Here is a 72089-nt window from a genome sequence, read left to right as displayed (position 1 = left end):
TTGATGATGAGGCGTCACCTGAAGGTGGGAAATGCAGTACATATCACTCTCACGACCCCTGTCATTCAGTCGCACATCGTTATCTGACCCGGTCTACTGAACTTCGTCTTCCATTAAGTGTAATGTGAGAACAGCGATCATTCTTCGCTGCAGAGATGGAGGCGTTATAATCTGTTTTTCTTAACAAACTGAGAAGTTGCTTTGCAGACGATAGCATTTTACACACAGTCTGCACCTTAATGTCTGTCATTATAATACTATACATATGAGGTCCATGGTGTTGTGGAAAAACATCATAAGTAATCACAACAGAACTGTCAACGTCAGTCGTCTGGTTCGTTACCAGAAAAAAAGTCGCGACTACATCACCAGAAAGGGCGTGTTGCCTGCTAACTTGCTAATGCTGGCTAACTGGTTAGCTGACGTTATAGGCTGCTCGGGGTTTGAATAGAGTAGCTAGCGTTAGCATATGATCTCATCTAATAGAGATTGATAATCAATGACCTTAATGAACAACATTTTACGTAATTAAGGGTATGCGATTTGGCTAATGAATGCACCAGGCACCTCGATTTCTATTTTAGAGTTAGGACCGTACAAGGAGTCTGCGATTGAGATTCTCAAATGAGCGGAAGTTGGGCAGTGGCTGCTGAGCTAAAAATACTAGACGAGCAAAGCAAGTCAGCAACGGCCTGTTAAATATAAACTATGCAAGATACACACAGCATACAAACGAATTCGTGTCACCAGCAGGTTCCCAGTACACAACTGTTACATGTGCATTTATCTAATAGGTACAGTACCCAAATATACTGTTGTTCCTACCTTCTCCTCTTCGGATAACTGCTCCTCATGATCCGCCATCTTCCCTTCCGGCACACCAGCTCAGCTGCCGAATCTGACATCATGTATATGGGCGGAGTCCGCAATCATGTAAAGCTTGGAGTGAAAATATTAAATATCTCAATATCTCAATATCTTTAGTCTAGGCCTAGGTCACTTATACCAACAAGCATATATGCACCAATGTCACTATATTACGGAGCCCCTTAGGTGACATTGGATAAAAAATTAATCATGCGTGGCCACGAGATAATAATGCGTGGCCACAAGATAGTTAATGCATGGCCACAAGAAGGTTATTGCGTGGCCACGAAATAATAATGCGTGGCCACGAGATAATTATTGCAGTCATTTACATTTACATTCAGTCATTTAGCAGACGCTTTTCAAAGGAGAGAACTTCCAACAAAGGAGAGAACATTAATTTCCATGCAGAGACTGTTGATTGATAACATGGACAAGTTTGAATTGATTTCATTTTATTTTAATTTAAAATCACTATTATTGACATTGTAGTGGACACTATATGGCCACAATTCACCATACCGTAGTCATCTTATCTCTTTCTGTGTTTTAGGGACGCTGTCTCTTTAAGGACGCGCTGCTGGTTTGTTGTTATCATTTGCAGCGCTAAAGGCTGATTCATGCTTCCTTATGGCTGATTCATGCTTCCTTACGTAAGCGTAAGCGCAAGCGCAAGAGGCCGCACAAGCCCCTTGCGCGACCCTTGCGCGACTTCTTACGTCTTGCGTGCGTCGGCCCCTTTTTCTAGACTTGCGTCATTTTTTACGTAAGCCCTTACGCGAGCCTCGCAGCCTGCATTCTATCAACGAATGATACGACATGAGGTTACTAAAATATTCTGCATGTCTACTCAGTTTTACAGTGCTTCCCAAGTAAAGGTTTGAAAAGAACTTCAAGCTTCAGACTTTCTGTTAGGGAACCTGTTATCTATCTGCAGAGCAAATGTCAGGCTCATACAAAAACATTAACGTGAATTACTTGATGCTAATACCTAGCGCGGTGTCTATAGGATTTTCCATATACGTTAGCATTAAGCTAACGTATTTTCTACCACAGTTAAACATGCAATACTATGTGATTGTTTTTAGAAAACGAATGTTACGTGATGAGATTACTCAAATGTAGTCTGCATGTCTGCTCAGTTTAACAGTGCTACCCAAGCAAAGGTTTGAAAAGAACTTCAAGCTTCAGACTTTCTGTTAGGGAAACAGCTTTCTATCTGCCAGGCAAATGGCAGGCTCATGACAACACGCGCAACCTTTGGGAGCATGAACTGCACCGAGTAAATTTTGCGCAACCGTTAACCCCCAACGCTGTAGCATGCAGCCGCCTTTACGTAAGCGTAAGCGCAAGCGCAAGAGGCCGCGCAAGCCCCTTGCGCGACCCTTGCGCGACTTCTTACGTCTTGCGTGCGTCGGCCCCTTTTTCTAGACTTGCGTCATTTTTTACGTAAGCCCTTACGCGAGCCTCGCAGCCTGCATTCTATCAACGAATGATACGAGATGAGGTTACTAAAATATTCTGCATGTCTACTCAGTTTTACAGTGCTTCCCAAGTAAAGGTTTGAAAAGAACTTCAAGCTTCAGACTTTCTGTTAGGGAACCTGTTATCTATCTGCAGAGCAAATGTCAGGCTCATACAAAAACATTAACGTGAATTACTTGATGCTAATACCTAGCGCGGTGTTATGGATAGGATTTTCCATATACGTTAGCATTAAGCTAACGTATTTTCTACCACAGTTAAACATGCAATACTATGTGATTGTTTTTAGAAAACGAATGTTACGTGATGAGATTACTCAAATGTAGTATGCATGTCTGCTCAGTTTAACAGTGCTACCCAAGCAAAGGTTTGAAAAGAACTTCAAGCTTCAGACTTTCTGTTAGGGAAACAGCTTTGTATCTGCCAGGCAAATGGCAGGCTCATGACAACACGCGCAACCTTTGGGAGCATGAACTGCACCGAGTAAATTTTGCGCAACCGTTAATCCCCAACGCTGTAGCATGCAGCCGCCTTAAAGGCTGATTCATGCTTCTTTACGTAAGCGTAAGCGCAAGCGCAAGAGGCCGCGCAAGCCCCTTGCGCGACCCTTGCGCGACTTCTTACGTCTTGCGTGCGTCGGCCCCTTTTTCTAGACTTGCGTCATTTTTTACGTAAGCCCTTACGCGAGCCTCGCAGCCTGCATTCTATCAACGAATGATACGAGATGAGGTTACTAAAATATTCTGCATGTCTACTCAGTTTTACAGTGCTTCCCAAGTAAAGGTTTGAAAAGAACTTCAAGCTTCAGACTTTCTGTTAGGGAACCTGTTATCTATCTGCAGAGCAAATGTCAGGCTCATACAAAAACATTAACGTGAATTACTTGATGCTAATACCTAGCGCGGTGTCTATAGGATTTTCCATATACGTAAAGGCTGATTCATGCTTCCTTACGTAAGCGTAAGCGCAAGCGCAAGAGGCCGCGCAAGCCCCTTGCGTGACCCTTGCGCGACTTCTTACGTCTTGCGTGCGTCGGCCCCTTTTTCTAGACTTGCGTCATTTTTTACGTAAGCCCTTACGCGAGCCTCGCAGCCTGCATTCTATCAACGAATGATACGAGATGAGGTTACTAAAATATTCTGCATGTCTACTCAGTTTTACAGTGCTTCCCAAGTAAAGGTTTGAAAATAACTTCAAGCTTCAGACTTTCTGTTAGGGAACCTGTTATCTATCTGCAGAGCAAATGTCAGGCTCATACAAAAACATTAACGTGAATTACTTGATGCTAATACCTAGCGCGGTGTCTATAGGATTTGCCATATACGTTAGCATTAAGCTAACGTATTTTCTACCACAGTAAAACATGCAATACTATGTGATTGTTTTTAGAAAACGAATGTTACGAGATGAGATTACTCAAATGTAGTCTGCATGTCTGCTCAGTTTAACAGTGCTACCCAAGCAAAGGTTTGAAAAGAACTTCAAGCTTCAGACTTTCTGTTAGGGAAACAGTCTATCTGCCAGGCAAATGGCAGGCTCATGACAACACGCGCAACCTTTGGGAGCATGAACTGCACCGAGTAAATTTTGCGCAACCGTTAACCCCCAACGCTGTAGCATGCAGCCGCCTTAAAGGCTGATTCATGCTTCCTTACGTAAGCGTAAGCGCAAGCGCAAGAGGCCGCGCAAGCCCCTTGCGTGACCCTTGCGCGACTTCTTACGTCTTGCGTGTGTCGCCCCCTTTTTCTAGACTTGCGTCATTTTTTACGTAAGCCCTTACGCGAGCCTCGCAGCCTGCATTCTATCAACGAATGATACGAGATGAGGTTACTAAAATATTCTGCATGTCTACTCAGTTTTACAGTGCTTCCCAAGTAAAGGTTTGAAAATAACTTCAAGCTTCAGACTTTCTGTTAGGGAACCTGTTATCTATCTGCAGAGCAAATGTCAGGCTCATACAAAAACATTAACGTGAATTACTTGATGCTAATACCTAGCGCGGTGTCTATAGGATTTGCCATATACGTTAGCATTAAGCTAACGTATTTTCTACCACAGTAAAACATGCAATACTATGTGATTGTTTTTAGAAAACGAATGTTACGAGATGAGATTACTCAAATGTAGTCTGCATGTCTGCTCAGTTTAACAGTGCTACCCAAGCAAAGGTTTGAAAAGAACTTCAAGCTTCAGACTTTCTGTTAGGGAAACAGTCTATCTGCCAGGCAAATGGCAGGCTCATGACAACACGCGCAACCTTTGGGAGCATGAACTGCACCGAGTAAATTTTGCGCAACCGTTAACCCCCAACGCTGTAGCATGCAGCCGCCTTAAAGGCTGATTCATGCTTCCTTACGTAAGCGTAAGCGCAAGCGCAAGAGGCCGCGCAAGCCCCTTGCGTGACCCTTGCGCGACTTCTTACGTCTTGCGTGCGTCGGCCCCTTTTTCTAGACTTGCGTCATTTTTTACGTAAGCCCTTACGCGAGCCTCGCAGCCTGCATTCTATCAACGAATGATACGAGATGAGGTTACTAAAATATTCTGCATGTCTACTCAGTTTTACAGTGCTTCCCAAGTAAAGGTTTGAAAATAACTTCAAGCTTCAGACTTTCTGTTAGGGAACCTGTTATCTATCTGCAGAGCAAATGTCAGGCTCATACAAAAACATTAACGTGAATTACTTGATGCTAATACCTAGCGCGGTGTCTATAGGATTTGCCATATACGTTAGCATTAAGCTAACGTATTTTCTACCACAGTAAAACATGCAATACTATGTGATTGTTTTTAGAAAACGAATGTTACGAGATGAGATTACTCAAATGTAGTCTGCATGTCTGCTCAGTTTAACAGTGCTACCCAAGCAAAGGTTTGAAAAGAACTTCAAGCTTCAGACTTTCTGTTAGGGAAACAGTCTATCTGCCAGGCAAATGGCAGGCTCATGACAACACGCGCAACCTTTGGGAGCATGAACTGCACCGAGTAAATTTTGCGCAACCGTTAACCCCCAACGCTGTAGCATGCAGCCGCCTTAAAGGCTGATTCATGCTTCCTTACGTAAGCGTAAGCGCAAGCGCAAGAGGCCGCGCAAGCCCCTTGCGTGACCCTTGCGCGACTTCTTACGTCTTGCGTGCGTCGGCCCCTTTTTCTAGACTTGCGTCATTTTTTACGTAAGCCCTTACGCGAGCCTCGCAGCCTGCATTCTATCAACGAATGATACGAGATGAGGTTACTAAAATATTCTGCATGTCTACTCAGTTTTACAGTGCTTCCCAAGTAAAGGTTTGAAAATAACTTCAAGCTTCAGACTTTCTGTTAGGGAACCTGTTATCTATCTGCAGAGCAAATGTCAGGCTCATACAAAAACATTAACGTGAATTACTTGATGCTAATACCTAGCGCGGTGTCTATAGGATTTGCCATATACGTTAGCATTAAGCTAACGTATTTTCTACCACAGTAAAACATGCAATACTATGTGATTGTTTTTAGAAAACGAATGTTACGAGATGAGATTACTCAAATGTAGTCTGCATGTCTGCTCAGTTTAACAGTGCTACCCAAGCAAAGGTTTGAAAAGAACTTCAAGCTTCAGACTTTCTGTTAGGGAAACAGTCTATCTGCCAGGCAAATGGCAGGCTCATGACAACACGCGCAACCTTTGGGAGCATGAACTGCACCGAGTAAATTTTGCGCAACCGTTAACCCCCAACGCTGTAGCATGCAGCCGCCTTAAAGGCTGATTCATGCTTCCTTACGTAAGCGTAAGCGCAAGCGCAAGAGGCCGCGCAAGCCCCTTGCGTGACCCTTGCGCGACTTCTTACGTCTTGCGTGCGTCGGCCCCTTTTTCTAGACTTGCGTCATTTTTTACGTAAGCCCTTACGCGAGCCTCGCAGCCTGCATTCTATCAACGAATGATACGAGATGAGGTTACTAAAATATTCTGCATGTCTACTCAGTTTTACAGTGCTTCCCAAGTAAAGGTTTGAAAATAACTTCAAGCTTCAGACTTTCTGTTAGGGAACCTGTTATCTATCTGCAGAGCAAATGTCAGGCTCATACAAAAACATTAACGTGAATTACTTGATGCTAATACCTAGCGCGGTGTCTATAGGATTTGCCATATACGTTAGCATTAAGCTAACGTATTTTCTACCACAGTAAAACATGCAATACTATGTGATTGTTTTTAGAAAACGAATGTTACGAGATGAGATTACTCAAATGTAGTCTGCATGTCTGCTCAGTTTAACAGTGCTACCCAAGCAAAGGTTTGAAAAGAACTTCAAGCTTCAGACTTTCTGTTAGGGAAACAGTCTATCTGCCAGGCAAATGGCAGGCTCATGACAACACGCGCAACCTTTGGGAGCATGAACTGCACCGAGTAAATTTTGCGCAACCGTTAACCCCCAACGCTGTAGCATGCAGCCGCCTTAAAGGCTGATTCATGCTTCCTTACGTAAGCGTAAGCGCAAGCGCAAGAGGCCGCGCAAGCCCCTTGCGTGACCCTTGCGCGACTTCTTACGTCTTGCGTGCGTCGGCCCCTTTTTCTAGACTTGCGTCATTTTTTACGTAAGCCCTTACGCGAGCCTCGCAGCCTGCATTCTATCAACGAATGATACGAGATGAGGTTACTAAAATATTCTGCATGTCTACTCAGTTTTACAGTGCTTCCCAAGTAAAGGTTTGAAAATAACTTCAAGCTTCAGACTTTCTGTTAGGGAACCTGTTATCTATCTGCAGAGCAAATGTCAGGCTCATACAAAAACATTAACGTGAATTACTTGATGCTAATACCTAGCGCGGTGTCTATAGGATTTGCCATATACGTTAGCATTAAGCTAACGTATTTTCTACCACAGTAAAACATGCAATACTATGTGATTGTTTTTAGAAAACGAATGTTACGAGATGAGATTACTCAAATGTAGTCTGCATGTCTGCTCAGTTTAACAGTGCTACCCAAGCAAAGGTTTGAAAAGAACTTCAAGCTTCAGACTTTCTGTTAGGGAAACAGTCTATCTGCCAGGCAAATGGCAGGCTCATGACAACACGCGCAACCTTTGGGAGCATGAACTGCACCGAGTAAATTTTGCGCAACCGTTAACCCCCAACGCTGTAGCATGCAGCCGCCTTTAGCATTAAGCTAACGTATTTTCTACCACAGTAAAGGCTGATTCATGCTTCCTTACGTAAGCGTAAGCGCAAGCGCAAGAGGCCGCGCAAGCCCCTTGCGCGACCCTTGCGCGACTTCTTACGTCTTGCGTGCGTCGGCCCCTTTTTCTAGACTTGCGTCATTTTTTACGTAAGCCCTTACGCGAGCCTCGCAGCCTGCATTCTATCAACGAATGATACGAGATGAGGTTACTAAAATATTCTGCATGTCTACTCAGTTTTACAGTGCTTCCCAAGTAAAGGTTTGAAAATAACTTCAAGCTTCAGACTTTCTGTTAGGGAACCTGTTATCTATCTGCAGAGCAAATGTCAGGCTCATACAAAAACATTAACGTGAATTACTTGATGCTAATACCTAGCGCGGTGTCTATAGGATTTTCCATATACGTTAGCATTAAGCTAACGTATTTTCTACCACAGTAAAACATGCAATACTATGTGATTGTTTTTAGAAAACGAATGTTACGAGATGAGATTACTCAAATGTAGTCTGCATGTCTGCTCAGTTTAACAGTGCTACCCAAGCAAAGGTTTGAAAAGAACTTCAAGCTTCAGACTTTCTGTTAGGGAAACCGCTTTCTATCTGCCAGGCAAATGGCAGGCTCATGACAACACGCGCAACCTTTGGGAGCATGAACTGCACCGAGTAAATTTTGCGCAACCGTTAACCCCCAACGCTGTAGCATGCAGCCGCTTTAAAGGCTGATTCATGCTTCTTTACGTAAGCGTAAGCGCAAGCGCAAGAGGCCGCGCAAGCCCCTTGCGCGACCCTTGCGCGACTTCTTACGTCTTGCGTGCGTCGGCCCCTTTTTCTAGACTTGCGTCATTTTTTACGTAAGCCCTTACGCGAGCCTCGCAGCCTGCATTCTATCAACGAATGATACGAGATGAGGTTACTAAAATATTCTGCATGTCTACTCAGTTTTACAGTGCTTCCCAAGTAAAGGTTTGAAAAGAACTTCAAGCTTCAGACTTTCTGTTAGGGAACCTGTTATCTATCTGCAGAGCAAATGTCAGGCTCATACAAAAACATTAACGTGAATTACTTGATGCTAATACCTAGCGCGGTGTCTATAGGATTTTCCATATACGTTAGCATTAAGCTAAAGTAAAACATGACAACTCGCGCAACCTTTGGAAGCATGAACTGCACTGAGTCAATTTTGCGCAACAATTAACCCCCAAGGCTGAAGCAAGCAGCCGCCTTAAAACATGACAACTCGCGCAACCTTTGGAAGCATGAACTGCACTGAGTCAATTTTGCGCAACAAAGCGTTGGGGGTTAACGGTTGCGCAAAATTTACTCGGTGCAGTTCATGCTCCCAAAGGTTGCGCGAGTTGTCATGAGCCTGCCATTTGCTTGGCAGATAGAAAGCTGTTTCCCTAACAGAAAGTCTGAAGCTTGAAGTTCTTTTCAAACCTTTGCTTGGGTAGCACTGTTAAACTGAGCAGACATGCAGACTACATTTTAGTAATCTCATCACGTAACATTCGTTTTCTAAAAACAATCACATAGTATTGCATGTTTTACTGTGGTAGAAAATCCTATAGAGACCGCGCTAGGTATTAGCATCAATTAATTCACGTTAATGTTTTTGTATGAGCCTGACATTTGCTCTGCAGATAGATAACAGGTTCCCTAACAGAAAGTCTGAAGCTTGAAGTTCTTTTCAAACATTTACTTGGGAAGCACTGTAAAACTGAGTAGACATGCAGAATATTTTAGTAACCTCTTCTCGTAACATTCGTTGATAGAATGCAGGCTGCGAGGCTCGCGTAAGACCTTACGTAAAAAATTACGCAAGTCTAGAAAAAGGGGCCGACGCACGCAAGACGAAAAACGGTCTTGGCGCATTTTGTTTTGCTTGTTTTTGTTTTTTAAATAACGTGCCATTCACGACCCGGAAGCAGGTTGCAAAGAGATTCCATGTGACGCAATATTCGCACCGACTACTCCTACTTGAGCTTGATTAGTCTGGGGGTGACTCCCTCAGTGGCGCAGTCTCGCAATTCCATATCAAAGTGGTAATTATACCGTAATTAATATCTAAAGTCCACAATACTACAAAGGTATTCTGCCTTGTGATCTCACCCCAGGCTCTAAAAAAAGAACCTGTTTATTAGTAGGGATACATAGCCTATCCGTATTGTTTGCTTAGTGGAAGCCCAGTTTATAAACTCCTCAAAAAAAGTTCCGAAACATTTCTTCAGTCGATTATCCCTCCCCTTTAATAATACAAATTGGTATTGTATATCGTTGGAAAGCCTGATTAGTCACCTTTACAACTAGGTACAACTTGTAAGGATCGTGCATTCGTGGAATGAGCAACACAGCTAACCGTGTGGGTAGCGGCCCACATTTTTTTGCCGAAATCCCCTTCAATATTCTTCTGTTGGTATTCACTTGTTTTGAGTTGCTTGGTGGATTGGATGATTCTCCCACAGTATTCAGGAAAAAACAACACATATTGACCATTTTTACACTTTATTCATTTTACACTGTCAGAGATCTCAGTAGCATGTGGAAAATCCATACGCAGCCAAAACAGCTTGGCACCTCCTGTGGGATGGCATCCCATTCCTGAACCAGAATTTGTAGCAAGTCAGCCAACATGGTTGCGTTGGTCACTCTGGCACGTACAGAATGCCCAAACTCATCCCACAAGTATTCAATTGGGTTGAGGTCTGGACTCACGGCAGGCCTTTCCATCCTCTCCACTCCTAAGTTCTGGAGGTACTCTGTGATGATCCTGCCTCTGTGGTGTTGTCATCCTGGAGGATGGAGTTAGGTCCCAGTTTCTGGAGGTATGGGGTCGCCATTGGCTCCAGAATCTCATTCCGATATCTCACTAAATTCCAACAAAAGAATATTGCAGGGGATTTTGGCAAACATTTTTGGGCTGCTACCCACACGGTTAGCTGTGTTGCTCATTCCACGAATGCACGATCCACATGCTACTGAGGTCCCTGACAGTGTAAAATGAATAAAGTGTAAAAATGGTCAATATGTCTTGTTTTTTCCTTAATACTGTGGGAGAATCATTAAATCCACCAAGCAACTCAAAACAAGAGTGAATACCAACAGAAGAATATTGCAGGGGGTTTTGGCACATTATTTTGGGCCGCTACCCACACGTTTAGCTGTGCTGCTCATTCCACGAATGCACGGTCCTTACAAGTTGTACCTCATTGTAAAGGTGACTAACCAGGCTTTCCAACGATATACAATACAATACCAATTGGTATTATTAAAGGGGAGGGATAATCGACTGAATAAATGTTTCCGAACTTTTTTTTAGGAGTTTATGTGAAAACCCACCAGTGTAGATGTGGTCTGGAGGTATGGTGGCCTGCTACGATTGTGCCTGTGTCCTGACAGCTTCTCCTGCATGTAAAGGGTTAGGTAGAATTCCCTGCCATGGTCAACCCTGACTTGATCCCACATTCCATTGTTTGCCACGGCAGATCTGGATGTAAACAGCAAACACATGGAAGGTTAATAGGCTATACAATGTGGGCGTATGCTAGGCCTAATACCCTGTGTGGGTGTGTGTGTTCAGATGGTCTTACTTGTAAACTTCCTCGTAACAAGGTTGTTTTTGATTGGCATGCTGCAGTGAGCGACAACTTTACTGCTGAAGCCATCCACGGCCAGAACGTGCGTCACGCCAAACATAACCAACTTTTCGTTCTGGTCCATATGCAATTTATGGCCCATGTATGCGGCGTGGTATGGGACTGGATTTATATTTCGAGCACCCTACAAAAATATAAACTTTTGTCAACATGCAAGCTTACAAACATTAATACTAAAACGGGTGACAACCCCATCTGATCAGGCCTAATTGGCCTACCTGTTGCCGTAATTCATGGTACGGCCGGTGAGCTTCCCTCAACACATTTCCGACTCGACACTCAGCTGCACGCACTCCCTGTGTAGCCAGGTACCCGGTCATAAATTTACGACCATACGATGGAGCTAAGGTCCGGTATGCGATCAGGTACAATTCGCCTGGGCGAGAGTCGCCATTTCGCTTCACGCGAATCAGGCTCAATTCGAGTGGGCGAGAGTCGCCACTTTGTGAATGAAGCGCGCTTCACTTAGGACGCGATCTATAGAGACGACAACTCATTCAAAAACAAATAGCTACACGTAACCTATAAACGTTGTTGAGACTATTATTAAAGATCTTACTCATTCTCGTGGTCAGTAACAACAACAATAACAAAACAGAGACAAATAGCCACACGGTCAAGCAATGTAATTTATTACGTTCTACGAATCCAACTGATACAAACATGTAGCATACTGTTCGGGTAATAATTTACAGCAACTCTTGACTTCTATTGAAAGAGATTTAGAAATCTTCAAAACCTGGAGTGATGTTAATAGAATGTCACTCAATAGAAAAAAAAACTAATTCATGGTCTTTGGAAATCGAAAAGAAATAGGTAAGGACATTAAATTAAAAATAAGTGATGCTGAACGAGTGACCGAGATAACATTTCTAGGAGTGGTCATTGACCATAAATTAACATGGAAACCACATGTTTATTATATCAAAGGAAAGATCTCTAAGACGATAGCAATTTTGTACAAATCAAGAAGCATGTTAAACTATAAGGCCTTACATATTAATTACTGTTCACTTATACTTCCCTACATATCATATTGTGTGGAAGTCTGGGGATTGACATATAAAACAACTGTCAATGAAATAATTATTTTACAAAAACGAGCCATAAGGATAATAAATAAGGTTGATTATTATGCACACACTAACCCATTGTTGATGAAATCATTTGTTATGAAATGAAATGATCTGGTATATTATAAAATAATGCAAATAATGTATCGAGCTAAATCAAACCAACTCCCAGTCAGCATACAAAGGTTTTTCTAATTTCAAGAGACAAAATATAATCTCAGAGATATCTGTAAATTTACTGTACCAAATGCCAAAAAAGAAATGAAAAGGAGATAACATAACATAACATAATCTTAAGAAAGTGTAAGAATTTTTTTGTTTTCAAAGGGATGGTAGCTAAAGCCATTTTTGAGGGCTACAAGTGTCCATAATAGGATTTTGTGCTGTTTATTTGGGATCTTGCTTCATTGCTCTTCTTGTGACTAACTTTTTGGACGCAATTCTTTTGTTTGTTTTTTTATTTCCATTACATGTATTACTTGTAAAAAAAAAAAATGCACATGTTGATGAGTAGCTTAAATTGGTCAAACAGGACAGGCTTAAATACAAGCATTATGCTTCAGCTTGTGCCTTTTCAGTCACTTTGAATGTATTATTATTTGTGTTGAACTTGTTTGTTGTTACTGTGTGTGACTAAATAAAAACATATATCAATATATCAATATCAACTTACATTACCACTGCACACTCACAACCTTACAGATAATGTATTGTACTAGCATTTTTATTCAGTATGATATGACAGCGCAAGATATATGGGGTATGAGCAGTAGTAACATTGTCAGCAATAGTTGGTCATTAGTGCAGCAGATATGATACAGGTGAAGGTAGCAATAGAAGTTATGAATGAGCTAAGAGACATGATAAGATATAAGTACAATGAATATGAGGTAAGAGTCATGATATGATATGAGTACAATGCAACGGAATCTAACCAGAAGAACCATAGCAGAAGAGTGCAGAGTATTCTGCATATGTATAGTGGTAATATAAAAATAAATAGATGGGATATATACAGTATGATATGACAGAACAAGATATATGGGGAATGAGCAGTAGTAACATTGGCAGCAATAGTTGGTCATTAGTGCAGCAGATATGATACAGGTGAAGGTAGCAATAGAAGTTATGAATGAGGTAAGAGACATGATAAGATATAAGTACAATGAATATGAGGTAAGAGTCATGATATGATATAAGTACAATGCAACAGAATCTAACCAGAAGAACCATAGCAGAAGAGTGCAGAGTATGCATAGTGGTAATATAAAAATAAATAGATGGGATATATACAGTATGATATGACAGAACAAGATATATGGGGTATGAGCAGTAGTAACATTGGAAGCAATAGTTGGTCATTAGTGCAGCAGATATGATACAGGTGAAGGTAGCAATAGAAGTTATGAATGAGCTAAGAGACATGATAAGATATAAGTACAATGAATATGAGGTAAGAGTCATGATATGATATAAGTACAATGAATATGAGGTAAGAGATATGACATAATTACAATGAATAGGGACAACAATTTTAAATAAGTAGATATAGATATGAATACACTATAAAATGTTAAGTGGCTGAACAAAAAAAATACCAATTCAACACCCACAAGTTTTAGTTTACACAGCACCAGGTTAGAACCATCAAGGCGGCTCCTGGCCTTTTGTCTAGGTTGATGGGTCCGTGTATCATCCGATCATTCAAGTATTCCATTCAATCTGGCAAACGGAAAACGAAATAATGACTCAATGTTTTGTTTTCCCGTTTTTCAGTATGACCAAATAAATGGGAATTGGTGTTTGTTTTCCTTTTTTTTAACACAAAACAGAACAAATAATAAAGAGGGAAACCAAAACGAAATAATGCCTGATATTTATGATTATTGTTTTTTTGTTTCCCCACACCCCCATGATCCTATGCGAAAGTTACCAGTGTTCGTCTAGGGAAGGCCTGTTGTTATAATGCAGAGCTGCCAAGCGCCACGCTTTGAGTGTGACAGTCACGCAATTTGACCCATTCTCACACCACACGCCACACTTGACATTTCTTACGCTTATTTACCCATTCAATGGTCTATATTTTTATTTTCATGTTAATAAACTTTGGTCCTCGTGGCTTCGAGTAACTCTGATTGACTGACCGAGATAACCAATCTGGCAGTCCTTTGTGCCCAAATCCAACCAACCACGGAAGGCACCACGCAATATAAACCAATCAGAAGCAACGCAAGGCGGGTCTTGACACAGGTGTGCAAACTTGTCACCTTTCGGCGAAATTCGTAGTTTTTAAGCCAAAATAGGTTACAATAACGGTGGATAGTACGGTGCCTATTTCTCGGTTCCTTTGGGAAAATCTTACCGTGAAAACGCCGAAAAATGTACATAAAAGACACGGCCGTCAGCGGAGTTTAGTTGGTAGCCTACTTTACAGATGCAGTATCTTAAATAACCATTAAATTGGCAGCTTGCACATTGATGACAGCACCCTGAGCGGTTTCTAACTTTCCCCATTATAGTTTTAGGAGTTAAATCGCAGAGACTATAACGTCAGCTAGATCACTAGCTATCATTTAGACAAATTGAACTCTTCTATTTAGCAACCAGACGTTTGCCTACCCTATGTGCTTTTTCACTGCGGTGTAGAACCTATTTAGTCTTGCTGATCTGTCATAAAACCGCAGTGAAAAAGCACATAGGGTAGGCAAACGTAACCTCGGCCTCACTGAAGGGGGCGTGTGAGAGCCTGGAAAGTGGACTTCCAATCCATTGAAGTGATAAATACATAATGGGCGACCAATGCCCGAGCTAAAATGATTGCATCAAAAGACGGGGCAGATGATAACTCGATCAACTACTCACATTCAAGGTCAAATTGCTTCGAAAATGTTTGGAAGCTGTATTTTTTTTATGTCAATTTAAAAACACACAAGCCCTCTTTTTATTGGTGAGCTGATTTTGAGAAATTAAACTTAAATTGCAGCTTAAGTTGTGTTTTCTGGTTGCTAAATAGAAGAGTTAAATTTGCATTAAATGATAGCTAGTGATCTAGCTGATGTTATAGTCTCTGCGATTTAACTCATAAAACTATAATGGGAAAAGTTAAAAACGACGAATTTCGCCGAAAGGTGACAAGTTTGCACCCCTGTGTCAAGACCCGCCTTACGTTGCTTCTGATTGGTTTATATTGCGTGGTGCCTTCCGTGGTTGGTTAGATTTGGGCACAAAGGACTGCCGGATTGGTTATCTCGGTCAGTCAATCAGAGTTACTCGAAGCCACGAGGACCAAAGTTTATTATCATGGAAATAAAATATAGACTATTGAATGGGTAAATGACATGAGAAATGTCAAGTGTAGCGTGTGGTGTGAGAATGGGTCAAATTGCGTGACTGTCACACTCAAAGCGTGACGCTTGGCAGCTTTGCATTATAACAACAGGCCTTCCCTAGACGAACACTGGTAACTTTCGCATAGGATCATGGGGGTGTGGGGAAACAGAAAAACAATAATCATAAATTACAGGCATTATTTCGTTTTGGTTTCCCTCTTTATTATTTGTTCTGTTTTGTGTTGAAAAAAAGGAAAACAAACACCAATTCCCATTTATTTGGTCATACAGAAAAACGAGAAAACAAAACATTGAGTCGTTATTTCGTTTTCCGTTTGCCAGATTGAATGGAATACTTGAATGATCGGATGATACACGGACCGAATACCCATGTTATTTTGGAAAATGCCTCTAACAAGGGAGTGTGGTCTATGGTCATCTCCACTGATAAACTTTTTTTTGTCTCATCATTTCACTGTTGCTTGATTGAAATCTATTGCCCTTGGAATTTTGATTAAACCTTTTTATGGGACTAAACTGGATAGTGAACAGCGCTGAATCATTTTTCCGCTATTATTACTGTATTCATTTTATTTAAAAGCATGCCTTCAGTTCAGAATGAGTAGTTTAGAAAAACAACTCAACTATTCACATCAAGCCAGTCAACAAATGTCATTGTTCTATGTACAGTAAAGTCAAACATTATACCATATTAATGTTTTATTAATTAATAATAATTGGAAATAAAGAAAATTAAGTCAAATGAAATTACGAAAAATGAAATAACAGAAATAAACAATATTGATGTCTCCTTTGAAAACATTCCTTCCTTTCTGAAGTTGAGCCTTGGTCTTTCTGAATCTCCACTGAAATTTGAAAAGAGCAAATTCGAGTATAAAAAATGTATATCTGAAATCTGAAAAAATCACCACTGAATAAAGACCTCTTTAGTCCTTTGTGAATACCGTGTGATAATCTTCCATATCCTTTAAATTCTGCTCTGGTGTGTTGATCTGATCTCTGCTTTTCTGCCTCTATCTCAGGCTTCTTGTATTGCATCTTTATCCCCCCTCCAGTGCCCCGTTAATGTCTGCTTGCCTCTTTGAACCCCATGACGTGTGGTCAAGATCAGTCTGAGAAGTACTTTTCCACGGTCTACACGTTGGTGTGTCCATATCCCCCTTCCTCCCCCACTTCTCCATCTCCTGGTTGTCCTCCATCTTTCTCCTGACTCCCTTTGCACCTGCAACATTCTCAACGTCCCTTTGCTTCCTCTCAGTTGCTCCTTTCCGCTGCAACCTTTTGCCTCCCTCAACTCTTTGTCCACCTTCCTATTTTTTCCCCATGTAATTTTGCTGTATCCATCCATCCATCCATCTATCTATCTCTCCATTTTTGGACTTTCTTCCTGTCTTAGTGTCTCCCTTTGTGTTTCTTTCTCTCAGTCTGAGTACCTGAGGTTTTTATTCATCCTCTTTCGTGTGACCAAATCCTTCTGTCTCGGCTCCACCATTTCCAGTTTGCGTTCCCTCTGTTTCTCAGTCTCTTGTGTCTTTTCCACTTACTTCTTCTGGCGTTTCTCTCTGTGTTCCCGCAATCTTTCCTCAGTTGTCTTTTTCTCCTTTTCTTCAAGCCAGTCATCCAGCAATTCATCTTTCTCCATCTGTCTTGTAGCTTCTGTTTGGTCTTCCCCCCTTTGCCTCCTACTTGGGATTATTTTCTTTTTATTGTTTGTTTCTGTGCCAGTACCTCCTAGCCAGTCATCCAGTTGTCCACATCTCTCCACCTGTTTCCCTTCCATTCCTCTTTCGCTCTTGTTTTTTATTTTACCCATTCTTTCCTTCCGAATGGATAGTTGTTCATCTATAATTTGCTGTCCCTCTTGCAAACTCTCTCTCTTCTTTCTCACCACATTCTGCTTCATTTCTTTGAGCCAGTCCATTCCCTCATTTCCCAGGTCCTTTGCCTCTTTAATTCCCTGTCTATTCACCTCTGTCATGCTTTGATCTTCTGCATCTTTCTTTCTCACTGCATTTCTTCTTCTTGGGCTCAGCACTATACATTTGTTGTTTTCTGTCTGCTCTCCTTGATCGATATGTTTCCCCAGCTCTTGTCTACTCTCCTCTCTGCTTTGCTGATGTTTCCTACTTATCTCACTCCATTTGTCCTCTCTTTGGCCCATATCTCCAAGCCAGTCATCCTCCAGTTGCTCATGCTTTCGTTCAGTTGCTGTCTTTCCTTCCATTAGCTTACTTGTACTTTGATTTATTTTACCCTCAATTGTTATATTACTTCCCGAAGCCACAATTCTCTTTTCTTTTAGCTTGAATTCTCTCAACCATTCCATCCCTTGGATTGGTTTGTCCTTTGCTTCCACTGGTTTTACCACAGACTCTTCTGCTCTTTCTTTTGAGGTAATCTGCAGAAAAAGCTGTTCCTCTTGCTGAGTGATATCTTTGTCTTTCTCTTCTTTTTGTCTCATTTCTCTCAACCAGTCCATCCCTTTGATAGTTTGCTTCCTCTGCCCTGCTATTGCTGTTTTCTTTTCTTCCTCAGTTTCTTTCTCTCTTTCATCTTGTTGTTTATGCTCCAGATTATTCTGTCCATCTTGCAAATCTAGCTCTGTATCTTTTCCCTTCTCTACTTTTTGCTTAATTTCTCTCATCCATTCTTTACCTTTGTCTATCACTTTATCCAGCTCTGTTTTTCTGAGTGTCTGCAACTCACTTGTTCTTTTTTCTTCTCTCTCAATCTCTCTCTGCTTTTCCATCCTCATCAGTTCTCCCTCTTTTGCTTTTTCCTGCTCTTCTATAAGCTTCAACAACTCCTGTTCTCGTTGCTGAGCCGTCTCTCTTTCTGCCTCTAGCTTTCTCTCCAGCTCTCTTGTCCTCTCCCATTCCTTCTGACTTTTGTCCTCCAATTCCCTCCATCTTTCCTCATGTCTCTTTCGCTCCATTTCTCTCTCCATCTCAAATGTATGCTCCATTTTCTTAACCTCCTCATTCATCTGTTGCTGTCTCTCCTGTTCTCTTTGCTCATTTTCCACCCTTCGCTCTGTAATCTCTAAGTGTTCCCTCATAGTGCTCTTTCTGTCTCTCTCTCTCTGTATCTCTGATCCCATGTCTTGACATTCATCCTTCACTTCCTCCAGCTCTCTCTGAATATCCAGGTGTCTCTGTCTTTCTTTCCCCATTATTGTTTCTGTGTGTCTCAGTGCTTCCATTTGAGTTTTCTGCTGATGTTCAATCTGTCTCAACAATTCCTCCTCCCTTCTCTGAGCCATCACTTCCTCTCTCTCTATCTTACGTTCCATCTCCAGTATCTTTGCCTCCCACTCCTGTTGGCTTTTTCTTTCAAGCTCTCTTAGTATATCCTCGTTTTTCTTTTGCTCCATTTCACTTTCCTTAGCAAAGTTTTCCTCCATGTCCTTAAGCTGTTTCTCCAGCTGACGCTGCCTCTCTTCCTTGTCTGTCTCCAGTCTTCTTATTCGTCCCTCTAGTTGTTTCTCCAGTGTTCTTTGTCTTTCATACAGCTCTTCTTCCATGTCTCTCCTTCTCTGTTTCTTCCTCTCTTCCAGACTCTCCATTTTCCTGGTCCATTCTTCCTCCAGCACTCTCTCTCTATTCCTCTCTATCTCTCTCATTCTCTCCACCTCTCTCAGTTTCTCCACCTGAGCTATTGGGTATGTCTCTGCAAAGACTTCTCTATTTGCGTCCATCTTGAGGTAGCTTGCCTTGTCTCTGCTCATCTCACCGCTTTGTGGCATTGCCTGCCACCCACTTCTCTCCAAATTCCACTGAAATAGAAAATGTTTCATGAAATTTAGTATGCAGTCAAGAAAATATATAACTGACATAGTCCACTAGCCATTTTTCCATTACCATTTTGTATTGCTAATATTAAATGCTTAAACAGTATTCTTGCCTTGTCTGTCTCACTCATGAGCTCGGTCTCCTGGTCTTGCTGTTCGTCGATCTCAAACTGACCAGTTGCCTCCAGTTTTTGGAGCGTCTGCATCTCCTCAATCTCCTCCCCGGTCAGTCGCCAGGTCTGCTGACCTGCTGTCTCTGCCCACTGTTGCAGCACCCTCTTTTTCAGTGTTTGCAGCTCTTTTTCTCTCTCTTCCTCTCTTCGTCTCTTAATCTTCTGTTGCCTTGCTGCTTTTTGAAGCCTCTCCTGTTCCTTTTGTTTCTCCTCCTCCATCTTTCTCTGCTTTTCCCTTTGTCTCTCCTCTTTCTGGATCCTTCTCAGCTCCCTGCACCTCTCTTCCTCTCTCACTCTCTCCCACTCCATGTTTCTCCGTTCAGTCCCCTGTTTGATGCAGCATCCACGCAGCGCTTTCTGGAAACTGCCCCAGCAGTTTGTGGACTCCTCATCACTGTCAGATAGGTGCTGCAGGTAAATGTCCACATGGTCGGCCATCTTGAGCCTTCCTCTGTTCCGCTGGTCCCATGCAGAATCATTGCTCTCCAGGATGTTTGGTTGTTGCCACCCTCTGTTCAAAGCCTTACCCCGCTCGTTGTTCACGTTGTGGTATTGATTAATGTATGCATGTGTCGGGTCCTTTGGCCTCAAAGCATAGGAATGTGCACGGCCCGCACCTCTCTTTTTGCCTCTTTTAGAGTGACTTGGGCGCATGCTGTTAATTGTAAAACAAGTATCACAATGTTAAAATCCATCAAACAGAGATTAACATTTTAATCTCAGGTCATACAAATACAGATTTCAAAACATGTGAAGGATAGCAATATGGTTGTGTTACAGGGGCCCATACCTTGAAGTGAAGGTAGTAGTACCAATCCGTTCACTCTCAACCTCATCTAATGCGACATGTGTCAGGATTTGGTCAAAGGGTTTATCATCTGATCTTCCTATCCTCAGAGATCGAAGGAATTCTTCAGGAAGTCGGTCATGGATTCTCAGCAATGCTGACTGTATCCAATCTCTCATTTTCAGGCTCTGAGACAGCAAATGAAAATGAATTAAATATTGTTTACTTTGGGAAGGGTAAAACTCTCTCTAATGCAATGCTAACATAGATTGCTAATTGATCAATGTTGTGTTAGATTAGAATGAACTGCATGGTATTTGTATTCGAACATGATCACACATTCTGCAGATGTTACAAGCCAAGTCAACTTGAGTTTGAGTTTGAGTTTGTTTATTTGTTGAAGAGGGACAGTGTACATTAATAAACATTAAAAAGTAAATGCACCCAATTGTAGCCAAAAGGCTAGTTTCCATTGGCAGTCCCCCTGCCAGAGTGTTAATGGCTAAACAACTTAAAAATGCATTAACATATATATATATATACAGCCGCGGAAAAAATTAAGAGACCACTTCAAAATGATCAGTTTCTCTGGTTTTACTATTTATTGGTATGTGTTAAAGTAAAATATACATTTTTGTTTTATTCTGTTATAGAATAAAACTAAAATTTACATTTACATTTACATTTTCTTTGCTCTACTGCACCTGATGGAACCAATCAACTAGATTTGAACTCCTAGTTAATCAGATATGTGTTGACAACACGCAATCCATATGGTTCAGAATACTATGTGTAGGCATTTCTGTGGAAGCCTTTAATGACTAATTAATCAATAGGTTACATATGTATGTATACAAGCTTTTATAGAGCACTAAAATGTATGTACAAACAAATATGTAACACTTACCTGTAAGGAGTCAAAGCACTCCGATCAGATTAGGTTGTATATGATACTCAGTTGCAAATAAAGTGTGTTGTCCAGTCAGGCTTGACATCAAAATGAATGTTTCACTTTTATAGATTCATGTTGGGTTCTCTTTTACCATGGTAACCATTATGTGATCTCTTACTATTACGTCGTACTGTATGTGTCGCTGTCATTTGGAATCATAGCAGCCTTTTAGCGTCACCCAAATTATTATGTTCTAATGTCGCCCATAAATGTAGTCAATGGAGAGAGAGGAGTGAGGCATAAAACTTTGAAATCTTTGGTGAAATGCAGAATACTGAATTCACAACTGAATTAAAATCTGGTCTCAAATACATTGTCAAACGAAATATTACAGCCCTAATATTGGTTATTGTTGTTATAAAGCTATCAATTTAATTATCATGTGTTCGTATTTAATGTAGGCCTATCGCAGAGGCGTACCAGCAGAAATCGATATTAAACCCGATAGCAAAAGGCAAGTGGACCACTGTCAGCCCACTGGGGGCAGAGCTGGCTGTCCGCTGGCCTTTTTCTCATGGTTTTCGTGTGGTCCGCTCATGAGTCACAGACAAACAGCCTAGCCTACTGTTGTGCCACTCGCTTTCAAAACATTACATTATTAACGTATGTATACGGCTTCATTGATTTTCACCAACCCTTTACATTTCTATAGCTATTACCAGTGCGCAACATACGTCTTTAATTGAACAAGTCATTTTCACCTTGAGAACCTTCTACTAGCTTACCATGAATTTCTCCTGTTTAGCGGCTGATACTTTAAATAGACTTGGATATGGATATGATATGGTATTGACAACATTGAGTTATTTTCTTGTTATCCACGTCCAGCTACACTAAAGATGAGTGTGGTCCGAGTGAACCAGACGTGGATGTAGGTCAGCAAGCATATCAGTGGACAGATATGCTTGCTATCTAAAACGTTTATGCTATGACGCATTTTGATTTAAAATGTTGTTTTGAGGAATTGTTGGCTAGCCTACTCATTATTTGGCCCTTAGGTCATTGAGTAAATAGTCTACGTCTATATGTGTCATAAAGAGTGGACATTAGCATGTGAAAGCATTTTAATTTGCTTTATAAATTCATTACATTTCAAGAAGAAATCTTGTGTTCTGACAGGCCAAACTGGACACATTTACACTACAACCGAAGTCTTAGTTTCCTCCACGGGGTGGCAGTATTTAGTTTCCTAAAGAGCTTTCAAATAATTTATGGTAGGTGGCAGTGGCACTCATTCTTAGTGTCAGAAATATAGGTAGGGTAATGTTTTGTTTTAGATATCAAATATGGACTAAAGACAATGTTTAGAAATGTTTAAGTAGGCCTATATTAGAGAACATGTCAAAGATTCACCAACATAATTAAAGACAGACCATTTACAGTGAGAATATACCAATTCAAAGGGATGTGCTATACCTGCATAGCCTACTCCACAAAACAAACAAACAAAAACAAACAGCAGAAAAAGGACTCTCATCACAAAATTTCATTCTTCTTGGAGCTCACGTCTGGTCGAATTCTTAGTGTGAAAAAGTACAGGTTGTACACACACATTATTTGAATGTCAGGAAACCCATGTGCAACTGCCACCACCCCATAAACAGCAACCATAACAACCACAAACTTAATCATGGCACTGGCCAATCAGCTTGTGTGCAGAGGGGACTATAACATTTCAGTCTCTTAAGTGAACTCACCCTACTCAAATGAAGTGGAAACAAAAGTAATAATTATTTCGTGTGTGAGCACAAAAGGAGATGTGTCAGCTATGCATGTTGATTGTGACTGCGTGTCACAGAAATAGTTAATTTAGCTATACAAGATAACTTACAGTATGTAACAGAGTAGAGTGACCTACATGTCTCAAGTTATTTAAAGAGGCATGAGCTGGTTCTATATTTAGTGGAAGGGAAAATCTCAGTAGCTATCACATAACCATAAATGTAAAGTTTTAGAGGATAGCGTCTATGTATTAATCAGGAAATGTCGATATTGTGGACAAGTTATGATCATGCAAATGTCTAAGTGTATGGCTTAGTGCCTTAATGCCTTAGTGTAGCCTATGGTGTATGGTGCTTTCATTGTGTACGTGTAATTTCAAAGTAACCAATATGACTGCCAGATATAAACGTTGTAATGTTGTCAGTTTACTTTGATATCTCCTGACAAAATCTGTTTTCTACTTTGGGAAATACATGATAATGTATGCTATGAAGGCTTTCACTTGTCGTCAGAGCCCAGATCTAGTAGTGGGTGTGACTTGAATGGAGTTGTTACCTATCGCCTTTATATCGACACGCTATTTCTGGTAAGACTTGATGGTTTATTTTACGTATTTGGGACTTAGGTAGCTGGCGTAAAACTAGACACTAATGATATTACTGTAGATGACCTTAATCGTACGATTTCATGTTAGCATGACCGCATGCAGGTTTTTGTTGAAGTTTGAAGTTAAGTTGTAGCTTAAAAGTATACAACTAAAAGATCAGATTGGAATCATTTGTTGCTCATTATGCTTGTATGTGTGCGTCTTTGATGAAAAACAAAACACAAATATAATTGCATGGTTGGTTTAAAAATGACCATTGACAGTGAAACGTCGCAACAGGTGTGCTGTCAAATGCGCAGCATGACTGCGGTGCGGGCTCAGTGTTTGTAAGCAACCTGTATGGCGTTATTCTCACTATCCGATACGAAATGTATGTCTCCAGTTATAAATTATGCCAATATTATAACCACTTATAACAATAATAAGAATCATAAATAAGCAAATAAACATGGGTTACGCGTTCCCCTTAGATGCTGTGTTATAGGCCTATTTTCGACGTCCTTTATCACTTCCTTAGCGGTGCTCCCTTTTGAATATATCATTCTCAACTTGTATACATGACTGTTCACTTAATAACGTGATGTATGAATCCCACAGCTTTCTGCCATTGGTTCGGGCCCAGAGTGCTAGAGAGAATGTCTCTACAATGGACAGCAGTGGCTCTTTTCCTCTATGCTGAGATAGCTTTCGTTCTCATCCTCTGCCTGCCCCTCCTCTCTGCTCAGAGGTCCTGTCTGTCTTTGTTTATTCATTGTTTGTAGTCTATCATGGTGCAACATTTTCTTTACATTCATGAAATATTTGTAAAGAAATATTACAAATTGAATCTTGACAGATGGAAATATATATGTGCTACGTTTATCACCTCTTAGATGGCAAAAAATATTCAAGTGGAATATATGGAGCATGATGTCACCTTACTGGAACAAATTTTTCTTTGCCATGATATTGATCCTCATTGTTCTTTTTCTTGGTAAGTGCTCTAGCAAAATAATAATGTCTATCTTGCATACAAATACATTTACTGGTGTGTTTACGTTAATGTAATTTGCCCAGTGATATTTATCCCTTTTCTTTTTTATTTTGCTCACCTTTTCAGATGCCATGAGAGAAGTCAGGAAGTATTCAGCCGAGGAGGCCTTAAAAGATTCCCAGCTGCAGCCCAACCATTCCGACCATGTGCACATGATGCTCTTCAGGGCCCAGAGGAATCTGTACCTCTCTGGATTCTCCCTGTTTCACTGGCTGTGAGTGTCTCTGGTGCTGTTCACAGACCACTGCTTTATACATTCTGCTTCATCAACACATATGCCTCAGAAACAACAAAACGTTTGACACCAGACATTTACGGAGTAGATCAATTTGCCAGTTATTGGGCCAGCTCCAGGAAACTGTTTCCACCGCAAACTCTGATATAGTTTCCCGCTTTTTGGCGCTACCATAGCATCATGCGCCGCATCATCACCCTGATCCACCAGGTGGCTTTAGCCGAGGGCAGCGCAGCTGCGTTGCAGGCCCAGGCAGAGGGTGCCAACCTGGCCACCAAGAAATATATGGAGGAAAACCAGCAACTGAAAGAAGTAAGTCCAGCCCTGTGAAATGCTGAGTCAGTCCCATTTTCCTGTATTTAGGTGAGGGGCACATGGGTGCCTAAACACTGTGGTGATGCAGCTTCATGTGTTGCATTGTCAACTGTTGCAGCAGTGTTAGTGCACATGCTTTGTCTTGCAAGATAAAACAGTACACACTTGTGCACTTAAACTAAGTGCATGAAGACACATACCAGTTGCCCACGTGTTCATGTTCTATGTGAAGGGGCCCTTGCAACTCTAGGTGTGAAGCAAAGGATGGACATTAAGATCAAGATGTTGTCAATCATGTATCTTCCCGTACGCCTTTATACAGACCCTGCAGAAAGAGAGTACAAAGCAGACTGAAGCTCAGCTGATCAGACAGGAGGTGGAGAATGCAAGAAAAGAATTCAGAGCTGCTGATGATGGTAAGTGTTTCTCTGCATTCATCTTGAGTGACCAACTACTCACGTCACATGTGTTTGTACTGGGTTGTAGTGAATGGGGTAGGGGTGCATTACAACAATGTTGTGCCACTACAAGAATGGAAGCATGTAGAAATGAAAGTCAAATACAATGTCAGTGGACTACTGGTATCATCAGAAAAATCTGAATGATTTAAACGTTGCCTCCTCAGCATTGCGGAAGTCTCGTGTTGAAGTGGAGGCTATAAAGAAACAAGCTCAGGGACTCACCAAAGAGTATGATCGACTGCTGACGGAACATCACATGCTACAGGTGCTGTGACTTACGGAGTGGTTTAAGAGTTTAAAGTCACACACAGAGTTTAAAGTCACACACACACAGGCCAGAGGTTAACGTTATTGTTCTTCTCTTACAGAACAATCTTTACAATGGATCCGAAGGCAAAAAGGATCAGTAGGCCAGGAGCCAAGGTTAATCGCAAACTTTGGCAAGTTATTTACGTTACAACCCAATGTTCCTTTCATTGAGTCCACCATCTCCCTTCAGTAAAGAATCATTGTGATGTTTGATTCTTGATTGGCGACAGCCTCTTTTACAGAGTTCAACCATTAGCAGGTTAATTGTCAATGTGCTTCACAAAGTGAATAATGCTTTCAAATCAGAGACTGAACGGAAGGATAATTAATACAAAAATTCGATGTTGGACAAACACGAAGCCTGTTTAGGTCCACAGCAACTAATGGTCCTTTAAGGAATTTATATAGCGGAGAAAAGAACAACAAAGACAGGGGAATCTTCTTTTCAAGACTATTGTATTCAAAATGGAATTTCCACTAGGCACAATGGTGGCTCAATATACTGTAAAATGAAGTAATTGAACAATTACTCACTGTAATGGGCAACAAAAACAAAACAATGGAATTTTCATGTACACAGCGCATGAGCAACACAAAGACAACTCCTGTGGCGTTTTACAGAAGTAGGTATACATCTGAATAATACAGAATGAAAACGAGGCAAGAAAAATAGAGAAAACAAACTTAAAAATGCCCTGTAAAGCTAATATTTCTCTGTTTTGTGAATGTCACAGATGTCGTATATAGTATATACTGTATGTGTATGCTGTGGTTTTGCATATCTTGACAAGATAGTAAGGCCAAGATATTTAGTTTCTAGAAACCCTTCTTCAGCTAACAGTATTGGTGTTTATGCAGGAAAATGAATAATTCCTGAGCAGTAATATTAGCACACTTTAAAGTGTATCTCTGTCTTAATCTCGCTCTCTTTCCACCACACACACACACACACACACACACACACACACACACACACACCAATACCTCAAAGGTTGTTTTGATATATGTATGTTACAAATAGGTGGACTGATAATCCAGACTTTCCTAGTGTTTTGCTAAAGAGCTAAATGGGAACAGCCAACAGGAATCACAACATAGGCAATGCTCCGCATTTCGTCCATATGACAGAAATGTAAATAAATATAAACAGACCAAGACCCTCCCTTGCTCTCTCGGCGTAAAGCTCAGCTGACATAAGAAGTTATGAACCTCTCACGCAGCTTGTTAACATTTTGGGGCTAAACACAAGGTGCTGGCTGGATAAGAAGGTATTCACTGTAAATATTCCACCCTGTGGTTCAACCTCCACATGACACAGATTGTGTGTTTAGATTAGGGAACAGCTATGACTCATTCAGTGCACCATAACCCTTATCCTTGTGGGTGTTTAAACCCTTGCACCATATAACCCTTATCCTTGTGGGTGTTTAAACCCTGTTTAAGGCTTTGCAGGGTCACTGGAAAAGGGGTCATAAAGTACAACCTATAGAATAAGGAGATATTTAGCAGACTATTGCATGAATTGATCTTTGACAGGAAAAAAACATAGTATCTTTAGTAAGTTAAAAACTATACCCTGTACATAGTCTTCCAAATATAAAAACATCAGCATCTACATCAAACACATTTACAAAATACTCAATAAAAAAGAAAAACAAACAAATAACAATCTGATTGTTTCTAAAAAATAGGCAGAAAATCCATTGAAAAACACAGCATATACATTAAAGAGTTTCAATCATTATTTTTAAACACATCTGTTGTTACTTTACATAAATCTACATGAGTCCAGTACAAATATATAAAAATGTTGCTCTGCATGTGTGTACAGAATGGCCACTGGGTGGCTTTGTTTCATAACAAACAAACAAAAATTCAAGAGAGATTTACACAGAGGAGTGGTGATGGTGATGACCATCACAGCCGTGTCTCCCTGTTGGGGTTGCACTCCAGAGTCAGCAGGAGCTGCTCGCACTGCAGCGTGTGGTTCTCCTCTTTTCTGAGGCACTCACTCTCCGTCCCACCATTGCTCAGCGCCTGCTGCCGCTGCTCCCACTGCAGGTGCCTCCTCAGCAACACAAAGCCCAGGATGCACGGGAAAAAGGAGATGGTCCGCAAGCCCAATGTCAGGCCAAGATACACTATCCTGATGGGTCCCAAAGTAGAGGAAATAGAAGAGAGTGAGTAAGAGAGAGAGAGAGAGAGAGAGAGAGAGAGAGAGAGAGAGAGAGAGAGAGAGAGAGAGAGAGAGAGAGAGAGAGAGAGAGAGAGAGAGAGAGAGAGAGATAGAATGGAGAGCGAGAATGGAGATGGAGAGTTAGATTTCTGCCTGAGACCAAAAGCCAGTAATCATTGTTGGTTGCTTGGATGGTTCACCACAAATTTACTTGTTTTAGCAAGAACATGCAACAGAATACAGCACAGACTAGGAGAAACGAGAGGACTCCCAACTTACATTAATTACAGCAAACTATCTTCAGCCTACAACTTAACGTGGACTTTAGAAACACTGTGAAGACCACATCTATCAGGTGATAATATGTATAACTAAGTAATTACAATATTGACATGGTAGTACAAGTACAACAACATACGACATCATATTTAAAGTTATGTTATTCAAGTTATTAAGTTGTTATGACAAACTGTACATTTACTGGATATCTGTATATCCAGCCAACATATTCTAATAGACACTTACTGTAATGCTTTTAATGCTGACTTTAATGCTACTTTTGGGAAACTGATTATCCGTTGAAAAGTGAAAACATTTCGTTTTTTTAAGGGGTTATATAGGCTACGGTATCAGAACACATGAAGCGGTCTGGCCACACTGGGAGATGCATAACATAGGCCATGACTTCATATAGAATTCAAACAGATCCATGACCTCCTGCCAGGAAGACTGTTCTTTATTAATTAAAACCACAAGACCTCCATTAATATTTAACCCTAAGATTAAGATTGCATTGCACAATATTGTTGTAGTCAGTGAACAATTTCATTCAGCGATTTGTGATGTTTGCCTTGGACCGTTTGCCTGTCCCCAAGTTCATGCCCTTTGGCAAAGCGCTGTGAAAGCAAATTAGATCCACACCATCAGAGGGTCACAGTCATATTTAAAGAGTAAGTATGATGTTGTTCTTGCATATGCTTACTTATCTTGGTCATTCATATAACATGATGTGTTTTTTTTAGCCTCATAAAAAAAAAACCTTTACTGGTAGGAGAGGAATTGTGTAGATGTATAGATTTGCTGCAATTGTTCAGTTTGTTGGTTTTTTAAAGTCCTGGGGTTACCAACTAGTCCATACCGTATTGGATGTATTAGAATTAAATATACAGTTACCAATCTTTAGAAGTTAAATGCAGCACAACATGTGAGTGATTTTACTTCTTCACCATCTCTACTTTAGCATGACACTCATTTTTGAGTGGACGTGGGTTGGTAGCATTACTGGTTGGACTTGTAAGTCGAGTGACCAGCTCAGTGTAAGTGTAAGTGTAAAAGTGGTGGCAAGACATAAAAAGCCAAACTAAAGTAAAGCTTGCTTTCAACATGGGGGTCATTTCATGTCTTTTCATCACACCGTCTCAGAATTGACTGATAATTTCTTCCCTTGACAAATACACTCTGAGATGATACATCCTCAAATGTTAGCTTCCTATACTCCCAAACACTGCACGAAAAGCAAGATTATCGGGCCCGTATACGCTGTGATACAGCCGCAAATGATCACCATTCCAGGCTGATCGCGGACATTCCCCCGAAATATCCGTCTGCCGCAAACGAACGGAATTTCCCGGAAAGGAACCTGCGAGGGGAGGGGGCCCATAGACATGTATACATGTCTATGAGGGGGCCGATATGTTTAGCATTCTCACCTCCCGCTGACCGAGGTGCGAAATGCTCTTATTAGCATATTGACTGTCAGCAGTCTAGCCACACACACCCTGCTGCAGCCATTGGTTGAACACGACAAGGAATTTAATTAAAACGTCTTGTGATGAGACGGAATGAGATTCTGTCTATAGGTCAGCTTTCAACTGACAAAACTTATCCCCTCCCATTTACAGCTATTGCCCCATAAAAACGAAATTAAAATGTACACGATAATAATTTAATTAACATTCTGTCTTTAGGGTTTTGCTCCGGGGTTATCAGATTTCTTGATTCACCTTCCGTTTTCAGAGTTCTTGCGACACTTGTCTGTCTTTAGGCTTTTGATTTCGGGGATATCACGATTCTTGCTTTGCCTTTCATTTTCAGAGTTCGAGGTTTGCAATGTACTTTCGAGGCTGTTCCACTCATATTCCGCAGCTTCTTCTCTGTAATGTTCTTGAGATTCACTTCTGGCATGTAATTATACAGAGTCGGGCTTACTCTGATATTGAGATAGTCATTTCGCAACTTGGGACATGTTTGCCACTCGTAAATATCTAACCTGTGCCTTTTCAGGTAGATTTTGAAATCTTACGCAAGATCCGAACCTGCGCTCTTCAGGTTAGTGGGTACCCATTGGTGCTGTTTCTAACCGCTTAGCCACCTTTTCTGGTAAGGATCAAGCTCGTCGGTATCATTCCTTCCTCCTCTGGGGTATTTATCTTCTGTTGCTGGAGCGTGCGAAATGAGATTGTTTAGTGGACTTATGTGACGTTTTAATTATGTTCACGTAAAGGCGCCCGAGGCAACATTAGAAACATTAGACTCGAATAATAAACGTTCAATTTCTAGTCTTTTTTACACGTAGTAAGTTTCAATAACACCATACCATTACATATCGACATTCACAGTGTAGTGGTCCCTGGAGAAGTGGGTATACTCTTAATGTATTCATACAGCACAGGATAAACACCCTGTTTTGAGAAGTGGGTATACCCAATGCTGACTGAAAAATAAGTGGGTATACTCCGTATACCTGCGTAAAGACTGGACTACACCACTGGACATTCAAGGAGCATGTTATGCTAGAAATGGCTTAGCATGGATGGGATGGGGAAAGATAACACCTTTCCATCCAGACGCAAATTTAGCTAATCGGAATCTGTAAGTGGTTGTAGTTGTTTTCAATCCAGGTCAATTCAATTAACATAACAAAACCTAGGCCTGGCCAAGGGGAAGGGGTGGGGGGGCTTTCACACCAATGTGGGCTTCTACGGCAATACACAGGGTCGAAGACTGTCGTAAATCCCACATTTCATGCAGTGAAAGCTTTTCTGTTTAGAATGTAGTTATTACTCGTGAAAATCACCTTTAAAATAAAACATTTTTCAGTCACTGGAATTTTTTTCTGATCTTTGAAGCTTAGTAACTTTGTCAAAAATACGACCAGAGTTCTAAAATGTGGCATGCTGATTCCATACTTCCTGTAGATTCCAAAACTGTACCTTATTTTGGATGGAATGGTGTAATATAGTATATAGAGGCCCAAACTTGGTTACATAATGTGCACACATGTATGGACACTTATAGAATAAATAGCATCTGATGGATCGAAGCATTTATATTAATACAGTGTCTAACCTATATGATATATTACATTTTTTGTTGTATTTTTTAGTTTTTTGTTGAATGTACATTAAAAGCATTATATTCACAATTACAAGTTTGTGTACCTTCCAGAATTAATTTTGTGAGCTGCAGATTTATTGTCACAAATTGATCCGCACTGTGTATATATGTCCAAAACGCATTCGTATAAGAATCCTCAATATCTTGGGATCATCTATAAGAAGCTACGTATATCATGGGATATATCATCACATTTTCACCACAAAATAGACTATAGTGCACTGTGGCCCTGCAGTTTTCATTCATAGAACGGAGTACATAATCAGTCGCTCTTTGAACTTCTCCCATAACTTCGCCAAAAATCCCCACAAATGCAAAGTAAAAGTAGCAGTCTGAAAAGCACAAGTTGTCATTCTGCGCTCCTGCAGCAGGCAGAATGAGCCGTGTGCTGTCTGTTCGTACGTAAGCTATTTCTAGGCGCATGTTGCGATAAACAGGCGCTAACATGTTGGTTCATCTACCCCTCAGTGTGACAGATGGTTAATGTACCTGTAGGCTGTCGTGTTGTATATTCGGCACGCTCCAGGGCCGCCACACCTCTTCTGTCCCCACTTCAGGCAGGTGGTGTCAATGAATGCACCGAAATAGATGGGGGCAGGTATCCCAGCTACACAGAAGCAAAAGTGAAAAGAACCCCATTTCAAACCATTCCAGACTTAGGGGAACAGAAGTTGCCTATGGTTAGAGATGCACTCTGCTGCTGACAAGCGATGATGTATACTGTATATGCATGAGTGCATTTCCTGTATTTATTTATACATGTTTGTATGTGTTTATGTATGCGTGGAGGCGTGCAACAATGCCACGTGGACGGGCATTGTACATACCTTGGTGGTTCATTTAGCGTAGCTTTGTCAGAGGGAATTCTAAGCATGAGGTAATGATACAGAGCCCGGTGCAATGGCAGAGATTTCACGTGGCTTGAAGTGCCACCTACAGAGTGACCAGACTAGATGACAGGACTTACCCAGGGTTCGAGTGGCGAGCGTGTAGAGCCCCAATGCAAGAGACTTCAGCTGCGGCTTAATGCACCTATCAGAGCAGAGTGCAGGCAAAGAGTAATGATCATAAGCATTGCATAACCATAATGTAATGATTGCTTGGGTACAGTGCTACATGCATACTGTAGTTGCTGAAGTGCATGACCTATTTTCCTGAGATTCAGAATAAAGAGATCATAAGATTCACTTTACATCGCAAACTGTCAGAGCGGCAAACAAATGGACCTTGCTGACATATACAGTATACAGTGACTGCTACGGAATTTCCCCTGGAGGCTCACCTGATGAGCAGCATATAACCAGGGGTCCCCCCCAGGGAGATGATGAAGGAAGTGATGACAGACAGGGCCAGGAAGTAGGGGAAGATGCTGTCGCAGCTGCTCCGGTGGGGGCATTGGCCCAAAATGGCTGTCAGGTTGCCGGTCTGGGGACCTGGTTCAGCAGCGCCTATGCATTTGCAGTGTCCAAACACCTGCAGAGAGATACTGCATTATGGACCTACAAATAGGGTAGTCGACCAAAAACTCACAAAGCATGCAGGGTACTTCAATTAATACACATGCCATTCTATCCTTCTTCTGCCCCTGACTGGTACATAAGATACAATTGTGATACGAACCAAAAGACTGATACTTTTTCAATGTCAATACTTCTTGCATACTGCAAAAATGCAAATAATACAGATTAACAAGGGTAACAATCTCAAAAGCAATATCAATAATATTATCAATATCAATGGTAGGGAAACAATTTTACTTTCGGGAACAAATGTTAGTAATTAACACGTAACTAATTAGTGTTAAGACATCTTTAATAACCAACTAGGTGGTCTTAACTTAAGCTTACTGATATATAGCAAGGATCAAAATACAAGGTTCTTAGCCTATTAATATACTGTCTAAATATGGAACTTATAGTGGTAAAATATTTGTGGAATAGGTATATCTACCTGCAAACCTTACTTTACCAACAAACAAACTATACCAGCCAGTCCCCCTTATTGTCTCACAACAAAACAGAGACATCTGTCAGAGACTGATGGAGGCTTATGAATTTGGAAAAGGTTTCTGTCTTGTGGATACACAAGATGGTTACTTTGGAGGGGAGTGGTAGGGTACTTTGGACGCCTGTTGCATGTTTTTGAGAAATGTTATTTTTTTCTAAATAAAAATCTGTCTGATTATATGGATATTAATCCTCCATTTTAGAACAGGGAACTTACGAAGGATGATATACAGGGGAGGTATTACTTGAAGTGCACACATTGCTTTTGAGCAAGTTTCCACTTTAGAACAGGGGCCCTACCCAGTCACCACTAGCAGCCTGGGTGAGTACAACTACCATTACTTGGACCTGCTGTGCCATTGCAATGATAATGAAACACTGTTTCTCAGTAGGAATACCTATTTTAATTCTTATTATAGATCAATAAGCTTAGGTTGAGACCAACTAGTTGATTATTAAGGATGTACCAACAAACAATGACATATTCATTGAGAATAAATAATTGGCGAATACAGGACTAATAAATGATGCTTAATAAAGACTTTTTTGGGCACTTATACAGACACATATTCGTCACACGTAAATGGTTTAGATATGTTCCCTAAACGAATGTGTTACCGCAACTTGATAATTAGTTGCAAACCATGCGAGATATGCGTTATGGTCAGTTTTGAATGTCAGTTTTGAATCCATTAGAGAGAGGGAAAACTGACCGTTTCCTTCCCAGATCCATTGGAGGCGGTGCAGCCTCCCAGGCAGGGGCTGACGTAAGTGATGCCGTCGTCCCCACACACTGGATCCCAGTCCTTTCCGGAGCACATGCAAGCCAAGTTGCAGTTGGCGAACAAAGAACTCTCGTTGTAAGACAACATATCCTCGCTTTGTGTGGGAACAAACATTGTAAGGGAAAAACAGAATTAAATGTATACAAAAGATGTGTTATTTATAACTTTTAGGTCAAGAGTAATAATAATGTTAATAATAATTCATATTTATATAGCGCTTTTCTAACACTCAAAGACGCTTAAGTGATTTGAAAGCTGCCGTTATGCCAGAAAAAGAATTATGACATAAAGCAGAAAGATATATATTCACACACACGGAAAGGCCACAAGTCATGACCTACCCAGAGTATGACACCGTAATGCCCATCACTTTGGCATTCTCACAGCCCATGGCAAAGAAGAACAGGGAGAGGAAGTAGCCCAGCAGTGAGGTCCCGAAGGCGAACTTGGCGGCAGCCATGATGCCAAACTTGAATTTCTTCATGATCACGCCTCCCAGGAACATTCCCAGGGCCACGGCAGGGATGTTGATGATGCCTGCAGCAAACATAAACGGCCCTCATGTAATATGCTAAGAAGGGGGGACGATCGACTCCCACAAACACATGCAGAGCTTGGACGCACTGCCAACTAGTCTGCAATGGAGGGGGGGGGGGGGGGGGGGGTGATCAAAGAGGGAATTCTCCTGTTCATATCAAAGTAACATCATCCAGTCCATCCATATTTCATCTGAAGTGGTCATGTCAAGGGGATGAGGATTTCTTTTGATGGTTGAAAGGACAGAGGATCTAGAATAGACACGCCTGTGCCAAACACACACAGAGACACACAAGCACACATACGCACACGCACACACACGCACACGCACACGCACACGCACACGCACACGCACACACACCATTCTGGAAAGGGGGGCTCATGCCTTCATAAGTGCATCTGAACATCAACAGCTCATTTTAAAATACAACCTTTTATCAGGCCTGTGCCATTAATTCATCTCATTTCCCCATTCTCTTTCATGTGTCACTTTCTAATTACAGGGACTCACTTTTTTGGGTCCCCTGAAGACCCATGAAAAAAGGGGGGAAAGCAAGTTGACAAGCATTAAAACTATTTCATTTTGACAAGTTAATGGTAGAGATAGACTGATGTATCAGTTCTGTCGATATATTTCGGCCGCCATCTGCCCCCTTTGTTGATGTTAGCTGGCACATAAGCCTTTGTTGATGTTAGCTGGCTAGTTAATGTGAGCTTCATCCATATTTTTGTTACCTTAGTCAGTGCCATAATTTGTGCCATTCATACATTTTAGAGACTTTTTAGAGATGTGTTGTAAGATCTTCTCGTTGCTTGTTGATTCTCTAAGAAGGTATTCACAAACTAACTCACAAATTTGAATTCCCTCTACGTATGTATGTTTTTGCATGATAAATTAATATTGTCTAAACATCGGTTATCGGCCACCGTAAGCCATTAGATATTAATTTTAGTATCAGCCTTAAAAAACGCATATCGGTCAATCCCTAGTAAATGGACATCTCCAGGGCCAGAGAATATGGTCGAAATAGAGCGAGAGCACCTACCCATTAGGAAGTTGGCCTTGGAGGCGGACTGTCCGTAATGCTGCTCGATGTATTTGGGCTTGTACGTGACCATGCCGATGAGTGAGTTAAACTGGATGATGGCTACACAGAGATATATGCAATACAGAGGATCACCAAGCAGGCTCTTCAAGGTGGGGAGGAATTCTGAAAAAAAAAATCAAATCAAATCATTATTCTGGTGAGCATCACATCAGACACAATTACAACTCAAGAGGACTTTTCAAAGATTATGTTTCATGGTTTGTGAAAGACTGAGTGTGAGTGGGAGACAACCAGCTGCGGTACCTTTGGCCATGTCATGGAAGTTTGCCAGCTCCTCTGGCATGTACTTGTGCTTGATGGTGGGGGCATCTTTCAGGAAGCTCGCCTGCTCCAGGGGGCTCTCGTCTTCTCGCCGGTCCTCCGGGGATGGCAGAGCTCTGGGCAGGAACCAGAAGGGCACAGCGGAGGCCAGGGTGATGACCCCTGCAATCAGGTAGCCCAGCCACCAGGCGCCCACCCACCGTGCATCACTGGGTGTGATTGTGATGGTCTCTTTGAGGGGATGTTGGGAGTGTGAAGAGGGGTGGGGGGTGGACATAGTGGTAAGATTAGACCATACCCTGAAGTGAATAGGTCCTTGAGGTTTGGAGAGTGTATGCAGCATTTATGATTCTGTACAGGAGTGTGATAAACATCCTTTTGCACACATGCAAGCAAGCACAGACACTCACACATACACACACACAAATGGAGGCTTACAATGTCAACACAACAGCAGCTGACTCTATTCTTTCATGGTATTATTCAGTTATTCAGTATTATTCAGCTGGCTAGAAACAAGAGTTCTGAAAGAATATGCTCCACAGAATCAGCAACGATTCTCATGCACTGTGACTCACCCATGTCAACAAATCCGACATCCACGTATATTTTGGCACAGAGAGATCCAAGCAGGTATCCAAACACCGGACCAATGATGGCTATAGTCTGCACACAGCCTGAAATGACATCAATTTAAGCTTTGAGCCTTGGTGAAACTGCTCTCTTAAAGCTTCAAATTTCACAAATAATGTATTGAACACAGGTTGATAAAATAACGTAAGTTACGAAGGTAACTATGGATCTGTGAGACCGAGGGATGACCGTCACTGTCTAAAATGGAATGATCACCGTTGGTCTGCCTATCACCGAGACATATGTCAAAAAAGTCATGTCCATGACCTCCGGAAGCAGAACAACACGCGTTAATAAATAACAGCGAATGCTCCCGATTCAGTCTCCTACCTTGAGCGCCTCAGGCTGTTCTGAGCGACAAAGATAGTGACGGTCATCCCTCGGTCTCACAGATCCATAGTTACCTTCGTAACTTACGATCTGTTTCGACCTCACTCTGACCGTCACTACGGTCTAAAATGGGATGACACATACCAAAAGAGTCGTGAGGAACCCAGAATTAGTTAAAACCTTAGTTAAAACCTTAATTAAAACCTCGCTCGGTCACGGACATGAGGGCGGCGTCGCCGACCGGAGCCGGGCGAGTTACGTCCACCCTGTAAAATCTAGTAAAAGTGCATGGCGTAGACCATGAAGCCGCTGCACAAATATCGTCTGCTGCCACACCTCTGAGGGCAGCCCAAGACGTAGCCATACTCCTGGTAGAGTGAGCCCTTGTACCCGAAGGGACCGGTATCCCCTGAGCCCTAAAAGCATGGGATATAACCTCCACCAGCCAATGAGACAGCCTCTGTTTGGAAAGCGGCAGTCCCCGCTTTGCCGCCCCATAGCAGACAAACATTTGAGAATGCGTCCCCCTCAAAGGCTGAGTCCGTGCCAGATAAGCCCTCAAGGCCCTGACTGGGCACAAAATGAGCAGCCTATCCTGCTCTGCTTGTGAGGCAGAGGAAGGCTGGAATTGGGTCAGCACCAGAACTTGGTTGATGGACCGCTGGTTGAGAACCTTCGGCAAGAAAGCTGGATTTGGCCAAAGTGACACACCAGTGCCCCCTGCCTGCCACCTTAGACAGTCATCGCTGATGGAGAGAGCACACAACTCCCCGACTCGACTGGCCGAACAGAGAGCCAGGAGAAAAGCAGTCTTAAGGGACAAAGATCGTAGATCAGCGTCTGCAATAGGCTCATAAGGACCTTCAGTGAGCAACGTGAGAACTGTAGGCAGATCCCAGCTTGGGGCCCGCAAGGTGCGCCCTGGGCGTAACCGGCGGGCTCCCTTTAAGAACTGGCAGATCAAAGGATGCCTACCCAGGGATCTGTTGTCTGTTGTCTGGTGAAAGGCCGAAATGGCCGAAGCATAGACCTTTATTGTACTTGCTGCCTTGCCTTGATCCAAATGGGACTGCAAGAAGCGTAAAACTTGTGGCACAGGGCAAACTGCTGGCTCAAGACCCATGCCAGCACACCAGTCTGAAAAGATCCTCCATCTGAGAGCGTAGCCAGCTCTAGTAGATGGAGCCCTGGCGTTATTGAGCGTCTCTTGCACAGACTCCTCTAGCTGCTCAGAGATGGACTCTGTAGGGGCCAAACCCATAGACGCAGGGCATCTGGGTTCGGATGCCAGATCCGCCCGTCTGCTTGTGATAGCAGATCTGCTCTGCACGGTAGCTGCCAAGGCTGACCCTGCAGCAGCTGGAGAAGGCTCGAGAACCAAGGCCTCGCCGGCCACCGTGGCGCAACCAGCAGGACTGAATGTTGGCCCTCTATGATCCTCTGGAGGACATGTGCTACAAGAGGGAGTGGAGGAAAAGCGTACAACAAGCCTGTTGGCCAGTCTTGAGACAGAGCATCCAGGCCCAAACTGCCCCCCTGCCCTATGAGGGAGTACCATTCCCGGCAGTGTGATGTCTCCGCTGACGCGAAGAGATCCACCTGGGCAACACCGTACCGCATCCAGATCTGGCTGATGACGGCTGTGTTCAGTCTCCATTCTCCTGGGAGTGGCCCTGTCCTGGAGAGAATGTCGGCTGCTCTGTTCTCCACACTCGGGATGTGCACTGCCCTCAGTGAAGAGAGTCGAGGCCATGCCCATGTCAGCAACTCCTCCGCCACCTGGAGGCACCGCTGGGACCTCGTGCCACCTTGGTGAGTGATATAGTACACTGCTGTGGTGCTGTCTTTTCTCACCAGAACATGTCGGTCTTGCAGCGCCGGCAGGAACCTCCGAAGAGCGAGATAGATGGCTCTCAGCTCGAGGACGTTTATGAGGTCCATCGTCCACAGGGGCTGCCACATGCCCCTCGCCGACCGCCCTTCCCAGACAGCTCCCCAGCCTGTCAGGGATGCATCGTTCGACACAACCTGTCTCCTGTGGGGAAGGCCCCCCAATGGGACACCTTGCAGGAGGAACTCTCTGTCCCGCCAAGGACGTAGAGCCTGGATGCAGGCCCGAGACACAGGCAGCCTCACCTGCCTGTCGTCTCTGGGATGGAGACGGAAAGCGTTGAACCAGCACTGCAGGGGGAAGCGCCCTCAGCAGGCCAAGGGGAATTACTGCTGCTGCTGCAGCCAGTAAACCCAAGAGCTTCTGGACTCTGTGAGCCGTGACGCGGCTGCCTAAGCGGAAATGCCTTAGCATGCCGATCAGGCTGTCCACTCTCCGTAGAGTGAGAGACGCCGTCATGCTGACTGAGTGGAGCAGAATGCCGAGGAATTCTGCCTGTTGGCGGGGTTGCAGGTTGCTCTTTTTGTGGTTCACTGTGAAGCCCAGAGATTGAATATGTGCCAGCACTGTGTTTGTGTTGCGCATTACCTGCTCCCGAGAGGGGGCGCAAATGAGCCAGTCGTCTAGGTAGGGCAGGATCTTCAGTCCTTGAGCCTGGAGGGGGGACAGCGCGGCTGACACCACACGAGTAAAAACCCTTGGTGCCAGAGAAAGGCCGAAAGGAAGGACCTGGAACTGGAACACCCTGCCTTGGAAGGCAAAGCGCAGGAAGGGCTGGTGTTCTTGGCAGATTGGGACGTGGAAATAAGCGTCCTTCAGGTCCAGAGATGTGAACCACTCCCCCTGTTGGAGGGATCGCATCACCACTCCTGTGTGGACCATCTTGAACGGCAGCACCTTGAGGAACCGGTTCAAGGCCCTGAGGTCTAGAACAGGCCGATGGCCGCCGTCTTTTTTGGGGGCTATAAAATATTTGGAATGAAATCCAGTGCGCTGTGCGCTGGGCGGTACTTCTGAGACGGCCCCTTTCAGAAGTAGCTCCTGGACCTCCTTGCCGAGCACGGAGCTTAAAACCGGGTCTTTTACGGACGTTACCCTGACCCCTGAAAATGTAGGGGGTCGCCGTCGAAATTGTATTCGGTAGCCCCGAGCCACCGTAGCCACAACCCAAGGGTCTGGCACAATGCCCTCCCAGGAAGTTCGTGTCAACTGGGATGGACAATCGACGGGCAACCCCTGCCTCCTATGCAGGACCGCCACCGCGGCCTGCACCCCTGCCTGCGCCCCGCTGCAGTCCTCGACGACTGGAATTTGGGGGCCTTCCTCGGCGGGCCGCACGAAATCGCCAGTCCTGTGGGGCCACCGGGATGTTAGCTGCTGGGGGAGGCTGGGTGGCCTGCTGCAGCCTATACCTGGTCATAGGCGGCCGGCCGGTAGTTGGACCAGGCCTACGGCACACACGCTGGACAGCTTCCCTCGATGCTGCCGCGCGCTCAGCACGCTCAAGCACCTCTTGGGATCCTGGGTGGAAGACATGCCCTGGTGTCAGGGGGAGGCTGCGCAGCTCCTGCTTCATGGCTTCCGGCAGGGAGGTTTGTGCCAGCCAAACCTGTCTGCGGCACTGTACCGCAGAGGCCATAGCGTCACCCACGTCACGCGTCAGCTGTGAGTGTGACAAAAGTGCTGCGTCCACTAGGGCCCTGGCGTCCTGATCGTCGGGGCTCAGTGTCTTCCGCAGAGCTGCCAGGGTGATGGCCAATGCATTACCCATACGAGCCGCTCGTGCTGATGCATTAAAAGCGCGCGTGGCCAGGCGGTCAGTCTTCGCGCACTCCTTCCGAGGGCACCGCGGATTGGGGGATACGCAGGAGAGGCCCAGGGACGTCCATGCAGCAACCCATGGCTCCACTGGCGGCATGTCCCCCAGCCCTGTCTCAACTGGTAACGCGGCAGCCCACATTAAATTGGGGGCGTTGAGCCGACTTACCCCATGATTACCTCAGTGTTGTAGCGTACTCGTCCGACACAGGTATACCAGGTGGTGGGTCAGGGCGGGAAACGCCCTCCCAAACACCTCCAACAGGAGCTGGGGTAGGTGTGGGCACCTGAAGGCCCAGGACCTTGGCCGCACTCAGCACCCGTTGCAACAAGGAGCCAACCGGGGCCTCCCCCGTCTCTGTGGAGTATTCAGCTGGCTCTGCAGATCCGGAATGCAGATCTCCCCCGAGGCTGCCCCGATCTGTGGTGTCGTCCACTGCCGTGTGGGGGGCGTAGAGGGACAATACATCTACATCGCCCTGTTCCTCCTCCTCACTATAGCTCTCAGGCCTGGATGAGAGGGGACCTTCCTGGCCAGGGGGCATGGAGGCAGATGGTGGAGCTTGGCCTTCCAGCCTGTCCATCCTCCGTAACAGAGCCTAGAGAGCCGAGAGGATCTGGTGCGACTCCGTGCTACCGCTTTCCGCCACCGTAGCTGAGGCAGGGCGTTTAGTAGGCCTGGGTGCCTCATCCTGAGCAGGCCCGTGGGGGGAGTCCCGCTGCCGGTCATGCGACCGCTTGTGCGTGCGCTTACGCCCATGCCTGCTTGAGAGGGACGGCTGGTCAGGGGATTACCGCCTCCCTCTCCTGCCCACCTGGTTGGCCCGGCGCTGTCGCTCCTCCCTGGAGAGGTCGCAGGCTGCCGTGCAGGGGTTGTCGACGTCCTCCAGCACGTGCCCATCTCTGGAACTCATGGAGGCCCTGCAGATCCTGCAGTAGTGAGAAGCCATCCGAAGCTGATGTCCAGCGTCGTCCTCCAGCAATCTACCCAAGTGTTATGGTGGCCCGCACTAGCGCACGAATACGCTTAGCAGGCGCACACTAACCCCACCAGCTGCAAACAGGGGTATAGGGTATGCCACAGGACCACAGTGGTGGCCCACACCAGCGCACAAATGCGCTTAGTAGGCGCACACTAGCCCCACCAGCTGCAAACAGGAGTATAGGGCGTGGCAGATAAGGCTATTGCAGAGGAGGCTCCTAATAAAAACACAGGAACACACAGCACAGTAAAATTATGGCCTGCACCAGTGCACGAATGCAGCTAGCAGGCGCACACTAGCCCCACCTGCTGAGAACAGGGGTGTAGGGCGTGGCAGAGGGACACTGCGGAGGCCTGCACAAGCGCTAAGCACCTAGCAGGCTGACCCAGTGAACAAGCAGAAGGCACAGCACAGTACACAGTGCACAATCACCAAACCAGCTGTAACAGGGGTACAGGTTATGCCACAGGAATACAACAGTGTCCTGCACAGTGCGTGGACGCACCTAGCAGGCACACACACAGTCCAAACAAAATAATAAACTACCTTCCGTGCAATGTCGGCCAAACAGCCACAAAATCACGACAAGAGAAGCGCTAGGCAGTCTGAGCAGTGTCAGACAGGCTACAAGATTTCCGGCTGCCCACAGCAGTAAAAACACCGAACACAAGTATTACGGCGGCCCACACCAGTGTGTGAACGCACCTTGTAGGCTCGCACAAAGCCCACGGCTGCGAACAGCGGTATAGGCACAATGTAAACAAACTCAAAATAACCCGGAAATCTAGCGCATGTAATTCAACAAAAAGGTTTACCTGAAAAAACGAGCTGAGCACAGCTCAAACACACAAAACCACATCAATTCTCAGGGGCACAAGGCACCTGTACCCTTAGGTAGCGAATTTTAGAAAATGGCATGTAATATCAGGACTTACCCGAGATATGTAGTCTCCTAGGTATATACTCACGTCTCGTATGAGGCGATCAAGGTGAGAGACTGAACCGGGAGCATTCGCTGTTATTTATTAACGCGTGTTGTTCTGCTTCCGGAGGTCATGGACATGACTTTTTTGACATATGTCTCGGTGATAGGCAGACCAACGGTGATCATTCCATTTTAGACCGTAGTGACGGTCAGAGTGAGGTCGAAACAGATCTAGAAAATCAATACAGAACAATAAGCAGAAAGAACACAAAAGCAGTGGTGTATGTCCCCATTGTACCTATATAGAGAGCTGCATTATCAGCATGGGCATAATCATCGATGTAGGAGATGCCCAATGGCTGCACGGGTGTCTCCCCGATGCCCCGCAGCACATTTCCCAGGAGGACGTAAACCCACATGGAGAGGCTGGACTCTCTCTCACAGCCTGAAGGTGGTCGAGGGAGAGACAACATACCAGTAGCATCATTAACATTGGTTTCTGAAATAGCATTGCTTAGGATCGTTGCTCCCTCAGGAAATCAGCAAAACATCAACCCATGGCTAATGCTGTTGAATTACTGCAGTATCTGCAATTCAGTTTAGATTTTTTTTTTTTGACCGAGATGTAAATGCTGAGTTTCAAAGTAATATTTATAAGAATGTGAAGATTCTTCTTTTGTTGCATCACACTGTTTTGAGTAAAGAACAGAACACCGAAGGAGAAAAAGAGGAACGCATAAGGAACACAGTAAAGGGCAGTCTCATCATAAGGAACACAGTAAAGGGCAGTCTCATCATAAGGAACACAGTACAGGGCAGTCTCATCATAAGGAACACAGTAAAGGGCAGTCTCATCATAAGGAACACAGTACAGGGCAGTCTCATCATAAGGAACACAGTACAGGGCAGTCTCATCATAAGGAACACAGTAAAGGGCAGTCTCATCATAAGGAACACAGTAAAGGGCAGTCTCATCATAAGGAAAAAGTGTTTTTCTCTTACCAACAGATGGCAATACGGAGGGGCTGCTGCCTGTATGAAGGGGCTCAGGTGTGCTTGATGGACAGTAACTGGATGTGTTCATGGCTGGTCTTACAGACGTCTCAAACTGGTAGCTATGTACAAAAACACATGTATTACTATTGTACATATGGTACAGATTCGGCCCCTTTGAGGCCTTAAAAACACAAGAGAACAAATAATAAATGAGGGTTTAAATGCATGACCTCTGCTTAGTATGAATTCGAGAGGCATCCATTTGGGATCGTTTGGTCTCTTGATCCAACACAAATAGACCCTTATATACTGTATATATAAAGACCCTTGAGGCCAAATCATGGATTAGCAGGACTATGGTCAGTGGTTGTACAGATATGGGTCCACCAGTTTTAAACTAAACACTTAAATGGTGTTTTCATGCATGTTCTGTGGTTTACTGTGACTAGAGATCAGCATTGTCAGATAAATGGTTTGAAATGAAATACACTCATAAATATACACTTTTAGAAAGACTATGAAAACACTGTGTTCACTTTTTGGAATAATTATTATGGAATATATACATCATGAGAACAGAGCAAAGATGAGGATAAGCATATCAAGATTTTATTCCTGTGTTTTGAGCCCAGTGGAGAGACTGCTAATTTTATAATGTGACATTATAACCAGTCTTACCGGCCAATGATGAAATGAGGCATAGCAATTAGGAATGTCCCTAGTGACATCAGGATACAGCCAGTCGAGATGATCTTTGGGCGGTGAAGCTTGGCCCCAAAGTAACTCACAAAGGCGATCACTAGCAAATTACCTGGTAAAGACATAATATAAATATTAATTTATGTATTTTTAAAATCCAGATGTTTCACGTTCACTGTTAAATTAGACTTTGAACAGGTTTTCCTGTCTATAACTAAAATTAAAGAGTGAGAAGGTGCTTACCTGCTGAATACTAAAACAGCGTTGAGTGTAACCACTGTGCATACGTAGAGAGCCATTTATCATTATTCTGTGCTATTGAGTGTGAAAATCCATGAAATGTATTGAGATCTGGGAGAATGTCACGTACATGACACATGAGAAACATTGAAAAAGAATCGGACGGATTGAATGTGGGTCTTGACAGGTATGATACTTAGGCCGAATCTCGATTATTCTCCTTGCCCCTTTTGCTTAGTCTTGTCTTAGTCTTAACCCTAGCACTTGCAAGTGTAAGGGCCAAGGGCTGAGATCTTTCCCCTATGAAATGAGACGCCACCCGGTTTCGGGTAAGTCATGCGTGACTGTATGAGCTATGAAACTAGCGATTTAAAAAAAGTCTAATGAAGAACATGGTTGCAAATATATATGTATACAACTGTGTAGAGCACGAAACAAGACTGTCGTCATTTTTAAATTAATTATAAGCCAAAAATACTTACATGTAGTGTATGTAGCATGATAGCTGGCAAGCTACCATATAAGCCAATGGAGTGGTGGTATACGCGCTAATTTGTATCCTAAAACTACCGTTTGAAAGCTTCAGTTAAGACCGACAATACTATGCATCGTTCGAGTAGCACATTTCAGATCAAACCGAGTCATTATAAACATATAAAAAGTTGTGTAGATAGCTTTATTCATGTAAAATATTCCTCGCTTCAAGCAGCCATGTTTTTTTGAAAATTCCCGAGCTGGTTTCGCGGTGTGCTCTGGGATAGCCCTTGGAGGAGTAAGGTAGCTCTCCGATCATCTCAAAAACGAGGGCCATACAGCCCTTAAACTTACCCCTTAATCTTGATCAAGTTGGGTATTGAGACACCACTAGCTCTCACATGAACGCGCAATTTCAAGGGTAAGGGGTAAGATAAGGGGTAAGGGGAAGTATTGAGATTGGGCCTTACTCTAACTGATTAAGTATCCCCCCCCCCCATTTCAACCGATTTCCATCTTTGTAAGTTAAGGCAGCTTCAATTCCCTGGGACATGTAATTCTTTTGATTAAAGTGCTTTAGTGACATTCGTTGCCTAAATCCTCGTTTAAGAAAATGAGTCATGAATGCCCAGGCCAGCCCAATCATTCCCTCCGATATGTGCAAAGAAATGCCCCAGGAAGTTGTGTGTCTGTCCTCTGAACTTGTCGGTAAAGCCACCAACCCATCGAATAGCTTCTGCCCATATTAACGGTTGCAAAGACCAGCCACAAATGCTTACAACACATCACTATCCTAATCCCAGCCTTTGGAATACTCTGCCAGAATACCTAAGAATGGCTGAAACGGTTGAAACATTTAAATATACACTTAAGACATACCTCTTTGATCTGGCTTATCACTCACTGTAAAAAGGTATCAATTTAACATTTTTGAAACATTTTTTTATTTACTCATCCGTGTCTCTTTACAAGTGTTTGTAACCCCCAGCCCAAGCAGCTGTCTCTTAGTATGATGATAACCGTGCTGTGTAGTCCTTTACGGTGTCAGTGCTGTTAGTACATAATTTGCTGTTGATTTTCTCTGGCAAAATCTGTGTCTCTTTAAAAGTGTTTTGTAACCTGTAAAATGTATTTAAACAAAACTGGGTTATAGACAGCGTATTCTGTACCGTGGCCAGGAGTCGACTCAATCACCCATGTGCCAGCTCGTTGTGGAAAAAAAAAAAGGTGTGCTGAGAGCTTCTTTTTGGTGTGGTTTGGGCTGATTGACTCGTTGCTTCCTGTACAGCATACGGCCCGTGTTGTGACTGTCACATATACAGTGGTGGCCAAAATTATTTGAACACCTGACAGATCCCAGAATATTGACTTTTTTTTGTCTCCAAAACATGATTTTATTGCATAATGTAAATGAAACATGCAGATGGTTGTTCTGAGCACAACAAGTGTCAGATAAAGTGAGTCCTGCTGTTTTAATCCACTTTTAACTTTAATATTTGATATGTCCACATTTTGCAGCAATTACAGCAGAACATCTCTCTGGCATAGAGTCAATATATTTCTTGAGAACTTCAACACTAATGTTATCCCATGCCTTCTGCAACTCAAGCCAAAGGCTTTCCTTTAAATGTACAATAGATCTGTCCAGTTTATTTTCCATCTCGCCCCAAATGTGCTTGATGGGGCTGAGGTCCAGACTTTGAGAGGGCTGGTCCATCATTTTCAATGTTCCAGAAGATTCCTTCTGTCACAGGTCATACTCATACCTCTCGGAAAATAAATCCCGGCCCATTAACACGTCTCCCAGAAGGTACTCCATGCCTCACCAGAATGTTATGGTATACTTTCTTATCCATGATGCCATCAATTTCGCCAAAGTCACCTGTTCCTAAGGATTAATTCGCACCCCACACCATAATACTACCTCTTCCTTGTCTAACTGTTGGCAAGAGACACTCAATCTCTCCCCCTCACTTTGTCGAACATACACTCTTCGCTTGTTGCCAAGTTATTCAAACCTGGACTCAACAGTCAACAACACTTTATACCAATCTTTCTTTGTCCATTTCTTGTGTTCTTTTGCAAATTCTTTCAGTATTGTTTCTGTGCTGCTATTCGGCCAAAAAGTCCTTTTTCTCACAGCTTCCGACGCACAGTTCTTGAGGACACTATTGAACCATAAGTTATTGTGGTGTTGATCTCGTCACACAGTTCTCATGAAGTCTTTCTTCGGTCCTTAAGACTGAGAATTCTGAGATGCTTCACTTGTCTGTCTGAAAGTTTTTTTTTCAGCCTCTCCCCTTTCGGTTCTGGTGGCAAGGCGGTCTAAAGTGTACTTTACAGTGCTTGGACTGCATGTCAAGTCCTTGGCTATGCGGCGGTAACTACAGCCAGCGTCAAAAAGGGCCTTTATTCAAACCCAATGCTCACTCATAAGCTCATTCTTCACCTTAGCCATGTTCAAAGAGCAACATTTGCTTCAAGACTGCTTCTAGAGGCTTTGACTCTATACCAATTGGTGGTGTGGTCTCAGTGACAAAACCCTGATGTTACCAATCACTAAATGCGGAAGATAGGCCTTGTACATTCAAAAGAATCACTGAGCTGTCTCCTTAGACTCTTGAATCACCATCAATTTAATCATGATCACACCTGACAATGATTACACAAGTCATTTGGCTTCTTCTGTGAAGGAACATGATTGTGTGACATTGACAGTGAAATAGGCCTAGCTTGTTTTTGTACGGAAATTAACCTTAATCTACTTATGATGGCTCTATTCTATGGTTTATAGATCATAATGATGACTTTGTAGGTATTTCACAAGTTTTAAGGGTATTTTAATGGCCAATTCAACAAAAACAACTGAAACCTCTTAAATATGCCTAGTGTTCTAATCATTTTGGCCACCACTGTACATTATTGCCACCACTGAAATGTTTCTCTGTCCCTAAATCCCACCACACTGGTATCAAGTGTGGTGCCCTGGTATCATGTAAAATGTAGCTATTTAACATTTATGTAACGTTTACTTATTTCCTATCTGTGTCTTATAAACCCCCCTCCCTAGCCTGACGATGTCATACTCATAATACTAGTCAGAATATGAGTCTGAGACCGGACAATTGGGCTGTGATTATGGGGCGTGTTTCAACGAACCAGGAAAGAAAATTCCTCTTCGCTGAATTGGATACCTAGAACCAATCAGCGCAACGTTGTATTACCATCTGACAGATTAAACTTTTACCTGCTCCCGTAGGAAGGACGGCAAAAACATATTTTCAATCGACAAATGCCTTGATCGCGTTTCTCTGTTCCTCTTTCAAAATGAATGCGCTGTCAATATCTGCTGAGATATGCCTGCTCACGTTACTTAATTAGCACTCAAGGCTAGAAGCTACCATTAGTTTCGATGATTTTTTTGGCCAACGCGTTAGCATAACCGATCAATAATGGTCTAGAGTGCTTTAGTTAGGACCTAAAATCCTCGGCAACACTCGTTTTGCGTATACACAACTAACCGAGTCAATGTAGACATAAAAAAGTCGTGTAGATAGCTTAAATCATATAAAATATGTCCCACTAAGCTCCCGAGACGGCGCCATCTTTGTTCGATGTATATTCCGGTATCTTCTATCTATATCTGTCCATCAACGTATAAAGCCCGCCCTTACAATTTGATTGGTTTAGATTGCGTTTCAACCTTTTTGAAACGTTAAATCTCTCCCAACTAACTCGATTCCAGACTGAATCTCCCAGACCAAAAATTTTGTGGGCGGAGTTCAAGCTGGTATCCAGGCTACCCCCTCCCCCCTTTTTCTTTCCTTTTTACTGTGAGGCGCATTGTGTTACCTTCGTGTATGAAATGCGCCGTACAAATAAAGGTTAATTTGATTTGATTTGATTAATATCAGCTACGAACAAAAATGTTTTTCGTTTTTTATATTATATAACAACAGCCCACAACAACAAACCTCCAGCCAGGGGGTGTGCAGTGTGTGTGAACCCAGTGACTGTCTGTGGTAACCTTACACTGAGCTGCAGGGGAGGTTTGGATCATTCTAGAACGATGACGAAAGAGTGAACTTTGTAACCAAACCCCTTGGTACATCCCTGTCCCTCTTTAGGTATGGTAACAGTTTCATTGACAGAGATGATTTTCCTTTAGCAACCCTCGGTCTATCACTACGGTGCATGCAAGGGAATTGCCACAGAAAGGCACACTTACCTATTTCAAAGCTGCCATCAATGATGCCGATTAAATAACTGGGGATGTCAAATCTTCTTTCCAGCTGAGTAATTGTGCTCTTCATGTAGCTTCCGGATAACGCCTTTGCAAAGTAGGCGAAGGACAAAGCCGCAAGGAATATCTGTGAAAACCAAGAAGAGTTGCTGTCAAATCACATTCTTGGCTCAAAGAACATGACCGATGTGTACACAAAAATATTAAAACATGTGTGTTCACTCCTGGTGTGGAATGTTGTTAGCGCAAATAACTCTCCGAGTGTGGTGACAGTCACTGATCACACACACAAAGAAATAAAAAAACGGGTAGAAACAGAGGAAATGTTGATGATGTAGTCTTGTAGTATGGAGAAGTGCAAAATCATACTAGCATCACTAGAGATAGAGAGCAATACCTGAACAATAATAGAAAGAAAGAAAGAAAGAAAGGAAGAAAGAAATGGATGTATGAATAGAAAAATAAAGGTAAAATAAGTGAGCCACAGTGGCATTGGGGAGCTCTCCTCTCCTCTCCTCTCCTCTCCTCTCCCCTCCCCTCCCCTCTGCTCTGCTCTGCTCCCCTCTCTTCTCCTGGCGCTCACAGAGAGGTGATAAGGGGCCTGACAATCCGTTGCTGCTGACACATCCCTGGTGCAAATGGCCAATGACTTAGGCCTGGTAATTGAGAACAGGTGAGTGCTCACATGGTGGCGGTGTCACGAAAATAACCCATGCAAGGACGCGGCATCAGCAGCCTCCGACTAGCTCAAAGGAGAGGGATAGGAGAGGGGGGTGGGGGTGAGAGAGAGATAGAGAGAAGGGGAAGAGAGAGGGTGGGGGTGAGGGTGAGAGAGAGAGATAGAGAAAAGGGGAAGAGAGAGGGAGTGTGTATGATAGAGAGGTGAAAAATAGGTAGAAACAGAGGAAATGTAGATGATGTAATCTTGTAGTACGGAGAAGTGCAAAATCACACTATCATCACTACAGATAGAGAGCAACAATGGAAGAAAGAAAGAAAGAAAGAAAGAAAGAAAGAAAGAAAGAAAGAAAGAAAGAAAGAAAGAAAGAAAGAAAGAAAGAAAGAAAGAAAGAAAGAAAGAAAGAAAGAAAGAAAGAAAGAAAGAAAGAAAAAGAAATTAATCGAAAAATGAAGGTAAAAGAAATGAGCCACAGTGGCATTGGGAGAGCGCTCCCCTATATGCCCAGTGATGTGGCCACCCAGCTCTCTCGCCTGTCCTGTCCTGTCCTGTCCTCTCCTCTTCTCTCGCCTCGCCTCGCGTCGCCTCTCCTCCACTCTCCCATCCTTGCATCGCCTCGCCTCTCCTCTCCTCTCCTCTCCTCTCCTGGCGCTCACATAGAGGTGATTAGGGGCCTGACACATCCCTGCTGCAAATGGCCAATGACTTATGCCTGGTGAGCGTTTGCTTGTGTCTATGGTGGCGTTGTCTGAGGGGGCACAAAAATAACTCTCGCAAGGAGGCGGGCATAGCTGTCAGCAGCCTCCGACTAGCACACAGGAGAGGGATAGGAGAGGGGGGTGAGAGAGAGACAGAGAGATAGAGAGAGAGAGAGAGAGAGAGAGAGAGAGAGAGAGAAAGAGAGGGATGAAGAAAAGGGGAAGAGAAGGGAGTGTGTATGATAGAGGCACAAAGGCATGCTATGGAGCTTAGTGGTGCTATATTTAATTGGGTTTATGAAAAAAGCAGACACGTCAAAAGGAAACCATTCCATTTTGTTCAGTGGATGTTTTTCCTGCACACCTTCATGCCACGTCACCTGTGCAGCTGCACCACCTCACTATCCAGTAGTCATGAGTATTAAAGCTGCACCACCTCACTATCCAGTAGTCATGAGTATTAAAGCTACACCACCTTCCTATCCAGTAGTCATGAGTATTAAAGCTGCACCACCTCACTATCCAGTAGTCATGAGTATTAAAGCTGCACCACCTTCCTATCCAGTAGTCATGAGTATTAAAGCTGCACCACCTCACTATCCAGTAGTCATGAGTATTAAAGCTGCACCACCTCACTATCCAGTAGTCATGAGTATTAAAGCTGCACCACCTTCCTATCCAGTAGTCATGAGTATTAAAGCTGCACCACCTCACTATCCAGTAGTCATGAGTATTAAAGCTGCACCACCTCACTATCCAGTAGTCATGAGTATTAAAGCTGCACCACCTCACTATCCAGTAGTCATGAGTATTAAAGCTGCACCACCTCACTATCCAGTAGTCATGAGTATTAAAGCTGCACCACCTCGGAATCCAGTAGTCATGAGTATTAAAGCTGCACCACCTCACTATCCAGTAGTCATGAGTATTAAAGCTGCACCACCTCACTATCCAGTAGTCATGAGTATTAAAGCTGCACCACCTCGGAATCCAGTAGTCATGAGTATTAAAGCTGCACCACCTCACTATCCAGTAGTCATGAGTATTAAAGCTGCACCACCTCGGAATCCAGTAGTCATGAGTATTAAAGCTGCACCACCTCACTATCCAGTAGTCATGAGTATTAAAGCTGCACCACCTCACTATCCAGTAGTCATGAGTATTAAAGCTGCACCACCTCGGAATCCAGTAGTCATGAGTATTAAAGCTGCACCACCTCACTATCCAGTAGTCATGAGTATTAAAGCTGCACCACCTCACTATCCAGTAGTCATGAGTATTAAAGCTGCACCACCTCACTATCCAGTAGTCATGAGTATTAAAGCTGCACCACCTTCCTATCCAGTAGTCATGAGTATTAAAGCTACACCACCTCACTATCCAGTAGTCATGAGTATTAAAGCTGCACCACCTCACTATCCAGTAGTCATGAGTATTAAAGCTGCACCACCTCACTATCCAGTAGTCATGAGTATTAAAGCTACACCACCTCACTATCCAGTAGTCATGAGTATTAAAGCTGCACCACCTCACTATCCAGTAGTCATGAGTATTAAAGCTGCACCACCTCACTATCCAGTAGTCATGAGTATTAAAGCTGCACCACCTTCCTATCCAGTAGTCATGAGTATTAAAGCTGCACCACCTCACTATCCAGTAGTCATGAGTATTAAAGCTGCACCACCTCACTATCCAGTAGTCATGAGTATTAAAGCTGCACCACCTTCCTATCCAGTAGTCATGAGTATTAAAGCTGCACCACCTCACTATCCAGTAGTCATGAGTATTAAAGCTGCACCACCTCGGAATCCAGTAGTCATGAGTATTAAAGCTGCACCACCTCACTATCCAGTAGTCATGAGTATTAAAGCTGCACCACCTCACTATCCAGTAGTCATGAGTATTAAAGCTGCACCACCTCGGAATCCAGTAGTCATGAGTATTAAAGCTGCACCACCTCACTATCCAGTAGTCATGAGTATTAAAGCTGCACCACCTCACTATCCAGTAGTCATGAGTATTAAAGCTGCACCACCTTCCTATCCAGTAGTCATGAGTATTAAAGCTGCACCACCGTCCTATCCAGTAGTCATGAGTATTAAAGCTGCACCACCTTCCTATCCAGTAGTCATGAGTATTAAAGCTGCACCACCTTCCTATCCAGTAGTCATGAGTATTAAAGCTGCACCACCTTCCTATCCAGTAGTCATGAGTATTAAAGCTGCACCACCTCGGAATCCAGTAGTCATGAGTATTAAAGCTGCACCACCTCACTATCCAGTAGTCATGAGTATTAAAGCTGCATCACCTCACTATCCAGTAGTCATGAGTATTAAAGCTGCACCACCTTCCTATCCAGTAGTCATGAGTATTAAAGCTGCACCACCTCACTATCCAGTAGTCATGAGTATTAAAGCTGCACCACCTTCCTATCCAGTAGTCATGAGTATTAAAGCTGCACCACCTTCCTATCCAGTAGTCATGAGTATTAAAGCTGCACCACCTCACTATCCAGTAGTCATGAGTATTAAAGCTGCACCACCTCACTATCCAGTAGTCATGAGTATTAAAGCTGCACCACCTCACTATCCAGTAGTCATGAGTATTAAAGCTGCACCACCTTCCTATCCAGTAGTCATGAGTATTAAAGCTGCACCACCTTCCTATCCAGTAGTCATGAGTATTAAAGCTGCACCACCTTCCTATCCAGTAGTCATGAGTATTAAAGCTGCACCACCTCGGAATCCAGTAGTCATGAGTATTAAAGCTGCACCACCTCACTATCCAGTAGTCATGAGTATTAAAGCTGCACCACCTCACTATCCAGTAGTCATGAGTATTAAAGCTGCACCACCTCACTATCCAGTAGTCATGAGTATTAAAGCTGCACCACCTTCCTATCCAGTAGTCATGAGTATTAAAGCTGCACCACCTCACTATCCAGTAGTCATGAGTATTAAAGCTGCACCACCTCGGAATCCAGTAGTCATGAGTATTAAAGCTGCACCACCTCACTATCCAGTAGTCATGAGTATTAAAGCTGCACCACCTCACTATCCAGTAGTCATGAGTATTAAAGCTGCACCACCTCGGAATCCAGTAGTCATGAGTATTAAAGCTGCACCACCTCACTATCCAGTAGTCATGAGTATTAAAGCTGCACCACCTCGGAATCCAGTAGTCATGAGTATTAAAGCTGCACCACCTCACTATCCAGTAGTCATGAGTATTAAAGCTGCACCACCTCACTATCCAGTAGTCATGAGTATTAAAGCTGCACCACCTCACTATCCAGTAGTCATGAGTATTAAAGCTGCACCACCTCACTATCCAGTAGTCATGAGTATTAAAGCTGCACCACCTTCCTATCCAGTAGTCATGAGTATTAAAGCTGCACCACCTCACTATCCAGTAGTCATGAGTATTAAAGCTGCACCACCTTCCTATCCAGTAGTCATGAGTATTAAAGCTGCACCACCGTCCTATCCAGTAGTCATGAGTATTAAAGCTGCACCACCTTCCTATCCAGTAGTCATGAGTATTAAAGCTGCACCACCTTCCTATCCAGTAGTCATGAGTATTAAAGCTGCACCACCTTCCTATCCAGTAGTCATGAGTATTAAAGCTGCACCACCTCGGAATCCAGTAGTCATGAGTATTAAAGCTGCACCACCTCACTATCCAGTAGTCATGAGTATTAAAGCTGCATCACCTCACTATCCAGTAGTCATGAGTATTAAAGCTGCACCACCTTCCTATCCAGTAGTCATGAGTATTAAAGCTGCACCACCTCACTATCCAGTAGTCATGAGTATTAAAGCTGCACCACCTTCCTATCCAGTAGTCATGAGTATTAAAGCTGCACCACCTTCCTATCCAGTAGTCATGAGTATTAAAGCTGCACCACCTCACTATCCAGTAGTCATGAGTATTAAAGCTGCACCACCTCACTATCCAGTAGTCATGAGTATTAAAGCTGCACCACCTCACTATCCAGTAGTCATGAGTATTAAAGCTGCACCACCTTCCTATCCAGTAGTCATGAGTATTAAAGCTGCACCACCTTCCTATCCAGTAGTCATGAGTATTAAAGCTGCACCACCTTCCTATCCAGTAGTCATGAGTATTAAAGCTGCACCACCTCGGAATCCAGTAGTCATGAGTATTAAAGCTGCACCACCTCACTATCCAGTAGTCATGAGTATTAAAGCTGCACCACCTCACTATCCAGTAGTCATGAGTATTAAAGCTGCACCACCTTCCTATCCAGTAGTCATGAGTATTAAAGCTGCACCACCTCACTATCCAGTAGTCATGAGTATTAAAGCTGCACCACCTTCCTATCCAGTAGTCATGAGTATTAAAGCTGCACCACCTTCCTATCCAGTAGTCATGAGTATTAAAGCTGCACCACCTCACTATCCAGTAGTCATGAGTATTAAAGCTGCACCACCTCGGAATCCAGTAGTCATGAGTATTAAAGCTGCACCACCTCACTATCCAGTAGTCATGAGTATTAAAGCTGCACCACCTCGGAATCCAGTAGTCATGAGTATTAAAGCTGCACCACCTTCCTATCCAGTAGTCATGAGTATTAAAGCTGCACCACCTTCCTATCCAGTAGTCATGAGTATTAAAGCTGCACCACCTCACTATCCAGTAGTCATGAGTATTAAAGCTGCACCACCTCACTATCCAGTAGTCATGAGTATTAAAGCTGCACCACCTCACTATCCAGTAGTCATGAGTATTAAAGCTAGGACTAGGATACCCTTGGGATATGTGTAAATGAAAACAAGTGTAGAGATCCAGACAGACACACAGAATGCCTTTTGAGGGCACCAGACCTCACCATAGACTGAGGTTCCATAGGAGGAAGGACAAAATATCTGTTTTAAAGTGAGATTTCTTGTCTTGGTAAGCAAATTGTTTTCACCGTTGTTACATGTCTGATCTCAGAAACGGCACAGGAAATGACTGTGCATAATCAAGGGCTGGAGGGCTTACACATAGCTGCAAACTCTGAGGGGTGCCGTGGTGAAGTGCTGCTCTCGCCTCAAAAAGCCAGAGAAATGGATTAACCTGGGTGAGTCAACGCCAGCTCTGTTATTAAATTAATTTCCATCAGTCTTGGAGCTGCACTTTTAGGCACCCGTCATGGTTTTAATATTCTAAACGAGTGCCTGTTTGCCTAGATGTCTTACTATTCAGTCTGGTCCTTAAGCTCTCCTTGCTCTGCCTCTCTCACACACGCACGCACACGCCAGGAACTGAATCTTTTAGTTCACTCCAAGGAATCACTGCAAGGCTTTTGCATCATTGATGCCTATTTTCGTGTCAACATCCATTCCACTTTCAGGATGACAGAAAGGCTCCTTTAACAATATTTCATCCACCTAAATACATCTGTGTAAGTGGGAGCACCTGACCGTGTCTCTATTAATGCATGTGAGTTGTGACTATGCACAGCAGAGTCTGTGAGTGTGTGAGTTTGTTCACAGTGACTGCCAAAGCACTGAACAGGTTGGGTGGCCTAGATTCTCACTCTCTTTCATTTCCCTCTCCCATTTGCTGTGTCACCATGGTTATTTCAACCCAAAGCATCAATATCAGTGCAGGCTCTAAGCTGACTAGGACTGTTAGGTAGTGGCTGATGTCAGACATACGTATTTTCAGCCTGCTTTGCCGAGTCCCACTAGGTAATACATGACATTTTTAATTTTTGAAAATAAGAATTATTTTTGAAAATAAGATTTATTTTTGTAAATAAGATCAATTTTTGAAAAAAAGTATTCCCAAAAAAAATGTATTCATGACATTAATGTACGTGGCCTTCAAGTGCTTGTGCAAGTGCAAGTTCGGAAATCATAATTACAATTAGCCACACAGTCAAGTGTGTTGATGCTTTCTCATCAAAATAAAATTGCACAAAGGGGTCGTGGGCATCAAGAGACTGATTAGCCTCCCTCTCCCTCCCTCTTGAGCAGGCACAGACATAAGAGGCCTACAGTTTATGCAGGGAGCCATGCTGCAGCATATTATAAAATCAGAAATAAAATCTAGCTTTCTGTATCTGAAAAGGACTTTGTTGAAGCATTGCCATACACACATTTGTAATGTATAACACAGAAGTATTAAGTAAACAAATTCTTGTTTTTTACTGATGCCATTAGAAGGGACACACCCCTCTGACCTCACAACTCCGCAACTCGGGCATCGTAGGGAAACTTGAGCTTCCCTCTAGTCACTATGATCACATATGTGGAACTCATATGATATTTCCGATAGCATGTAAAGGCTGCATTAATCCACATTTCAGTAGCCATCTTGCTCTTGGATGATTACATGCAAGTCTCAATACAATTTGGAGGGGACCTCCGAATCATTCCCAACCCCATATACCAACGATTTAATGATACATTAATCTGAAATATAAACAAACAAACAATTGTTCATGATCATCCCTTACATGTTAATCAAATAGTAAATCTGGACCTCCTTTTGAGACACATGGAATTAAGACCCAATGTTGTAATTGACTACTCCGTCACAGTCATTTCTAAATGGAGCGACTCAGTTTTAGCTTCCCAGTGTAGAAGAACACCATTACCGGTCCCACACGACCAAGGCCAGTCTCCGCTCTTGGAAAAATCTCTGATCAATTATCTCTGTGCATCCCAGCAGGGGCAAGGAAAAAGCCCACACAAGAATGCCAGCCTTGTTTGCCACCGGTGCCAGCCCCAGTAGCCGGGCGCCGTTTAAGTGGGTCACTGGACCGCTGTGGACACTTTGTTAATGTGCCACTTCCGCTAGCTTGGGTCCTGCTCCGATGCTCGCGCGGGAAACAAATGAGTGCAAGCCATCCATGTGGATCAATCTCCTTGCCCCTCCACTCCACCTTTCTGTCCGCAGGCGATGGAGCCCTGGGACTGTTATGGAGGCAGGCAGCTGAGCTCTGGAGTCTCAGCCTGTCAGTTCTGCTGCAGATCAATACATGGCACACACAGCCTGTTCTGCTCAGAGACTTCAAGAGAATCTTTAACATTTGATATGTGACATTTATAAATGTGCTGGATGTAAAATTAAAGCAATACCAGCAAGTTTATGCAGACAAACATCCCCCTATACAAATTAGATGCCATTCGATACACTGATTACAGTATTACAAGATATTGTGAAAGGTCCATCTCTCTATTGATTATACATGGCGAGGGGGAAAAGAGAAAGAGAGGAAAGCAGAGTTGTAAAAACTGAATCCTGCTCTGTTTTGGCCTGGAGGTGTTGTGATGAGTCTCGTGACACTGGGGATTCTTGAATGTCAAGTGCATAATTACCAGACTCCTGCAGCATTTAGCCATCCACTGAAGATTCCTATCCATCTACCTATCTACCTATGTCTCTCTCTTTCTCTCATCTACATTTTCCCTGAGAAATCTCATGGTTAACCATCCAACGATGATACTGGCTTTTGGCAGAAGTCTTACTCTGTACGCTCGCTCGCTCGCTCACTCACTCACTCACTCACTCACTCACTCACTCACTCACTCACTCACTCACTCACTCACTCACTCACTCACTCACTCACTCACTCACTCACTCACTCACTCACTCACTCACTCACTCACTCACTCACTCACTCACTCACTCACTCACTCACTCACTCACTCACTCACTCACTCACTCACTCACTCACTCACTCACTCACTCACTCACTCACTCACTCACTCACTCACTCACTCACTCACTCACTCACTCACTCACTCACTCACTCACTCACTCACTCACTCACTCACTCACTCACTCACTCACTCACTCACTCACTCACTCACTCACTCACTCACTCACTCACTCACTCACTCACTCACTCACTCACTCACTCACTCACTCACTCACTCACTCACTCACTCACTCACTCACTCACTCACTCACTCACTCACTCACTCACTCACTCACTCACTCACTCACTCACTCACTCACTCACTCACTCACTCACTCACTCACTCACTCACTCACTCACTCACTCACTCACTCACTCACTCACTCACTCACTCACTCACTCACTCACTCACTCACTCACTCACTCACTCACTCACTCACTCACTCACTCACTCACTCACTCACTCACTCACTCACTCACTCACTCACTCACTCACTCACTCACTCACTCACTCACTCACTCACTCACTCACTCACTCACTCACTCACTCACTCACTCACTCACTCACTCACTCACTCACTCACTCACTCACTCTTGTTCTAACCAGAAAATTATCTGATTGAAATAATGGCCTTCCAACATTGTGTCTCAGAGGAATGGTAGGAGACATGTTGGGAAGTGTCTCTCTGTGCCAGTGTCATTCACCTCAGGCCACAGCAGATGTGTTGTAGGGATGTGGTAAGAGCAGTGGTAGGATGGATTGCTTCTGCAAAGACTGAATTTAAAATAAGCTGATTTTGTGGCCTGATAGGTGGGCAACATGCCAGAAACTTTTGCAGCAAGCAGGGAGAAGCAGGAAGGATATCAAAAGATCCTCCCATTGCTGTACCTACACTAGCATTTTTTTCAATCCCTCCTATTTATGTAGCCACTCCAACAACAGCTTCGCAACAGAGAAAACATTGCATCCATACTCCACTGCTGCATCCATACTCCACTGCCCTGCTGCATCCATACTCCACTGCTGCATCCATACTCCACTGCTTTATCCATACTCCACTGCCCTGCTGCATCCATACTCCACTGCTTTATCCATACTCCACTGCCCTGCTGCATCCATACTCCACTGCTTTATCCATACTCCACTGCCCTGCTGCATCCATACTCCACTGCCCTACTGCATCCATACTCCACTGCCCTACTGCATCCATACTCCACTGCCCTGCTGCATCCATACTCCACTGCCCTGCTGCATCCATACTCCACTGCCCTGCTGCATCCATACTCCACTGCCCTGCTGCATCCATACTCCACTGCTTTATCCATACTCCACTGCCCTGCTGCATCCATACTCCACTGCCCTGCTGCATCCATACTCCACTGCCCTGCTGCATCCATACTCCACTGCCCTGCTGCATCCATACTCCACTGCCCTGCTGCATCCATACTCCACTGCCCTACTGCATCCATACTCCACTGCCCTGCTGCATCCATACTCCACTGCCCTACTGCATCCATACTCCACTGCCCTGCTGTATCCATACTCCACTGCCCTGCTGTATCCATACTCCACTGCCCTGCTGCCTCCATACTCCACTGCCCTGTTGCATCCATACTCCACTGCCCTGTTACATCTATACATATGCATCTATACCCAACTATTCTGTAGGTGTAATTGGGTACCATTCTCATATGGGAGTACCAGATTATGTAGGTATCTTACCCAGTGAGCAGGCGCCGGGTGAATGTGGGTGCAATTGTGTATGAATTGTGATATCGTCTTCACGAGGGTCACAGAGACACACTGGTGCTGTCCTTGCAACAGCAACAATATGTTGGTAATCTCACCCGATTGGACAGGGATCAACCATTCAACACAAAGGCAGATCAATTAAGTTGATAATCCACAAATCAGTCTCATTAAATATTTCAGTCTCATAAAATATATTATACTATCAATTTGGAACTCTGATTAATAATTAAATTAATAACTACAAACAAAGTTACCTTATTAATAGTATGGTTGAAGGTCATTGGAGTTCTGAATAGAAGAGGTTGACAACGTCCATTCTTGTGTAACATTAAATAAACCAGCGTATATAAATCAAAGTATTTATTTACACAATGATAAAGAAATAACACACAATATGTAATCTAGCTAAATGTATCTAACTTATTAATTGAAGAAGTATATGTATGTGTAAGGGAGTGGGAGTGTGTGTGTGTGTGAGCGAGCTTGTAAGCTCATAGTTGCGCTGTTAGGAGCGCGCCTGAAAATATGTGTGCGTGTGTGTCCCTTTGTCTGACCACCGCAGTTCCGCGTGCATGTGTGCACGTTCGTGAACATAAATGTGTGGTGAAAGAGGACGAGCCTATGCACCGCGAAGTTCGAGTATGTGCTTCGCGTGTGTGGCTATATGAAGGCCAATGTATTTGTAAGCGTATGTGATTTAAGATGCCATGTTAGAAGAGGGAAATGGTTAGTAACGCATGCAAGTCCCGATGTATATGAGAAGCAATCATAACGTTAACCCTTAGATGGTGTGGCGAAGCCAACTACCAACTAACAATGAAAGTATATAACAGTTATGTTCGGTAAACAAACAGATACAATACATGAACAATGGCAAATGTAAACAGTCCTATGCTTAGCCAGGTTGTGAATAGCTAAATAGCTAGCTGCCCAGTCGATGTTACCAGTCCCTTGGAAAGAGTCGTGCTGGCGTATCCGACGCTGAGGAGGCAGAGAAGAGATGATGCTGTCCGGAGATGGAGAAAGTTGTCCTTGCTGCGAAGGCTTTGTTTCACTGCAGTTAAGTTCGGAGGAGTTGATCGCTCGGAATGTTGCAGTTTCCGCGAGTTCTCTTGTGCTTCGTTGTTCCCGTTGCAGAGATAGATAGCTGCAGGTCTAATGTTAGCTGCTTTGCTAAACTTACTTCGTCTCAGTTAGCGGCCAGTGTTTAGCTAACGAGAGATCTTAGGCAATTGTTTGCCGTGGGCAAAGGTGAGAGCTTAGTCGGTTCTCTTCCGTTTTGAGAGAACAAAGGAAAGTTGTTCTTCACCCTTGGAGGTGAGTGGAAGGAGATGTGGGCCTGGCCAAAGCCAGTGGAAAGAGATAGAATGTATCATTTCAACGCAGTTTATAAGCAAAAGTACGTCACGATTTTAACACCTTGTTTTCAGCCAATACTGTCTCTGTGAAATGTCAGATAAGAAAGTCAGAGTGATAAGGGAATTGTGGGTAAAGGCTTTTTTATGGTACTCCGTACGACACGTTTTTGGGCACATAGAAATGCCTTCAGGTAGCTGTAACGCCTTCTCAGGTAGCTGAAACGCCCTCTCCGTGCTCTCCAGAGCCGTCGGACAGCTCTCCGTGTCCCCGCAAAAATTTCTGTCGGTCCGCTCATGGCGACGGATACTCCTTGGCCGTGATTGGCCCACTACGACATCATTTCCATACGACATCAACTCCGGAAACTAACATTTCTGGACCTAGCGTTTCCTGTTTCATTACCTTTATATCCATATATATATATATATATGAACAACAGCCACTGTCAAAGGTGCAGATCCTTTCCTTGAAAACTATTCCCTGTATATCACAATACATGAGCCGGCCCAAGTAGCCTACTGCCAGAGAACCAGCACGAGCGACAGCAATTAAAATATTTGTCCAAACGACCTGAGCCCCACGGAGTCAATGTCTCAACTGTTCATACTACTGACACATTGACGTATTTTATGAATAGCCTGCCTTTATTTAACTCCGGCATCAACATATAATACATGCACTCGCTCACACTCGCTGTGATGCACTGCACTCACTGTGATGTGTTTTCCTTTCATTTCACAACGTATTTACTGTATAATTCACGATAGCAGTTGCCCCTTCGTAAACATTGCTACACATTTTATTTGCTTAAAACACACAAGTATATCCTATAGGCTACTGTCAAATCAGAAAGAAAACAGCTGTCACTCGGCTATTACCTAACCAATACCTTTCAAACATGGTGATGGAATGAAGGACAAATGAGTTGGGAATACTATCAACAGGTTGACTTCACTAGCCTACTTATAAAGATATTTCAAATATGGAATGTTCAATGCTTAATCGCGCCAGCTGCAGTTTCTCAATTTGCCAAGATAATGAATATGGATTATCCGTGTGCTCTGCCCTGCTATTGTTCTAACAATAGGCCTACAATATTCCTTTTGTTTGAGTGTGGTTGTTTAGTGCGATATTCTAGTTAGGCTACTGTATATAAAGGAAGGCATTGCAACGGGAACATCTCCTGAATCTCTTCTCATTTGTGCTCCACCTGTCACGTCTCTGCGACCCACAAGTTGGGCTTCCACCACTCTTCGAGACACGCTGCCGTTGGGGGAAATAATTACTATAGTTCATGTTTACTTGTATGAACTTTTAACTATTTCATGAAAGGTGTGGACTTGTACAACACTGTCAGTCGTTCAGATGTTGTGCCTATATCGTATCGTCTCGTCACATGATCAAATAGAGATTACAAAAATTACCCAGAAATCATTGCAAATCTGAATATGACGAAAATACCAAGGAAAATAAGAACGTATTCATTTAATTTAATCGTTTTTTAACAGTTTCTATAGTGTAAGATAAGCATATCATTTTGTTGTAGATTGCAACTATTTCTCCCACAAAAAATACCTACCATGAAAGAGATAAGTTTGCCCTTTCAGGTGTATATGTAACATTAGACAAAGCATGAAAGGTGTATGTCTGCTGACACCTGTTGCATTTCAGTAGCGACAGCTGGTGAGAGGTAAGTTAAAGTTGTGGAGGAGAGGGAAAGCCAACTAACGATTTCCATCGCACGAAAATGTCATGGGGTAGCTTGTCTTTCGGCACTTAATCCGTTACTCCCCCTACTGTTCTGGAAGAGAATTGTTTTCAGCACCCACAGCCGTTGGAGTACTATAAAGGGACACAAATACTAACTAGTACGTACTATCCGGCCGCCCGCCCACTGCCCGACTATCCGACACGACCGTTTTGAGTACTCTATAAGGGCCTTAATTAAGTCTTGTAGGACTCCACCTACAATTATATTCCTCCCAGAGGGGTTTTGTTCCTGCTGGATTTCTCTGGATACAAAGAGCAGTGACACCTGAATTTCCAACCTTTTAGTCTTATAGAATACACTTGACCATGAGCATCAGTGCATAGAGCCAAAATAAGGCAAGCTGCAACCCTTAATTAACGCAATATACAGTATGTAATCACATCCTTAAATAAAATGAAAATTGCACTTGGTGCAGTAAGACTGAAATGTCTGGCCACACCATCGCATTTTGTTGTTTTTAGCTTGTGTGTCGAATAAATAGCCTTAGTTTAAGCAGCTTGTTCACTACTGTCTAATGCACCACTAATCTAGCAGGGAAACAACCCCTTCTTTCTGAGCTCATCTAAAGTATGTGATCCCATATACAATGTTGGCCTTTTCTCTTGGCAGTGTTAACATCCCAAAGGTGTTTATACATGGTCAGAGTCCAGAGACTGCCAACAGAAAGAATGTATACTTCTGTTTAACTGAAACCAGCCAAACATTTTTTTTAGATCCTGAGCTTTAACGTGGATTTCACTCTCTGCCTGCCCACTTCATATAGTAGATTGCTTTTGCACTAGCACAGCATGGAAAGCTGGTCTAATACCTTGCATGCGTCATTAGGATGTAACTGTGCTAAGCTACAGCTGGGCTGTTTCTTCATTCTCAAAACCTAAACTCAGCATAACCCACTTTCAGCACAGCCAACGTCAACGTAGTTCATTCTGCTGCCGAAGCAAACATTCATTGCATGTTAATGAACAGCATGAGTGTTAGGGAAGCTTTTTTATAAATCCGCATTTGAAATCCTGCTTGGCAACAACAGGATTGTCAGTGCTATCATGCAAAGATGTCCTCAGGCGCCACTGAACAATGGTTATGACGAAAAAAAAACAGACCAATAGCTATGACCAAACCATTACAAATAATGACAAAAATGTAAACACGGCGCATTTTTTTAAATCTCTAAATATTTTCAGAGAGAAAATGCACAGAGGTGGTGCAGAGGAGTAGCTCCAAAACAAGGCCTATCCCTGACGTGTCTCCCAAATCCCCAGACACAGGTGGGTTTAGTCAGTATATGAGCCATACGGCCATACAGTATAGGGTCCAATGTATCTTCAAGACATTTCCCTTAACTTCAAACTGCTCCTGTTCCATTTTCCCCATTATTCTACTTTAGCTTCGATTCACTGTGTGACTAAGAATGTTTCCATGCATCGGGCTTCCCAAGTCTTTGCCTAGGGTATCGTTTTGACACACACACACACACACACACACACACGCACACAAACTCTATGAAGGAAAGAAACTACACAAAAGTTGGCAGGCTGTGGCTTTCTGAGCGAGAGAAGGAGAGAGAAAGTGGGGAGAGGGTTCACTCTTCTGCTGCCTCTGGGTTAAAATCCTCCAGGCCAGTCAGATGACTTTGAACATGAAAGTGCTTGATGGCCGTTGCCGTTTACTAATGCAGAACATCCCCCACCTTCTACATCTCTCTCCCCAGGAATGTGGTGCTCACACACACACACACACACACACACACACACACAGACACACACACACATACACAGTGTGGTGAAGGGACTCTGTTGGTCCATCAGTCACTTCTGCTGTGCCTCAATTCTGCTCCGGACCAGTTGGGGATGTCAGTTTGGCAGTGTGATGTAGTGTCTGACCTGACAGCATCGGTCACTGAGGCATCCTCATACATGCGAATGTCAGGCCTGTGAGCTCTTTAACTACTCGTGTGGAAGGCTCCAACTTGCTTGAAAGAAGGCCAGGCTAACAAGCACCCCCTTCCACTCTCCATCGTTCTCAATTTACAGTGGGTAAAAATGGACCCAAGGCTGGGTAAAAGAAGCACGTATGTCGCAATGGGGGCATGACATATTTCCTGCTACGGCATCCATGTGAGCGTTTACACTCATCTTTGCCGTGTCACCCTTCAGACCCCCCATAGTGGTATGACCCATCTACAGCGCTGTCGGTTTGCCATGGTTACAGTAATGAATGACAGAGGTCCTGATGGCTGTCAGAGGAAGGACGAGTGCACTGCAACTGCAAACAGTTGCTTTGGAACTGGGTTGTGATTGTAGTTGAAGGAGCTTCACCATTTGCAAAGGAAGTAAAGGGAATATAAATGATAGTGTTGTTATGCGCAGCCATTTAGAGACCAGCTCACTAATTACCTCTTTAAATAACAATCCCAACCTTAACCCTAATCAAATACAGATATTTATTAGATTTTGTGAAAAGAATAAAAACTCCCTCAAAATAGCACTGCACTACACACAAGAGCCCCAATCGTGTATACATTAATCAATTGTGTGCTTAGAGTTCATCATCTTCATGCTAGCTTTATCAATACTTTGTTGATAATCTCAAAGAAAGAAAGCAAATCTGTCATCTTGTTTTTTGGCTTTTTGGAGGGCTTTTCAGTTAGCTCACATTTTTTGTGTGATTCTTCCTGGTTCCATTGTAATGTTAGGCAGTCCCCTACCTGTTAATCCTTCCTTAAACCCTCCATGGCCTTGTTGCCATGTTGACAATCCTGGGAAGAGGATGATTCTCACAGTTAGCATCTGACAAGAACTGTTTAGTAGGAACCGCACATTAATGTGGTGCTTCTCAGTTCCTTCTGTCCTCTTCCCACCTATTAAACACTGGGCACTGGGCAATGTCCTGTACCTAGGTGTCTGCATACACGAGGTGAACCCTGGGAGTCACAAACAGGAGTCCATATAAGGACACTCAAATACAAGAATCTTTTGACTAGGATGATGTTTGTGATCTTTGTGTGGATCTTTGTGTTGTTCTACAACTCTCGAGGTTTGAAAAGTTTGGAGGATACGAGACATCAAAACAACCTGCTGTCATATTTTCACCATGACTGTTAGAGAAAGGACTGTCAGGACATGGAAATTCACTGAATTCAATCCATTCACTTGTGTTCATGTCACTGTCATTGAGAGTGTCGGATATTTTTTATTGTCTTTGTGTAATCGGGTGTCTTGGCATTTTTAACCATTCCTAACGTATTCCTTAGACACATCTTACATGCTTTGACCTCATACCTTATAGCACAGATATAGTTTGTTAAATAAGTTGTACTCAAGTAATAATTGTATACTGCTTTTTGTACTACTACTCAAAAACAGTATTAACTACTTAGCACTTCTCAAGTATGCTGAACAGGTATGGCCTAATTCTATTTAGTTTACTTCAGCATACAAACATTTGTGTATTCACTTGCACTAGGGTACTGGCATGGCATAATATTTAGTAGTCCATACCAGAGTAAGGACAACAAATTATATGGATATGATATGAAATACCCCAGTTTCCTCTCAAATTGCCAGGTGCCTAATCTTTTCAATAGATCGAATAAACAAATAAAATCAAATAGCCAAGTGTTGCCTTTTTCTTTGAGCTATTTGTTCTGTGTAGAGTGGTGGTAAGTTTTATGCAAGTCAAGTGTGGCAACCCCAACAATCATTTTAATTAGAAATCCATTTGTCTCACCATCCTAGCTGCAGCTTTGACACTCTTGGTTTGGAAGACTATAAGCATTTCAGTCAGATGTTCTAGAGTGCACACCACTGCTTAACCTTTCACCTATTCTATTGTGAGAGACCATTCAACTTTAAAGACATAGTTATTCAGTTAAACCCACAGACCTTCCATGACCGTCTGTGTCGCTCTGTGAGTGTTTCACCCACACTTAGACTGTCCCTCTATGCCAAAAACCTCAAAGCAGTATGGAGTTGTACTGTTGATGGCTCAAATGAGAGAAGAAATATACCATGACCAATCAGTAACAAAGCCATACTCAGACCAGAGACTCTCAAGCAGTGTTCAACAGGGCAACAAATGATGTGAATGCAATTAAGAATTATACATATGGAAATATCAGGACAAGGGTCACTTAATTAAGAATTATACACATGAAAATATCAGGACAAGGGACACTTAAATAAGAATTATACATATGAAATATCAGGATAAGGGAAACTCAATTAAGAATTATACACATGAAAATATCAGGACAAGGGAAACTCAATTAAGAATTATACATATGAAAATATCTGGGCAAGGGAAAATCAATTTGATCTTTAAGCTTTAGAAACATACATTCTATGAATTCCAACTAAAAACCTAACTAAAGCCATTCTGTACTGTAGCTTACTTAAAAATTGTGTACAAAGATAGCTTCACCTGCCCGTCACATTATGCAATCTGGCACCAAGACCCTGCCCCTCCATGTTCTTCTAAAGGATATAGAGTGGTCTTGACTCCTCCTCCGAGGAGATGTCATAATGACACACAATAGCATGTCCGCCTCATTGTCTGCCGCTGCAGTAACCGAGGAGGGAAAACTTAGACCACCTTTCTGTGCCTGTGAGGGAGGCTGCAAAGACATACCTTCAGGTTTGGACAGCAGGTCGGCTGGGCCTTGGAGGACGAGGAACCGCTCTCGGGCACCCACCTTCCCTTGGCTGCTTCCATCTCGCACTAAGAGATGCTGCTTTCCTAGGACACTATTTCGCTGGTGAAATGCCTTGGCATGGATGCAAACCTAGGAAACACAAAGCAAGACATGAACAGGACTGGGGTGAAGGCTTTTTCTCTCGCAGGGTTAAATGCATGCATGGAGGAAGAAAGGCCTATTGTGTCCTGAAACAGGCTGTGCGGAAAGCATCTTCAAGTGTTTGTTCTCTCACTCAAGAGTGGATTGCAGAAAAAATCTCAATGGCCTATAACTATCAATACTCCTGTTGTTTTACAAAGATGCGGGGTGACTGTGGTAACAGCTGTTGCAACGGAAAGCATTCTAGAAGCATTCCAAGCAGGTCATGAATTGTTAATTCCAACAACTGAAATGGCAGCTAGACTGTGGATATTTTAACACCTAAAGGGACATCCCATCTGCATTTGACCTCACTCTTGGGGACCACTGTGCAGCTGGACCCAAAACTCCATGATGATTGTCATATTGTAAAACTGTATACCCCTATGGCCAGTTGGTGTATACCAGGGACATGCTGTCAGGGGAGGCAGAGCCTCACCTGTCATCATGAAAAGTAAAAAACAAATATATATAACAAATATTAATGTTTCTCTACTGATCTGTGTTATAAATATAATTTCTGCTTGATTCCAATAATTTTGAGCATTTGTATTATCAAAATCGCTGAATTTGCGCATGTCCTGTTCAAACAGACAGGAGACAGCGAGACAGAGAGGCAGCGACGAGCTGTGCCTCATCTCAGATTGTGCAATCCCTCACAAACTGGATTGAGCGCATGCGTAGAACCTATTTAGTCTGGCTGATCTGACATAAAACCGCAGTGAAAAAGCATGGAGGGCAAATAGTACCTCTGCCTCAATGAAGGGGGCGTTTGAGAGCCCACTGGTCGGGTTTATGCTTGTTCTTCCGTTGCTTTTCTTCTACACTTATATTTGACCTTAAGCGTGTCTATTACACATGGTAGCATTTCAGAGAGTAATTCTGGGGGGGGGGGGGGGGGGTCATAATTAATGTCCAAAGACAATTAATGTCCAAAGTTCAAGAGAACTTGATGCTCAAAATAAGTTTTAAAACAGCTCAAGGACACTTTGACAGGGAATCAAACTAGCAACATTCTACTTACTAGACAACCTCTCTACCTACTGTACCACTGTCCCCCCTTGTGGTCATTACCAGCATTGTTAATCGACCACAGGAAAAACTGACATTAATTTACCTTCAGTTAATTTAACTAATCTGGAGAGGCACTGAGATGTAGACCTACGTTTATTAACTAGCATTAACCTGCCTCTGACAGGACAGTGTCCTAACTGTCTAGCTAGCTATCGTAACTGTGTTAATTACCGGCATGCATGTGAAATCGGCAAGCATTCACGTTGTCATGTCAATCCATTATTAAACTTGTGTATACTTGTGCATATGGATTGGAACTTCGTAAATCATGTTGAGATGTTCTTACTGCGTTCGAGACTGAGGTGAATCTCTTAACATATCGTGTATCATAGCGGGAGTGACAGGGGAGAGAGGAAGAAACAATCTCACAACCTGACCGTATACTGGACAGATTGACTAAAACACGGAGCTGTTTCCCGTTGGAAACAGCATGTGAACCAAACCACTTTGAGGAATAGGGGGATTACGATTTTTCAACACTTAAAAAACACATTGTTTTACGATTATAATAAGGACCGCTTGGGTCATCGTGCGTTTATTTCATATTTCTGTATGTTTAAAAAAAAAAAAAAAAAAATCATTTTTGTTTTTGTTTTTGTTTCCAATGTTTGTTGGGGGGGACAACTTTATGGCATGTCACCCCCGTCCCCCCTGGGATCTCCGTCTATGTACACTAATCACCTATATCTGAAGTGCGTTCTGTCGCTGTCTGTGTTGTCTCAAATGGAACACTGACAGATGCAAATGTGCAAGCCTTTTACCCAGAAATCTGTTCGCCAGCTTACTCTGGCCAACTGGAAATATTATACAAAGATGGTGGAACAAACTCCGCTGATGGCTGTGTTTTGTATGTAAATGTACATCTTTTGGCGTTTTCTAACTTTCAAAAGTTACCGAGAAATAGACACTGTACTTTCAGATAACACAGTTTTTGTAACCAGCAATAATGGTAGAAGTGATTTGCGAGGAGTCAGTCAGCCAACTTTCCAAACTGAAAAGCTGCTGAAGGGCTTCTCCTCTTCCGCTGCAAAGCCAAGATGGCGCCCATTAGGGCGAGTAGTGTCCTTCGTTTCACACTGCATTTTTTCACCGTTTGCAGTGTGCCATCCGGGTACTTTCAGTGCCCTGAATTCTGCTTGTTTTGTCAGTGTGAACACCCTAAGCTCCGAAAGTCAGTGTTTGAAGTGTGCAAGTGTGCGGTAATAGACACAGCCCTTGACTGCGAAAATGGAAGATTCTATAGCTAAGCTTAAACATTTCTCAAAACTGGACTTTCAATCAAAACGTGGAGTGGTCAATAATGGGAGACCAATGCCGGAGCTAAAAGGTATGCTTCTAACAACGGGCCGGAAGATAACGCGATCTAATACTCACATTCCAAGCCACATTGATTTGAACATTTTTGGAACCTCAAGAATAGATTTGGTTTTGGACATACAGCAGGAACTAAATATTAACAAGGGGGGAGGCTTCTCACCCCTCATTCGCTAACATTACATTGATATCAGAGTAAGCCCTTGCTCCGTAGATTTCCTCTGTTTGTCTATGTGATCACTTTGAACCCAAAACTGCTTATTATTGGTGAGCTGATTTTGAGAAATAAAACTTTAATTGCAGCTAAAGTTGTGATTCCTGGTTGCTATGGTAGCTAATTAGCTAGCTAAGGACACTTAATAACCTTAAACAATTTAAATGGAAGAGTTATATTTGCATGAAATTAAAGCTAGTTATCTAGCTGATGTTTAACTCTTAAAATGATAATGGGAAACGGTAGAAACCCTCAGGGTGCCAGTGCAACTTCGTATGAAAGAGTTCATATTCACGAGTTCATATTCATGAATGCATAATAGAAATAGGAAATAGAAAAGCCTTTATTGTCATTGTATTTGCATACAACAAAATTGAGTGCTTCTCCTGTTGGTGCGACAAGGGACAACATATAACACAACAATATTACAACTATCGAAAAACAGTACGAATAGCTTTAAAAAATACAAGACTATATAATTATATATATATCACACATATTAACACAAGTTCATCACAAGCTAGCAGCTGCCAACTGTATGTACCGTACCTATGTGTGTGTAAAGAATGCTGATATGAAAAACAGCCAGTAGTCAATGTGCAAGCTGCCAATTGAATGGTGATTTAAGATACTCTTTTGGGTTTATATATTTGTAAATCTGACTCTGAAAGAGTCAGTGCCTCACCCGCAACGAACCTCACCGCACGTCACTGGTGCATACACATCAGAATGGGAAAACTACAAGGATCTAATAAACAAATAAACAGAAGCAGCAAATCAATATTTTATATTTCTGAGGACAAGTAGGAACAAGTAGCAAACAAACAAGAAACAAGACACTGTCACAGTAATGTTTTTCACCCATCTGCTGACATACAATCACACTGTTTTAATCAGATTTAATTCAGATTTGATAGGCTACACTGCACTTCACCTAGGCAGGAAATATATATATATATATATATATATATATATATAAAATACTAATTTTTATTTGTTAAGAAGATAACAGAAAATATGAAAGGGTACCAGGAATTACAATCATCACAAATAATTTAAGGAAGCATCCAGTTTTACAAACAAACCCATCATTTTAAGCTATCTAGTAATTCATGCTACCCATAGACATAGACATCTATTCTATGTCTATGATGCTACCCCTATCATACTACATAGGTGGCCTCATCTATCCCCACCCCTTCAGTTCTACCTTATCCCTCTCATCAAGCCCCCTATCCCCCTATCCAATCCTCCCCAACCCACTCAC

General features: G+C 43.1%; 3 protein-coding genes across 3 annotated transcripts in view; 1 reads left to right on the top strand and 2 right to left on the bottom strand.

Moving 5' to 3' along the window:
• Positions 1 to 901, bottom strand: part of LOC308368254 (F-actin-capping protein subunit alpha-2) — an 11509-nt gene extending 10608 nt beyond the window's left edge. The window contains exon 1 of the mRNA XM_080842388.1: positions 826 to 901. Coding sequence (XP_080698514.1) covers positions 826 to 864 — 39 coding nt within the window. The 5' untranslated portion in view covers positions 865 to 901. The remainder of the gene's footprint in view (positions 1 to 825) is intronic.
• Positions 902 to 23483: 22582 nt separating this feature from the next.
• On the top strand, positions 23484 to 26183 carry bcap29 (B cell receptor associated protein 29). Its single transcript, XM_080842223.1, has 8 exons — positions 23484 to 23596; positions 24215 to 24344; positions 24490 to 24590; positions 24717 to 24864; positions 25062 to 25197; positions 25523 to 25616; positions 25826 to 25926; positions 26030 to 26183. The coding sequence occupies exons 2-8, from the start codon at positions 24253 to 24255 to the stop codon at positions 26069 to 26071; spliced, it is 714 nt and encodes a 237-aa protein (XP_080698349.1). The 5' UTR covers positions 23484 to 23596; positions 24215 to 24252; the 3' UTR covers positions 26072 to 26183.
• Positions 26184 to 26338: 155 nt separating this feature from the next.
• Positions 26339 to 68152, bottom strand: LOC308368133 (solute carrier organic anion transporter family member 1C1-like). The gene is made up of 14 exons (XM_080842222.1): positions 68016 to 68152; positions 49458 to 49599; positions 44495 to 44627; positions 43823 to 43935; positions 43119 to 43265; positions 36819 to 36917; positions 36223 to 36471; positions 35917 to 36081; positions 34675 to 34870; positions 34262 to 34427; positions 32825 to 33015; positions 32510 to 32574; positions 32032 to 32149; positions 26339 to 28116 (listed from the first exon to the last, which is right to left on the bottom strand). Exons 1-14 carry the CDS (start codon positions 68097 to 68099, stop codon positions 27888 to 27890), a joined length of 2097 nt encoding a protein of 698 aa, XP_080698348.1. The 5' UTR covers positions 68100 to 68152; the 3' UTR covers positions 26339 to 27887.
• Between the last annotated feature and the right edge of the window lie 3937 nt (positions 68153 to 72089).

This window comes from Sprattus sprattus (assembly GCF_963457725.1).
Source record: "Sprattus sprattus genome assembly, chromosome: 7".
Classification (NCBI taxonomy): domain Eukaryota; kingdom Metazoa; phylum Chordata; class Actinopteri; order Clupeiformes; family Clupeidae; genus Sprattus; species Sprattus sprattus.
The sequence above is the reverse complement of the archived record's forward strand: the minus strand, read 5'-3'. Positions and strand labels throughout refer to the sequence as shown.

What these genes read in the sequence shown, in the direction of transcription:
- LOC308368133 (XM_080842222.1), bottom strand. Translation starts at nt 68,099, where the DNA reads ATGGAAGCAGCCAAGGGAAGGTGGGTGCCCGAGAGCGGTTCCTCGTCC. An exon ending in TGATGGCAGCTTTGAAATAG is followed by an intron (nt 44,628 to 49,457) that starts GTAAGTGTGCCT and finishes TGTCTTTACCAG; the next exon opens with GTAATTTGCTAGTGATCGCC. An exon ending in GCTCGCCACTCGAACCCTGG is followed by an intron (nt 32,150 to 32,509) that starts GTAAGTCCTGTC and finishes GCTTCTGTGTAG; the next exon opens with CTGGGATACCTGCCCCCATC.
- bcap29 (XM_080842223.1), top strand. Translation starts at nt 24,253, where the DNA reads ATGTCTCTACAATGGACAGCAGTGGCTCTTTTCCTCTATGCTGAGATA. An exon ending in TTCTCCCTGTTTCACTGGCT is followed by an intron (nt 24,865 to 25,061) that starts GTGAGTGTCTCT and finishes GCGCTACCATAG; the next exon opens with CATCATGCGCCGCATCATCA. An exon ending in ATTCAGAGCTGCTGATGATG is followed by an intron (nt 25,617 to 25,825) that starts GTAAGTGTTTCT and finishes TTGCCTCCTCAG; the next exon opens with CATTGCGGAAGTCTCGTGTT.